Genomic DNA, 68,105 nt, shown 5'->3' on the forward strand with positions numbered 1-68,105 from the left:
GACTGGGTCTGTCAGTTATAATGGTTACACTGCAATATGACTGCAATACAGTCACAGGTTCTCAACCGTAAACTGAATTCTGAGTGGATTTGTTGGTATGTAGCAGCACAGAGGAAGTTATGTCATCGTTCTTCTGACTGTTCCTGGTCAAATCTACAGGTAGAAGAAAAGAGTAAGCATTTGTAACTTCACTCTAGCAAGGGTATGCATAGCGTAGCCCTGAAAATACCCACAACTGGCACACATCTCACAAAGGATATCTTAATTTGAATCTAATTCCCTAATCTCTAAAATTTTCATACTTTTGATGAGCATTTCCTGGAAAGAATTTTGGTGGCAACATGCTGGTCATGACAGATCAGGACATTTGATCTTCTACAATAATTTCCCATCTGGTTGTGCTGAATTCTAACACACTTTCAAGCCAGCTAAAAGACATAATCCCTTCAGTGTGTCTTGGGTCTTTTCCCAGTGAACCTGCTGTGAATACCACACAGGTTAGAAGGGCATCCCGACCAGAGAAGGGGATGGTTCCCGACCCAGACGGGAGGCTCTGAACAGGAAGATAGGCACCCCAACCAAGAGAAAGGAAGGAGCAAGACCAGTAAGTGACGGCCAGAGGAGATGGACAGACAGCCCACCGGAAGTGGAAGATATTGCTGGGACTTATTCTCCCAGAACAGCAGATGGCAGCAACCCTCTGTATCGGCACCCATTTGAGAACCAGTAGGGAATGCCGGGACATGTAGTTCAGAAATACAGCTCTGCTGGGGACCATGGGTGCCACAAGGGGGCGCTGTCAGGAGATGCGCTCCCTAAAATGGGACTTCCGTATGACCAGGAAATACTTCCATCGGGCAGTGGCCCTGGCACCTGAAGTACTCCCGGGTCCTTAATAATATGGACCACACACCCTTCTCCAGGAAAGTTGGAGCTGGGAGGACATACAGCAACACTCAACTGGAGGAGGGCAGTGCGATGGTGAGAGAGAGTATTGTGGAAGTTGGAAGGAGAAGAGATTATTGTGGAGTGAGGAAGGAATATGTTAATAAACCATCCTTTATTTGAACTTGGGACACTTTGTGTGTTCATGTTGGGGTTTGGGGCAGGCTGACGCCACTGGTTCTATCATACTGCCCAATTTGTAACATGTAAGTGGTACTCAAGGGACATTCTCACTACAGACCCAAACCACCACAATTGGCTCCAATAATGTCAAAGAGACAATAGCTCTAGTCAGTGCTCCTGCATTGCTGTGCTTTGCAACCCATCATGAACAGTAAGCCTAATAACTCTGCACAGGAACCTCATTTGAACCGTACTCCCTAAAAACATTATTTCAATCATTCACCAGAGCTCAAGAATGAAGTGGGGGTGGGTATGTAAAATCTAAATGTTTCATCAAGCTCATAATTCATATGGTTTTCAAAATATAAGGAAATGTGTCATGAAACAGATGTCAAACGTGGCACCAATTCAATCAGGTGCAAATGTGCATATAAACTAAAGGCAGCATGGAATATTCTGCAATAAATTGCAATTTCAAAACCAAGCAGAATTCTAAACAGTCCCCAAACATTTTGATTACATGTCAAACAATAATCACTTGTTCATCTCATATATCTTTGCAGCCTTCACTCTGCAGATTCCCAAGAGGACACTTTCACTTATTTATTTTAAAAAGGAAATGAGAAAATTACAGGTAGACTGATAGCTAACTGACCTATGACAGTTAATATAGAGCTGAAAAATGCAAAATGAGGAGGCTAAGCCTGGAAATTTGATAAAACGCAATTGTCCAGAGTGTGACCACTGAACTGATTTATAAGGAAATAATTAAAGGCAATGAAGGAAGTGGAGCAAACACTCCACAAAGCTCACTGGCATGCTTACTTCATCTTCAGCAGCAGTGATGCTAACCCAGATGAAGAACAGTGGATGCAAACTTGCCCACTCCCTACACACTTCACAAAGGACCCTGATACCAAATGTGAATGTCTCATCTTATACTATTTAGAACTTGGATGGCTTTGTGATTTCTGGAATAAGAGCTACAGCAACTGCTGGACACTTTTTATTACACAGTTATGAATAATATACTATAGCAATAAATGCTTTTTCCATATTTTTCATGTGAAAAATTATGATTTTTTTTCAACATATGTACACATATATCAAGATTTGATCTTCATTTAAATAGTACCTATAGATAAAGGTGATATAACAAACATCAGGCCAAATTTACATTTTGTAGTCCATTATATAATTAAAATAAAACATAAATGTGAATTTCACATGTGGAAAAAGTAAGTACATCCTACATTTATTACCTTAAATTAGAAATGTGTGCACCAAATCAGGTGCAAATGATCAGAACATCATCAGGGAGGACCTTGTCTGAACCTACCAAATTTACACACTGGACATTTATTCTGGTTTGCTCTTTGCTGTATAAGAGTATGTTATCACCATACCAAAATCAAAGGAGCTCTCTCAAGGCTTCAGAAAGAACATTATATATGCCTGAGTCGGAGAAGGGATTTAAAAATATCTCTGAACATTTGGAAATTACCCATTCCACCAACTGGAAGGTCATCTACAACTAGAGAAGATTTCATACAACTGCCAACCCCCCAGAGGCTAGGCCACCCTGGAACCCCAGAATTTCAATCCCAATCTTCCAGGTAACTAATGCCACTGTCAATGTTAAAGTGCACAAGTCTATCATTACACTGCACCAATTAATTCAAATTTAACAAATAACACAATAAAATGTAAAATGAACCTAATATGAATCCATCAGTCTCTCCAGGTGTTGTGAGTAGGCCTTGTGTATAGATAGATAGATAGATAGATAGATAGATAGATAGATAGATAGATAGATAGATAGATAGGAACAAAGGCACAAATAGACAAATAGATAAAAAAAGGAACAGTATATGATTGATAGCTGAAAAAACTGTTCCTGCTGCATCTGTCAAGCATCTTTAGTGCATAGTCTGAGAAATATTTATGTAGTGTATCTCTAATCAACTGATGTGTAAATAGATAGATAGATAGATAGATAGATAGATAGATAGATAGATAGATAGATAGATAGATAGATAGATAGATAATTTAAGGGGATATTAAAATTTTACAGATGCTCAAACTATACTGAAGTGCTGGGTCTCCAACTCATTTTGCATATGCATAAAATTACGAAGTGAAACAAACAACGTACACATTTACCAATATTAACATAGGTAAACCAATTATAAGGAACCAATCAATGTGATGGTGTATATAAGTGTGCAACTAATTTGAGAGTTCTTACAAATACAAAACTTTTTAAGTTTGTGTGGAAACATCAGCTGTTTAGTAAAAAGTCCACTTTATCAAAAGGATAGGTGTCTGTGTATCTGTAAATCTGTGTATCCATCTGTTTGTTGTGTCTGTCATTACAACAGATAGGGCACTTCAAACATTGGTAGTAATGCACTTTAATACTATATGTATTATAAAATAGATTTTAATAGAAGGTGCATTGTAAACATTAACGCTGAGGTCTACATTTATTACTTTCAACCTGTCATAGATGGGTAACACAGCTAGATTGGAAAAAAATGACTCTGAAATTTATTTAGGAGTTGGTGGTATTGCAAGTTTTACACAACTTCCTGGATCCACCAAGTCTTGTCTCTATCGACCCTTAGACTGTGTCAGAGCAAATGGGACAATACACTGTAAAGTGCTGGAGTCTCCCTACAGGATAATAAAGTAAAGAAAAGAGAAGAAAACAAAACAACAGTTTTAGCCAATTGTGGTTATGTTTTAGTTAAGATTTACAGTGCCTCTGTAGGGTGAGGTAGTTCTAACAGCCGCGAGTTCAAAACTAATTGCCGAATTCCATCCGTCACAGTGCTTACATGGATCCGATACTGACAGAGACAGGACTTCAGAGGTGTCATCATTGGACTTCTCAACTCTAAAGCTAGTACACATACTGTCTCACAATCCATTCCTGCTGCAGTATTTTCAGAACCCCTAACACAATCCTTCAGCATGTGTGTGAGACCACTGTCATTTGTGAATACTCATATCAAAGGCATTAAGATTTTACGTGACAAGTAATCTGGAGATGTTCCAAATTCTGTTTGTAGTTGTGAAGTTGGCTGCCAAGTTATACCCAGAAAAACCTCTGATGACAGAAGGCAAAATTGGTGCAGCAAATACAAAGAAACCAAGCAGTAAAATCCTCCCAGTTTAAAGGTGATGCAAGACTTCAACAAAGATTTAGCTACAGTTTGGAGAATGAACCAAAAAATGTTACTCTGGCTATAAACAAAGAAAGTCAAAGTTCTACAGTGCAGGATCTTAAATTCAGTCCTGGAGGTTTCCAATAACTGCAGACTGTCAATTAGAAGCTTATTATTGCTGCTAAAAGTTACAGCTCGAACAACATTTCAGTGCTTCATTTTAACTTGCTTGTTAAAGGAACACTCCACCCAAAATAGTTGTATGCTCAAAAATGTGTAAAATATATGCATTTCCAGCTAAAATACTGTTAATAAATACTTCTGTAAAATAAAAGCAGTCCACAAACAGGAAGCACCTTCATATGGGGTCACACGTTTGAATTGAAGGCCCAATCCTACCTTCAATTCAAAAGCACAACATGAGTAGTATGAATTTTTTTAACGGACATTTTTATATTATTTGCTTTTGTCCAGCACTCCTTGGTTCCCATTTACAAATGTTGTATTGTCCATTTTCCATGAAAACATGACATTAAATTTTTTTCTTGCCCATCACTACAAACCACATCAGGTAAGTAACATATGATAAAAAGCTGGGGTTCATTATTCCTTTAAGATGCCCAACCCTTAAATATTTCTTTTAATCTTAAAACAGCTATATTGCTTTTATTTGGTTCTTGTTTCCTTAACAAGCTAAAAATTAAAAATGAGATGCAAATAAAAAGGACCCAGCAGCTCATCTTCTAACCTGGTCACATTAACACCTGTGTGTCCATTATGGGGTATGTATTAATAAAATATGTGGGGGAAAATATGGAAGTGAAAAAATGCAAAGAACCCAGAATTACTAATCTCTGTCAGAGCATAAATCATATGGATGATATCCTCAGAAATAAAAAAAATCAGCAACAAAAAACTCTTAGAAGCAATAAAATTAAACAAAAAGTTACATTATTGGCAAGGATTGACTTCTCATTAAGCAATTGGTCTGGAGGAAAAACTGACAAACCTTAGTTGTAAATTATTGTTAACCGATGATGGCTGTCCAACATGTAGGGGCTTGAGCAGTTCTGCAAAGAATGGTCTAAATAGTCAACATCCATTCGGAAGGCATTTTTCTCATTTGATTTATAAATATAGTTGGTGAAGATGAACAGTGATGAAATAGTTTTGTTTTTATTTCTGAAAGACTGAACAGGAGAATTGTGTTTTTCACGTTTCAATTATTGTGTTTGTCAATACCAAAAACTTCCAAGTTACATTACAATTCTAAATAATAAATAAATGAGTAAAAAAATCCAAACTGGAAAGCTAAATATTGTAGTAACTACAACTACAAACAAAAGGTACATAAACTCAGCAAAAAAAGAAACATCCTCTGACTTTCAACTGTTTTTACTTTCAGTAAACTTAATGTGTAAATATTTGTATGAACACTAAAAGAGTCAACACCATGAGACATAAACTAAAAATGTTTCACAATGTGTCCCTGAATGAAGGGAGGCTCAAAATCAAAAGTACCAGTCAGTATCTGGTGTGGCCACCAGCTGCTTGAAGTACTGCAGTGCATCTCCTCCGAATGGACTGGACCAGATTTGTCAGTTCTTGCTGTGAGATGTTACCCCACTCTTCCACCAAGGCACCTGCAAGTTCCTGGGCATTTCTGGGGGGAATGGCCCTAGCCCTCACCCTGCGATCCAACAGGTCCCAGACGTGCTCAATTCCTTCGACGATAAACACAAATCCGTCCATCACCCCTGGTGAGACAAAACCGTGACTCATCAGAGAAGAGCACTTTTTGCCACTCCTGTCTGGTCCAGCGAAGGTGGGTTTGTGCTCATAGGCGGCGTTGTTGCTGGTGATGTCTGGTAAGGACCTGCCTTACAACAGGCCTACAAGCCCTCAGTCCAGCCTCTCTCAGCCTATTGCGGACAGTCTGAGCACTGATGGAGGGATTGTGTGTTCCTGGTGTGACTCAGGCAGTTGTTGTGGCCATCCTGTACCTGTCACGCAGGTGTGATATTAGGATGTACCGATCCTGTGCAGGTGTTGTTACACGTGGTCTTCCACTGCGAGGATGATCAGCTGTCCTTCCTGTCTCCCTGTAGGGCTGTCTTAGGTGTCTCACAGTGCGGACATGGCAATTTATTGCCCTAGCCACATCAGCAGTCCTCATGCCACCCTGTAGCACGCCTAATGTACGTTCATGCAGATGAGCAGGGACCCTGGGCATCTTTCTTTGGGTGTTTTTCACAGTCGGTAGACAAGTCTCTTTAGTGTCCTGCGTTTTTAGAACTGTGACCTTAAATGCCTACTTTGTGTAAGCTGTTAAGGTCTTAACGACCATTCCACAGGTGCATGTTAATTAATTGATTATGGTTAATTGAACATGCATGGAAAACATTGTTTAAACCCTTTACAATGAAGATTTGTAAAGTTATTTGGATTTTTAAAACATTATTGTTGAAATACACAGTCCTGAAAAGGGAACGTTTCTTTTTTTGCTGAGTTTATAATCTCATAACTGAAGACTAGCTAACGATCCGTGGTGCTTTTTAGCACCACCACGAGACTTAAGCTGGTACACGAAATAATTTCCTAATATATGACTAATACGCAAACATCATGTTTGAAGAATGGGAGGTCTGCACTTCTCATTTATTGAAAAATCGGTAATGAAACTTATTCTTTGTCCATTTATCAAAAACAGCGCAATAGCACGATCACGCAATAACAAACTAAAAACAGACATGTCACTGAAATGCACCTGAAGTCGACTGTTTATCCTTCACATTACAGCAACCGAAAACCGATGGTATATCAGTGTTTTTTAGAAATCCTGTTGCGGATGAAGACGTTAAGGAATACTCAATGCTGACGCCACTCCTCGGTTATTTGGGCGGACACCGTTCTGCTTGTTTTGAACATGTTGACACAACACGGCCCTCTGCCATGGCAGCACTGGCGAGAACGCGTTTCCCAACTCTCCTTGCGCGGTCAGTGCAGCGGTTGCGCCTGCGCAGCAGAGCCGGACTGGCCTTGCGCTTTGGGAGGGTTGGAAGATGGAAGATGAGGAGGTTGCGGAAAGCTGGGAGGAGGCAGCCGATAGCGGGGTAGGTGCTGAAGGTATCGTTGCAAACGTTCGGCTTTTAGGAACACTGGTGTATAAGTTCTTTTGGCAATGATGAAAGTCCCATGGTGAATACTGAATTGGGATCGTGTAGCGGGCAATGTAGGGGGTGGTTATGGGTTCGGTTCTGTAAACCCCCCAACTGGTATATAAAACAACCCGGGACCACGGCTGGCGAGAGTAGGCCGTAACTTAAAGGGCCATGCAGTCGTTTGGATAAGAAGGCGGCGCCTTTAGTTTCAAATGTCTTACTTGGACTTGGCATTCTTTCTGCCACAAAAGGGTTTCTGTTTTGTTGGTTTTCATTTTATTTTCAGGAAAAACAAAAGGGACGCATTTGACTTTAGCATACCTCGAGCGGACTGCGCGCTTTCACTTCGTCGGTTTCACTCCCTTCCAGCGGAAAGGTATACTTTCCGCGCGTGTGTTGATCTCTAACCGGTTGCAAATGTGACGAAATTAAGAGAGGTATTCGGTAAAGCAAATCTGCTACGGAAGCCGGCACACATGTGTATACTTGCGAAGGAGCAAACGAGCGCTGGAGATCTCCTGGATCAGCGCGCGGTCCGGCGGCGCACGTGGGTAAATGCAGCCTGGCCTTATTTGGTAGCTAACGGGGAACGGATCTAGAAGGCATAGGGTCTGGTGTTGGAAGGGATAGGTAGACTCCAGTTTACTAGTTCGGTGCACTGTGCCGCCGAGTGACTAAGTAAGCACCTATCATGAGACCCTTTCACTTTTTTTTTAATGTTTGCATAGATGATGAGCGTAAAAATACACTACGGTGTCCATTTTAGGACATCCTAAATCTCATCTCTGTTGGAGTCAAGTAACAGACGTCAGCGACTTATTCTATACAAACGCCGTCTAATGCAGCACAACACAAGAAAACCTGAAGTACTACTTAGGTAACACATGAACATGTTCTCAAAAAGACCACCTGTTAACAACAATAATGGGAAAAAAACGAGTTATGATTATATATAAAAACTTGGGGAAAAAAAACAAGAAAAAATCGTTATGGAATGGCCCACAGAGTACTTTTATGTCAGTTTCACTTTAGTCGATTCCACAGGAAATCACTTAGCATAAGATTTTACAATATAATCGATTGTATTATAATATAAACAGTAATGAAGTGCATGAGCAACTTATGTGCACAGATAAATGCACAATAAAATGAACAGGAAATTGAATCGAATGAACAACTTCAGTAATAAGTTAAAAACCTCATCACATTGGATCAAGTGAAGCAAATACGCTGCGCAGACTGTCAGATTGGTTCAGGGGTGGCATAATGCCTTAGTCTACGCCAGGTCAATGTGTGTTAATTTCTTCCTGTTCATCATCTAGCATGTGTTGTGTTAGGGCAAAAAGGGGCACAAGTCTGCGTGTTTACATGATGTGTTCTTTCGTGTGCCTCCTTGTCTGCGTACATGTGTATTTACAGAAATACAGAAGAGAAAAGCCACATTCCCCATTAGGCACTATTCAGCTATAACAGGTGCCACAGTGCCTCTTGTAAATATGTCACCAACAATACCATTGAATCTGCTCCTTCTGGTAAATTAATTATTAAACAACAGTATACGTGCCTAAAATATTTACTGCATTTGGTGTACGAGACATCTTACAAACTGGTTTCAGAGAGCATGTTCAAGACTTAAAACTAAAGACCTTACAAAGCCAGTTGCAGAACACTTGATTATAGCTGCATTGATCTTTCTGTTTGTATACCTTTGCAAGGCTTTAAAGACGCTTTTAAAAGAGAAATAGAAGCTGAGCTTATTCTCACACTAAGTCCACACATTTCTCCAGATCTTAATGACCGACGATACTTCTTAATCTCATGTTTCATCTCCTCTAATGCCAGCTTTTTCTCACCTGTACTTCTTTCATCCACATCGACTTTGTTCCCTCCTTCCCCTTCTATATGCTACCTTTTCACCTGCTTACCCAATAAAGGCTGTACAGCTGAATAACTGTTTTTAACTGCCTTTCCTTTTCAGCATGGAAATAATCTTTAACTTTTTTTTTGTTGTTAACCTACGTGCTGCTGCAACCCTACACTAACTCCATTTTATTTAAGCACTTGCTTTCCCCGCTTGCCAATCCCCTGCCTGCGCTACGCACCAGTAACTTTGCATCTCTGCCACTCGCGTATGTGGATTTCTCTTTCACCAAACAACAAAACTTTTAATTCTCATGAATAGGCCTCTTCATTGAGAAGAAACACTACTTTTCCCTGATGGCAACAAAAATTAGACAATCTACAAGTCTCTGACTTAAGGTTTAAAGCCAAACAATATCTACATACTTCTGTCATATCACCTATGTCCATATATTCAGTCTCTTTTCGCTTTTACCTTTTTGTCAATATCACATTAAATTTTGATTCTGTGTTTGGAATTAAATTGTGACAACACAACATATAACTTCGATATTGTGTTTGTATCTCAAAAACTACTTGGGCCGAAATTTTGCAAATCAATAGGCCTGGTCCCATGATTAAACAGAGCAGACAGCATGAGTCACATTTAAATTAAACCTTATCTACCACAGTTATCGTTGAATATAGGTCAAACTGTTTTGAGGGATTTTGAGATAAGTACTGGACCAAACTGTAGAGACACATGCAAAAACACCACACTAAAATAAACTCTCTTCGACATCATTGAATCAGAATGTGAACTTTACTTGACAGCTATTTTTTGATACTATTGCTGAACTTTCATTTAAGTGTAAGTAAAATGATGAAAAAGTAATGATGAAATGGAGAAATAACTACAACTATATTCCACACATCTAAAACAAACTATATTTTCGTTACACAACAAAAAACAATTGGCATATATCTGAAATATATATTGAAGAAAACTTTTTTTTGATAATGATAAAGGAAGTTAATAAATAAATAAATATATGTTTTGCAGGTAACCAATTAACCAAGATATTTTGGGAATCACACCCCTTCATCACAGTTTGAGGTTAACATAACTGAATAGATAATATTTGTACAAAAAAGACCAACAAAAATGGTACAAATTAAAAAAAAATGTACAAACTTAATATATATTACCATAACAAAAATATATAATAACACTCATTACCTGTATTGCGTAAAATCTGACTTTTTAGTAATAACTTAGTTGTGCTGTTTTAACTACAGAGTAACTTCAAAATGTCAGACTTGTGCCAACTTTTTGGTTGTTAGTTCAATATTAAACAACAGTCTGCTTGCCTAAAAATATTATTTACTGTATTTCTTGTAGGAGGTGGCTTGCAAACCAATTTTAAAGCGCATGTTCAGTTCTTTAAATTAAAAGACTTTTGTTTCATCAGTTTTTTTTTTCAATTTTTTTCCTGTCTTTTATTTTTTCATGTGTGTAGGTATTGAAACATTTTTTTAATGTTGGTTAAAATTGGCCTTTTTTAAAAAACCTCTTCACGTGTTAAATTTTAGTGGGTCATTGTCATAACCTTCTAGCCCTATAAGTTATTAGAGTATTATTATTTTTGCGCATTGTTTCAAGTCTTTCTCATGTACAAACGGTAAACTTAATAAGATCAGTTTATCTCTTAAAAAATGTATATTTTTAACATCTGTTATTACCTAACAAATTAATGGATGTTTTACTGCAGAACGATTCCATAAGAATAATTAATATGATGTCATTTCTAAATATTTGAGCTGAAAAGTCAATTACTGCTATTTTTGCTGTGGTTACATGCAGGATCAATATAAGGCAAATACATAAAATGCCACATTTTATTTGTGGGTATTCTTGTGACACATATGCTTTAACCCTTTTAAATAATTACAGTTTTTGTGGTCCACTGCATCCTAACCATTAAACAGCTTGATGCCTGGTATTCATTTTTTATTATTTGTTTTCTTTATATTTATTATGCACATGTAAAACAACAACAACATTTATTTATATAGCACATTTTCATACAAAAAGTAGCTCAAAGTGCTTTACATAATGAAGAATAGAAAAATAAAAGACACAGTAAGAAAATAAAATAAGTCAACATTAATTAACATAGAATAAGAGTAAGGTCCAATGGCCAGGGTGGACAGAAAAACAAAAAAACTCCAGACGGCTGGAGAATAAAATAAAATCTGTAGGGATTCCAGACCATTAGACTGCCCAGTCCCCTCTGGGCATTCTACCTAACATAAATGAAACGGTCCACTTTGGATTTAGGGTTCTCACGGAAAGACTTGATGATGATGGTCACGTAGACTTTTAGCTTTTGATCCATCCATAATTGTTGGAACATCGTGATGCTTTGAGTAGGTGGAGGTGGCGCAGGCCAAAGAAACAGAAGAGAGAGTAGGGGTCAGTACGGATTTTAGAGCCACCATGAATAGTTATTTTGATGAATTGAACATACAGAGTATCAGGATTAAGTTAAAGTGAAATTATAAAAAGGCCATGTTAAAATAATGTGTTTTCAGCAGTGTTTTAAAGTGCTTCACTGTATTAGCCTGGCAAATTCCTATTGGCAGGCTATTCCAGATTTTAGGTGCATAGCAGCAGAAGGCCGCCTCACCACTTCTTTTAAGTTTTGCTCTTGGAATTCTAAGGAGATGCTCATTTGAGGATCTAAGGTTACGATTTGGAATATAAGGTGTCAGACATTCTGATATATAAGATGGAGCGAGATTATTTAAGGCTTTATAAAACATAAGCAGAATTTTAAAGTCAATCCTGAATGACACAGGTAACCAGTGTAGTGACATCAAAACTGGAGAGATGTGCTCGGATTTTCTTTTCCTACTTAGGATTCTAGCAGCTGCATTCTGCACTAGTTGCAAACGATTTATGTCTTTTTTGGGTAGTCCTGAGAGGAGAGCATTACAGTAATCTAGTCGACTGAAAACAAATGCGTGAACTAATTTCTCTGCATTTTTCAGTTAGATAAGAGGTCTAACTTTAGCTAAAAGAAGTCTAAGTACCTCGGATGGATTCAGTCTCTGTTCTCTTTGGCACCTGCCTCTTCAGACAGTAAACCTAAACAAACTTGAGTGGTACACTTAAAAATAGCCAAACTATATGAGCCTATACTGGCAGCAGATTGCCTTTAGTGTTGTTTTTACTGTTGTTTCTCCCACTCTTTTTGCATTCGTCAGGTGTGGAAGGTATTGAAATTACCTTCCTTATTAAGTTACTACATAATTAATATTTAAAGTTTGACACAAGGAAAACGTCAACACATCTCCTGCTACTATAAACAAAAGTATGAACACTTTGTTAAATTTTATTATGGGAACAAGCTGTAAACTGTGAATAGGTCAGGGCCTAACACTATGGGGCTGATTTCTAAAACTTTCTTCACGAGTGAGAAGAGCTTGTGACACTTACGCTGGCTAACTCAAAAAGAGTAACGCACACAGTCTTGCATGAGAATTTATATATGTTCTTGCCAGCTTAGGAGGTGATGTGAAGCTTCCTCTTGGTGGAGGTTTTTTTTTTGTAATGTCCTGGAATTGCACTAAGAATAAATGCATGGTCAGTAAGCTGCTCAGTTACTAGAAGGTGCAGTGACTGTAGCCCAACGATAGTCAAAGAAAGTATTCATGCGGTTTGATATTTCTGATTTGATTGGTTTTAGTTAAATAACAACAACATTTATTTATATAGCACATTTTCATACAAACAGTAGCTCAAAGTGCAAACAAGGTGAATTAGAATTAAAACATCTATAAACTAACCTCAGAACCTTTAGTAGAAAATCATTTCTTTCTCTAAACATGCAAATTTGTGATATCAAGATTGTTTCAAGTAACATTGTTTTCACCTTACCAGGAGACACGCACTTTAGGCCAACTACAGTGCTAAGTGTTTGGCAAAAGGTGAGATTCATGGTGCATTTGGGAGGCAATGGGTATCCCTTATGTCTTGATCTCTACTTTTTGATTCCTCTGAAGCATCACAAAAGGGCAGATTTTTGCCTTTTTTTGGGGTTTGTTTTGTTTTTTTTTTTTTTTTTTTTCCCCACCCTTTTTTTTTTTTTTTTTTTTTTGGGCAAGGTTTTTTTTGGGAAAAAAGGTTGTGGGGGGGGGGGGTTTTCCCCCTTTCCCCCTTAATTAAAAAAAAAAAAGGGGTTTTTACTACTTTTTTTTTTTTTTTTTTTTTTTTTTTTTTTTTTTTTTTTTTTTTTTTTTTTTTTTTTTTTTTTTTTTTTTTTTTTTTTTTTTTTTTTTTTTTTTTTTTTTTTTTTTTTTTTTTTTTTTTTTTTTTTTTTTTTTTTTTTTTTTTTTTTTTTTTTTTTTTTTTTTTTTTTTTTTTAAAAAAAAAAAAAAAAAAAAAAAAAAAAAAAAAAAAAAAAAAAAAAAAAAAAAAAAAAAAAAAAAAAAAAAAAAAAATGAAAAAAAAAAAAAAAAAAAAAACCAAAAAAAAAAAAAAAAAAAAAAAAAAAAAAAAAAAAAAAAAAAAAAAAAAAAAAAAATTTATTAAAAAGGGTTTTTACTAGCTGGATTCTTTCAAGCCCAAATTTTTTCCCCGAAATTTTTTTATTTAAGCAGAGGGGAATACTGTACCGTTTTTTTATTGTTTAACCTCAAAAAAAAATTGTAAAAACCTTTTGTTTTGTTAAAATCCCTAAAATTCCAAAAAATCTTGCCAAAAGTGTTTAAAAAGGTGGTTTTATGTTGATCCTTAACCAAAGCTTCTTTCCCCACCCAAAGACGAAAAATTGGATGGGGCCCAGTACCCAAGGGGAAAAAGACACCATACTTATGTTTTTTAGCACACAAAATTCCAAACCGCATTTCAAAAACCCGAGCCAGTGAAACCCTATGGGAAAACATAAAACTCCGGGCGGAAATTTTAACCTCCCAAGGCATTTTGACCATTTTTTCACTTTTACCGCCAAATTTGTTAATTTTAAAAGTATTCATTATTTAAAAATGACTTTAATGATTCTCTTTGGGGTTCTCCATACTGGGAAAAAAGGAGAAATAGTAATCCCAAAAAATTTGGGTTTAAAGATCTGTTTTGGGGGCCTGGCGTTCCCCCAAATTTGTGGCTTTTTTGCAGGGTGGGGGAATTTCCTATTTTAAATTGGGGGCCGGAAACTGCAATTGCCCACCCCTAACCCGCCCCATTAGTTGTAAATACAAAAAAAAAATGCTATTAAGGGGAAAAGGGGCACAAAATGGGTTATGGGGGAGTGAAAACCTTGCTGTAAAAAAGGCGTTGGGTGGCCCCCAGTTTTTCCCGACCCGTTTAAATTTTCCCCCCAAAACCTTTCTTATTAAAACATTTTTAGCATTTATTAAAATGTTTAAGTTTTGGAAAAGGCCGCAATTTTTTAAGGTTGGGGGGGAATGGTTTTAAGATGACGTTTATGACGGTCTACTTTAATGACAAAATAAACTACAAAATTAAAGAGGAAAAAAAAATGGCAAAGAAGATGGTATATGAGACTTAAAATGTATTGCATCATTATGACGGGGAATATGCAAAGATTGAAAAGAAAAGCACCACAAATACATTTGTATGTCAACATTTTGCTTTGCCACATTGAACCATTCATCAAACATCAAAGCACGCACATTCAACCTGTAGTATCTGCAGAGTGTTTTGCTGTCGCATGTTAATAGTAAACAGAGACTCTGACATCACATTCCAACTTGAACACACTGTGCCCCCAAATTTTTTGCTGGAACTTCATCTCGTGCATGTCACGTCAATTTCTGTAGAAATGTTCAGAGGACACGTCAAATGAACGCTGGGAACTTGTGGCAGCCATCTGCGTGTACAAACGTGCTCAGAGCTTGAAGTATAAACTGGCCCTAAGAGCTTTGTGAGAAAAGTCATTATCAAGAACACAGGCCTTTGTCATTTGTAGGGTCTGTTTTTCTTCATCTGTCCATTAAAGTTTTTACAGGTTACGTGGCTTGACCTGTATATAGTTGTGCAAATGCAAAAAGAACACATCCCAATTCTTAAGCAACATGGTCTTCCTTTCCAGACATGATTGTGATGCTTTGTGCAATATAGGTGAAAATCAAAGAGGAGAAAAAAAACCCCACTATTTTACCTGCGTTTACAGAATGTTTACAGACCTCCTAGAGGTTTAACTACAGTAGATTTTGTCTGTTCAGGAAAATTGTAGTTATCACCATTTGAACATTTGTGATAACGATATGATTGATGCGAGACAAAATACTTTACAATTCCCCAACTTTATTAGTGCAAAAAAACCCTTCAATTTATTTTCACTTAAATAAGCAGCTGTTTTTATGTGCATTAAAGCTATATAAAAATTTAACAGTGCAAATGCAAATTCCTTGCTGACAGTTTAACCAAAAGGCATTTCCAGTGGAAATGGGCTGACATATTCTGAGCATAACCATGTATAATATCCACAAAACTTAAAAAGAGTTGCTTTGCAACATAAAACTGCAGTGTGCCAAATAAATAAGTCATATAATAAAATTGCACAATCTCTTGAGTTTTAATGCGGTGTGGAATGTGTGACATTAAAGTTTTGTGTATAACACACACACACACACACGCACACATTATATATATATATATATATATATATATATATATATATATATATATGCAGCACAACTACCTACATCCAGCCTGCCTGTTCATTTTTAAAGACAACTAAAGATTAATTAAAACAGTATTATTACCATCATATAAACTAATGCAAGAAATGCTTAATCTGACGTTATAATTAACTAACCTATTGCAATGTGCAGGCGATATCTGAAGCATGAAAGTCTGGTCCAGTTGTTGAGTGCGACAGCTTTCACAACGTTGGCCCTGTTGTCGGTCGTCACACACACTTGTTTTTCCTCCTGAAGATTCCAAGAACTGAGGGACTCTTTTAAGCCTTTGGCTAAATTTTCCCCGTATGGTCCTCAGGGGGAAAAAAACTTATTTCAAGGCACTTGTTTTGTAGCTTCCAGTCTTTGTCTATGTAGTGTATTGTGAGGCTCATGTAGGGGTCTGATGTTCGGCTTGACCACATGTCCGTGGTGGACACAAAAAACTCAACCGAAGATAATGCATTTGACACCTCCGTATGGACCTCTTCATATAAAGCAGGCAAGGCAACTTTAGAGAAGTTTTTTTTGGTGGGCAGCTTGTAGCGTGGATCGAACTTTTTAAGCATCTTTATGAAACCTTCTCTTTCCACACTCTGAATGGGCATCATATCAATGGCTAAACAATGCGTCACTGCATTAGTTAGTTCCCCCCAGCTTTTGCTACTTCTGTCATAAGGCGTGCAGCTATTTAAAGCTACGCCGATTGTTTGTTGAGTCAGCTTCTTTGGTGTCACCACCACGCTAGTTGAAGCGGGCGCCACTTCACGTGCTTTAACAGCTTTGTTGTACTCCAACAAGTGCTTCTGCTTCATATGATGAAATAGGTTTGTGGTGTTTCCTCCCTTCACGACGGCCCGCTTGCATTTTCTACAAAATATTGTGCTTTGTTGGGTATCTGACGGGCAAAAACCAAACCAGTTCAACACCACTGAAGGTGCACCATTTTTACAAACCACTTCTGGTTCATCTCTTTCATTCAACGATCCACTTTCGCCCTTCTCATTCTCCATCGCCACCATGCTTTTTCTGCCATGTGCGTATGAAAACAAAGGCACTGTGCATGCGCAAGTTTACCCATATTCTATCGCAATATTTCATTTTCTTATCATTGCCTAACATTGTACCGGTATTACCGTGAAAGGTATAATATGGCCCAGCCCTAACCATAACCATATCATCCTCTTCCCTGAGCCAGCCTGGTGCATTCATATGTTTGCCATCACACTTCAGGAGCAGAACAAGACAATGAACAAATGTTTAAAAAAAAAAAAAAACAACCTGGATGGCCTTTTCCACAATTATTATGCAGGATATCTTTGATTGGATAGTTGCTCTTAGTAAAGATATACCTCTTAAAAACCTTACGTCAGGCATCCTGTGAATGCATGTAGCAGATTAAATTATACTCAGGACTTTTTCATTTTGTTCATGAAAACCGAAGTAGATATATTTTCAGACTCTATAATTTGGAAATAATTTACTTTAATGAATTGGATGAGCTCATAGATTATATTTTAAAAGTTCTGTTTCTGTTGTCAGTTTTGAACATTATCCTTTTCAAGAGTCATTAGGATGTATTTATTCAAAGTTAATACTGCCTGATTTAGAGTACATCACACTGATATGATCTTGCTTATTTATTCTTTGGTGCAGGGATTTTTTTTTATTCTTTGAGAACTTAATCATGATAACATGGCATGTCCTTGCCAAATATGATTTTTTTTTTTTTTAATATTTATAGAATCATTATGATTTTTATATTTGTTGACATTAAGTTGATAAGCCCCATACTAGCGTGTTCTAGCAGAAATGATAGATAGGGTTATGTTTGGCATAAAAAATCCCTTTCGTCATAATCAGAAGAGGTACTGTTTACATTGGCTTCATAAACATGTTTGCATTTTGAATGGTTGATATCATTTGCAGATACAGTGGGTACGGAAAGTATTCAGACCCCCTTCAATTTTTCACTCTTTGTTATATTGCAGCCATTTGCTAAAATCATTTAAATTATTTTTTTCCTCATTAATGTACACACAGCACCCCATATTGACAGACAAAAAAAATAATTTTTGAAATTGTTGCAGATTTATTAAAAAAGAAAAACTGAAATATCACCTGGTCCTAAGTATTCAGACCCTTTGCTGTGACACTCATATATTTAACTCGGGTGCTTTCCATTTCTTCTGATCATCCTTGAGATCACCTTCATTTGAGTCCAGCTGTGTTTGATTATACTGATTGGACTTGATTAGGAAAGCCACACACCTGTCTATATAAGACCTTACAGCTCACAATGCATGTCAGAGCAAATGAGAATCATGAGGTCAAAGGAACTGCCTAAAGAGCTCAGAGACAGAATTGTGGCAAGGCACAGATCTGGCCAAAGTTACAAAAAAAATTTCTGCTGCACTTAAGGTTCCCAAAAGCACAGTGGCCTCCATAATCCTTAAATGGAAGACGTTTGGGACGACCAGAACCCTTCCTAGAGCTGGCCGTCCAGCCAAGCTGAGCTACCGGGGGAGAAGAGCCTTGGTGAGAGAGGTAAAGAAAAACCCAAAGATCACTTTGGCTGAGCTCCAGAGATGCAGTCAGGAGATGGGAGAAAGTTGTAGAAAGTCAACCATCACTGCAGCCTTCCACCAGTCAGGGCTTTATGGCCGAGTGGCCTGTCGGAAGCCTCTCCTCAGTGCAAGACACATGACAGCCCGCATGGAGTTTGCTAAAAGACACCTGAAGGACTCTGAGATGGTGAGAAATAAGATTCTCTGGTCTGATGAGACCAAGATAGAACTTTTTGGCCTTAATTCTAAGCGGTATGTGTGGAGACAACCAGGCACTGCTCATCACTTGTCCAATACAATCCCCACAGTGAAGCATGGCGGTGGCAGCATCATGCTGTGGGGGTGTTTTTCAGCTGCAGGAACTGGGAGACTAGTCAGGATAAAGGAAAAGATGACTGCAACAATGTACTTAGACATCCTGGATGAAAACCTGCTCCAGTGCGCTCTTGACCCCCTACTGGGGCGACGGTCATCTTTCAGCAGAACAACGACCCTAAGCACACAGCCAAAATATCAAAGGAGTGGCTTCAGGACAACTCTGTGAATGTCCGTGAGTGGCCCAGCCAGAGCCCTGACTTAAACCCAATTGAGCATCTCTAGAGAGACCTAAAAATGGCTGTCCACCAATGTTTACCATCCAACCTGATAGAACTGGAGAGGATCTGCAAGGAGGAATGGCAGAGGATCCCCAAATCCAGGTGTGAAAAACTTGTTGCATCTTTCCCAAGAAGACTCATGGCTGTATTAGCTCAAAAGGGTGCTTCTACTAAATACTGAGCAAAGGGTCTGAATACTTAGGACCATGTGATATTTCAGTTTTTCTTTTTTAATAAATCTGCAACAATTTCAAAAATTATTTTTTTGTCTGTCAATATGGGGTGCTGTGTGTACATTAATGAGGGAAAAAATTAATTTAAATGATTTTAGCAAATGGCTGCAATATAACAAAGAGTGAAAAATTGAAGGGGGTCTGAATACTTTCCGTACCCATTGTAAATGAGAATAGGTGTAAAGTATTTAGTTCAAAAGTACAATTTTTTGTAATGTAATGGAAAATTAGGGAAAAAGTAGCACCATTTTTGTAATACTCAGTTTAGTGATTCTCACTCAAAGGCTGTGCTAAGTCTGCATATTGAAATAGCTGCTTCGTAGGACATTAATTGAAATCTGGATCAACTTCTAGCTTTTGGTGATTTTTGGTGATTATTGTAAATAATAATACATTTTATTTATATAGCACCTTTCCCATGCTTAAGAAACTTACGATGGAATGATTGTCACTCCTGTCTGACAATGCTTAGAAACTCTTTCAGTTCCAGTTCATTCACCATTCATATCGACGTTGCATGTTTTTTTTCTTGTCTGTGTGAGTTTTTAATTAGCGTACTAAGTTTTTCCTTCCATATTCCAAAAGCAGCAACATTATGTTCACTTGTCATGATTATAAATTGCCTTGGGTGAGCGCCACCCAGGACTGATTCTTGTTTTCCACATGACTGTTGCTTTGATGGACCCCTTAGCTCTATATGACCTTGAACTAGATTAGGAAAGCTTGAAAAGGGATGGGTGGGTTTTGGGCGTTGCTTCTTGGGTGACCAGTCTTGGAATCTTGCTTTGGCTTTTCCTGTGAAGAGTTGTTATATAGGTCTTACCGTCTAACAGCAGCATTAAATTCTTTTCATTAAAGAAACTGGATTGCTCATTAGAGATTGGAAACTGGGATTTTAGTTGTGCACTTTGTTACATATACTCTCTTAAACTACTCAGAAATGTAAATGTCTAGTTTGATAACATTAAAGTCTGCATTTTTAGCATTTAGATTAATATTTTTCCTTGTATCCAAGTTTGGAACATTATTGTTAATTTAAAAATATTATAATGTCATTTACAATCTATAATGTAATTTACATACCTTTCAAAATGTAAGTCCCAAAGCATTTTTTGAATAACACTTATGTTAAAAACAAGAAGTTAGGCAAGGACAAACAGTGGGAGAACACAAAGTTTTGGTAATCATTAAAAAAATTAATGAAAGGAATCCCTCACTCCCACACTAGACCTAAATGCATGAATTGTGAGCCGTACCTGACAGTTGGTGCACTTTATTAACTTCCACCATTTAAAAAAAAAAAAATTCCACAAATATGAGCAGCCACCTATTTTCCTCCAAACTCTGTTCTTCAATCCTTTTTTGTCCTATTCACCCTCCCAAGCCTGAGCTTTGATGAACACTGATAAAGTACCATCATTTTTACCCCACCTTGTGGCTAGTTCTTGAGAAATCGACAGAACCACCACTTCAAAGGTCAAGAATATTCCCTGAAATTCCTGTGATCTTCCCTCTTCCATCTCCTATGGTGACCTCGGATCCCCCTGGGCCTAAGTTAGATGTCAGAGACCCAGATCACCCTGATGTGCCTGTCCTCCCTTGCTATATCCGTTCCACAGAAATGTTTTGTGCTGGCATTTGGGGGGAATTTTTCCAGTAACCTCCTTGTGTTCATAGGGTAGACATTCCAGACATTTGTTGGGTAACCTTTCCTCCTGAGTGGTATTGCACGCTTATTCCCAGGCTGCAGCTCTCTCTTTAGAATTGTCCATATGTCTGCAGTGTATACTGTCTGCTGTCTACTATCCACACTAGTATATAAAATACTTTCCTCACACAATTCTTTTGTAAGTGAGAGAAACCTCACAATTGATGTTATAATTAAGATTTTAGAAAAATTAATGCAAGTTGGGTCTGGGTATTGTTTTCAAGGAACATGTTATATAGTATCATGTTTCCTTTTAGATCAACATCAGTGGTCTTGGCCAATATTGTAGAAAAAAAAAAGCAACATATACACAGGCTTCAGCCATCCTACCTTGATATACTCCTAAAAACATAATAGGGTTTGCTTCCGTTTTAGATAAAAAAAAATAAAATAAAAATCACTTGGAATTCTTTTTTCATATATAAGCTATGAGTATCTAGTAGGGAAGCAAACCCTTAAATCTTTACCCTTTTTAGTAAAATGTAAAAAAATACAATGCAACATAACAATAGACTGCATCATTCACCTGTCTTATTTCATTCTAGTTTTATTTATACTTGTAATTTTAAGCAGGTCTGCATGTTGTGATTGCATTGTCTGCCCTAAAGTATAAGCATTTAAGTTCTGTATGATTTGTAAATTATTTACAAACCAGTATAATGGATATTAAAATTGGCTGTATACTTAAATGAAAGGTAATAATTTAATAAACTGAGTTATGTATAGGACAGACCATAGTCGTGGACTCCAAGGCTGCAAGGCTTCCTTGGGAACTTGAAATTTTAGCAGGATTATTATTCTGATGGGCTACTTATTTTTCATTATAGCTAATTTTGGGTACGTTTGACAAAAACTCTGATGCTTTTATTAGAATAGGCCTTTTATGGATTTAATTTTAGAAAGTTGAACTGGTGGCATAACAAAAGAACACTGCTACAGTAGATAGACATTAAGCCTTATAGTTTTGCTTGTGCAGGTAGATTGAGCTGCATGATGTGGCTTTCTTAGTTTTAATATGACATTACTAGTTTGAATATTCTTCGTCAACTGCGTTTTACGCCTTTGCTGATGTTCTTAGCCATTGTTCTGTTTATCTTGTTGTGCCTGCAGGTTCACAAGTAACTGTTCCTCTTCTATGCATTTTTTCCTTTATCTAGTAGCTACATTTTTTTTAATGAAGCCTCAACTTTGTCATAAGCTCTTTAATCAAGTTTGCGTTTTATAGAAAATTTTGTTTTGAAACACAAAAGAAAGGTTCAAATAATTAAATAACATTTAGCTGAAGGATGTTTAAATGTGTTAAATTTGATTCTTGTTTCTCAGGACTGCTGGTTGCACTTATTTACTTTTTTTTAATTTGGTTTCATTTTATCCATTGGTGAAAGGACTTCTTTCATTTAGTGCCAGCCGGTTTGTTTTTAAGGTTGTGACCCTATTTTCTCCATTGTGGATATTTATGCTTTGTGTATTTCTGCCTTCCTTTTGAGCTAAGCAGCCATGTTTATATTTTTACTTTGCCTTCCTTTGATCAGTCATAGTAAAATTCTGAATAGTAAGATTAAATTTTTAATAAATCTAAAATGCAGTTTTGACTTGAAATCATTTTTAAGATAATTTTGAGTAGTCAAAATTGAGAATTAGAGATATCTATGTTTCAGTATTGTCTCGTCAGAAATCTAATTAGAGTCTTGTCAGTCAGTCAGTCAGTCATTATCCAACCCGCTATACCCTAATACAGGGTCATGGGGGTCTGCTGGAGCCAATCCCAGCCAACACAGGGCGCAAGGCAAGAACAAATCTGGGGCGGGGCACCAGCCCACCGCAATAAAGAGAGATTTTGACTTTTAAAACTCCTCTTTACCACAGTGTTTATCTGTTTGTCGAATTTCAAATTTGAATCCATGATCATCCCGAGATTTTTAGGACATGGCTTTAAGTACAGGACAAATGGATCTAGTGTGCTAACAATGTTTCATGTAACAGTAGGCTGACCAAATAGAATGACTTCAGTTTTTGACTCATTTAACTTCAGGAAGTTGGGTGACATCCAGTGTTTTATATCATCTCTGAGCCATTAAAAAGCTTTGTCACAGAATCGATTTCACCTGATTGCAGCAGGAAATAAATTTGGGTATCATCAACCTAGCAATGCTACGGGATGTTGTTTAGTATAGAGCAGAACGGTGACATATATAACGAGAAGAGGACTGGCCCTAAAACAGACCCCTGAAGTACCCCACAGGTTACCGAAGCAGTAGGAGATGATGAACTTCCCACATGTACAGAAAAACATCCTGCCTTTGAGGTAATCTGCAAACCACTTGAGAGCAGTACCCCAAATACCAACCCAATGCTCAAGCCTGTTTATCAGAGTGTCATGATCAACCGTGTTAAAGCAGCCCTCAAATCCAATAAAATTAGCATTGAGCACTTCCCCAAATCAGCTGCCAGCAGCAGATCATTCTTCACTCTTAGCAGCACTGATTCTGTGCTGTGAAATGTTCTGATTCCTGACTGAAGCTTATCAATAATATTGATGTGCTGCAAAAAAGCCTGTAGCTGGGTACCAACAACTTTATCTAAACCTATAGCGAGAAATGGTAATTTGGAAATGGAATGGAAGCTATTAGGAAAGGAACCAAGGGATTATGGTTTATCTTTTTTAACAGGGGTTGAAGCACTACATGCTTAAAGCATTTAAGAACAATCCCCATCTGCAATGAGCTATTAACAATTGGCAGCACTTTAGGACCATTGTTAGATCAATAGGGAAACTGAGTCTTTGACAAATTATGCAGTTTACTAAATGTTTTATTGTACTAATCAGTAAGATGTTCAACATTTTTATTTAGCTGATGTCTTTATCCAAAATAACTTGCAATCAACATAAGTAAAATGTTTATTCTAATTATTAAGTACACTTGTTAGCCCATCATGCTGTACAGTTTTTATAGTAGAGTGTATATCATACCAGTTTGGTATGGAAAAGGAAGTGCAAGAAAGGTAAATTTGTGGCCCTGTCTTACTGTGAATGTGCCAGTAAATGCCAGAGACTCATCCAGGGGTCTTTTCTGCTTTGCCTCTAGTGCTGCTATGAGAGACTCCTGTGGATCCTGCTTATGCAGATCACTATTATAATGTAGAGTTCAAAAAGTTGTGCATTACTGGTAGTTCTAAGACTAGCTGAAAACTACCTGCCAAACAAAGTCATATCTGGTGATTGTTTGGAAGGATTAGGTTAGTACAGTTGTAAATCGAGGAGGAGAGGACAGGTCTAGAAATCCTCTGCTTTCTTGTGAGATGTGTTTCATTATGAACTTATTTGGTCCCATAAGTGCAGTGTTCACACTTTGCCTACAAGGGACAATGTATATACTGAAAGTACTCTGCAGGTTTTGTGTTGGGCAGCTCCTTATCTACCCAAAGTATATTCTAATGTAAAGCGTTCACATGGCTGACTAGCATTGAAACCCTGCCAGCAGAAGAAAAGGTAAAAATGGATTGCAGCATCGCATGATTTTATTATCTGTCTGTTTTCCTGTGCTTTGCCCAGGAAATTCATTAAGTCAGTGGTTATTGTGCTGGTGGTTAATCAGATGTATCCGAAATGCTGTGTAATTAAGTACTTTTCTGTAAACAGTATTTAATTTTTTTTTTTAACCAGGGGCTAATATTAGTTCACTTAAGCTGCTTATTGTTGAACATTTTACATTCAGTCTTTGGTGGTGCTGGTGTAAAGAAATTGCAGCAGAATTCTGTATTAAATGACATCACCAATAGAAATATTTGGTAATGTCACAAAGTTGATTTAAAGTTCATTAATACAAAGCTAAAAAGCGCGACTCTCTTATAGCATCAAAGCCTAAAAGTAGTACTGCCTGAGTATACAGTGGGTAAGTTTGAATAAATGTATAGCAACAACAAAAAAAAGTTATTCATTTCGCCCAGAAGCACTGTGCTTTCTCTCTGTTCATATTGGCATCCTGATAAACAACATCTCAATCAACTATAGGAAAAATGGTGCTTTACAAACTTAATGATGAATTAAAGGTGGACAATAGTTGTTGCTTTCTACAGAAACACAACTCTATGTACTGATAACTTAGTTGGTTGGTTGCTTGGTTGGTCTTGAAGGGTTTAGCAACACATTTCTCAGAATGGTTAAAGTATATGGGGGTATGTGCCTTTTGTAAATCGACCATGCCTAACCACAATCCAAGATGAGAAAAAGGATGTACTCTAAGGTAAAACCTCTAACCCAGTGAGAAAACAAAATTCTTATCAAATGAGGCTGAGAGAGAGAGAGAGAGAGAAAACCAAAAGAAAAAGTGCAACATTTGCAACCTTAGATGACTTAGATGAATGTCATTTTTGTCAGTGCTCTTACTGTATGTAAACTTTGTGAGTTCACGCTGATGAAATTGTCTGGAGTCGCACAATAGCAGATATGAATTGTAGTCCCCATGTAGGTATTTACTACAAGGTCACAGATAAGATAAAGAGTGGGGGGAATATATAATAAACTTCTTTCATACTGGATCAGCTACTCAGAATTAACTACAATCACAGTCACAGCATCTAACAAGCAGTTGAGCTTTTATAGCATGCTTGCTAAATGCAACTTCTTTGAGCTTAGCAGAACTTTGCTCCTTTCACTTCGCTGACTTCTTCATTTGCATAAAGTAGCACACACCATTTCTCCATGCGATTGTTGTCAGCAATGTGTCCACTCAGTACAGTGTTATTACCAACAAATATCAACAAAGAAAAAAAAAAGTGTTGGCTAACTTTTTTTCTACAACCTTACTAAATTTCAGTCAAAACATTTTAGAGATTTTAGGAGTACTTACAGAGGTACCTACTCCAGCCAAATTTCAGTTTTTAGTTAAGTGGGAAATAGTTTTTTTATTGGTCAGTCTGTCAACCATGTATTTTTTATAGCGATATATATGGATTAACATAAAAAATATAATAAATGATCAGTATTTTGCAGGTTCTGGTTAAAATTCAAATTAATTTTTTACTGGTTACAGCTTGAAGACTTTGCTTCTAGAATAATAAGGCATAATCATATTTTCATTAGTGAGGTTTCTCCTATTAATTACTTATACTGTTTCATGCAGTATTTGTTTTACATTTAATGTAATTACTGTTGACTCTGTTTTATATTACAATTGTTAAAAGTGTTATTTTGTTAACCTACTATAATATTGGAAAGTGAGGATCTATATGACAATCCAAAAAGAAGTTTGTTTAGTGTGATTTCTTAAAAGCAGTAGTTGAAAGCATTCATTGCATCTTCATAAAGCCTACATTTTGGCAGCAAAATGAAATGTAAGCTTTTAAGATGCATATTACAGTTGCATTACCAGCAGTGCTTTTTGTTGTGTAAAAATATAAGGTGAAAATGCTAAAGAAAGCAATAAGGATATTTTGTGGTCAGGGTTCCCTATATGTAACTTATAATCCAACAGAACTAGATGAGACTGTCACAGGAAGGTGATTAAAAATAACTAAAGGGTAGAAAAAAGTAATATATTTTTGTACGATAATAAATTCAGATTAGACTTGTTTTGTTTTTGTGGATGTATTTGGTTTTCAAAATAGGTATGCGGTGGAGGGGGGAGAATTTATTTAATTTTGGATTTTCAGTTATTTTGAAAATCTTTAGGAAACAATATTTATTTTAACAACTTGAAGTTATTCAATTTATTTTACATTTCAGGTTTGCAGGGTCAGGCACCGTTTCTGTGCTATCTTTAAAATACAAGGTTTTTTTTTCCTTCCCCCTCATTAAGCACTCTCCACATTTTTAAGAAACTGACTGGGTAATCAAAAACAAAACAATATTTAACAGCTAGAACTAACACCAAAGTAGTGACCTAAAACATGAAGCACAAACCAGAAAGTAGTTTGCTATTTGAGATAAATAAAATAAAAACCTGCAGTACTTTAATTTAAAAAATGTTAATAAACTGTCTGGGTATAGATCACTCTTTGAGAATTTAATGGTACACAAAAGAAACCTTCTGGCTGTGTTCAGGGCTTTGCTGATTTGTGCATCTCTGAGACCTGATTGTAATTATACCACATATCCTGCTTTTTCTGTTTTGAGGTCATTTCCACATTAATATGAAAGTCTGTTTTGCTAAATGGACATATAGCCTGCGATAACAATAATACATTTCCTGTTATTTTACCTAATACCCTCTTATTTCAGTGTAGTTTGAAAGGAAATTACGAATAACTGAGAACCATTGACTGCAAGGCAGCAGACCAATCCCTCTGTAAAATGCCATTCCATTGCAGGTCTCACTCATATAAAGGCAGTTCTGACACCTTAGTTGGCCTAATGTGTCTTTAGTGTGCCTGCAGAATGCTGAGAGCTGATTTGGTATGAGAAGATGAATACAAAACACAAACATAATATGGGCTAGAGATCTAATTCAGGACTGTCAAGCTCTGAAGCTGTATGCCTAGCACTACTTTACATAACGGTTACATTCATTCTCAAACCTGCCTAATTAATTTTAGGATCACATCAAACCTGTGCCTATCTTAGTAACACGTCTCTTTTGGTCTAACAATCACTTTGTTACTTAGTGATGACATAAAAATGAATGTCAGATTTATACAGGATTTTGTTTATGCAGTCTTGTATGGAAATTATGTGTGCAGTCATTTTTGACTCATCACGTCAAAGAAAGTAAATTATGCCTTAGGTCTCCCAGCGAAGTGCAGTGATATTTTAAAATGTTACTTTCTTTTTGCTTTAATTCCAGGAAATAGAGCGACGTCTTGAAGAAAAACTAAGAATTACACAAAAAGAGAGGCAAGTAAAGGATCATTCTCATTATTAAATGTACACATTAGCAGTTCAGGTTATGTGGCCTTCATCATACCAAAGAGAAATATTGTTAAAAAGTGATTTATAGACATTAAAGTTTCAGAAAACAGTTTTTCTTTCTTTATCTTATTTCTGTCACTTTGTAATCATGGTGGTAGGTATTATTACCATAAATTCTACTTGGAAAAACTAATTTCTGTCTGTACATCTAATATAGGGGTCCCCAACTCCAGTCCTGGAGGACCCGAGTGGCTGCAGGTTTTCATTCTAACCTTTTTCTTAATTAATGACCTGTTTTTGCTGCTAATTAGCTTCTTTTGAAGTAATTTTTTGACTTGTGTTTTTAAGATTTGTTCCATTAAATTTCTTCAGCGTTCCTCTCATTTCTCTCCTTAAATGGCACGCACACAGATATGAAATGTGAAGTGAGTGAGCCAACAAAGGCAGGGCCTCAAACTCCAACCAATTTCACTCTAACCAGCTTAATTAGTCTTGTTGTTAATTAAACTAATTCTTTAATTCCATGTCTTGCTGCTGCTTTCATTGTGCAATAGCATACTTTTTCCAGAATTGTTGATTTTTCTCTTTTCTAAGAGCACACTGTTAAAATGCTTTGGTGACCTGAGCATATCAATATTCCTGAGACTTTCACCTTTCTTTATTTTCAGATATTGTATTATGGACAGTTTGCTGGTCGTGTTTTGGTTCATTTTGTATCTCATTATTGCATGGCAGCTAAATAATGAGAAAGAACCAATTAAAGGGTCTGAGTTTACAAGAGCAAGTCAAATAAAATTAATTCAAAAGAAGTTAATTAGGAGCAAAAATGGGTCACAAATTAAGAAAAGGGTTATAACGAAAACCGCAGTCACTGTGGCCCTCCAGGACCGGAGCTGAGGACCCCGATCTAATGTGTGGGCTGCCTTTTAAAATTTTTACTGCAGTGTTGTTTGAGGCATACTTGTGCACATAATTCCTTTGTTGCCACAAAGTGCTCTGGCTGTTAATTTTTCCAGATGTTGTAGGAGTGTACAGAAGTTTGGAGTTTGTAAAGTCTTAGAGGACAGCAACTCAAAAGTCCCAGGGTGTGGTAGCACTTTTTGTAACTTCAGGATAACGTTGGTTTTGATAAAATGAAACAATCCAACTCAACCTAAGAGTTTTGCCCCTCAATTTCTAGATATGACTGTAAACAAAGAACTTTCTAAGGCTTTTCTTCCAGCAAAGCCAAGGAATGCTTTCTCGTGCCCAAGAATTTAAATATGAACAAGCAGTGCAAAAAAAAGGAAAAGTGAGCACTGGAACATAATAATAATCAGATATTAAAATGTGTTGTATTTGGAAGAAAAACATTTTATAAGAGTACTATTTATAGGAGTACAAATTGAATGCACATACCCCTGTGATGAACTGAAAATTATTAATCTTCAATGCAGCATACAATAGATCAACTGATTCTGTAGCACGTTGTGAATGAAAGTAAAAGTTAATTGGTTAAAATTGCTCTCATATAAGGACAATGTTTTCAATCAAGTAATTTTGGTGGTAGACATAATACATTTAGAGTAGGTATATTAATTTCAAGATGAGACCAGCAGTCGATTTTGGCATATACAATGATGCAGTCTAACTTCAATTTGCCCTAGCAAAATCAAACAAACAGTCGTGAAAACCGATGAGCACTTGCCTGGAAGTACAATGCATATAATGTAGCTGTGAGACATAAGGAGTGCAGGTGTTAAGAACCTTACAACAAAACAGAGACTTGTCAGTCTGATGTCTCATGGTTTACATAACATGATATTTAAAAATAAAAAAAAAAAAAACACGGCCAGGAATACAGATGAACTCGCTGTACTCCTAAACTGTTTTAAATTTTTATTGACTCTGTTGAGCAGCATGTTATTGGCAATCAGAAAAAGGGGCAATCTAACAATACTTTGGAAGTGTAAATTTGTGCTAAAAACTCATCATGCAGATGCATAATTTGACATTCCCATCGAAAGCCAGTTGTGTAAGTCGACATAATCGGTCAATGAGATCAGAAACTACAGTCCTATAGGTTTGACATCCCCTCTGTCTAGAAGTCTTTTAATGTGAAACTGCCTTAAAAAGAGTTAACTCCATCAGACTATTCTTTCTGAATTGAGAGTAACAACTATCACTGTATGTTTTTGGAGCTCTGTTCACATTGTTCAAAATTTAAATGGTCAGAGGGAAGTTGCATAACACAGAGGCATTAGTAAATAATCTTCAGAAGCAGAGATTAAGTCAGTCTTACTACATGGCAAGAGCATAATGATATGTTATTGATTACTTACAGCGCCATGAAAAAGTTTTTGTCACCGTCCTGGTTTACTCCATTTTTGCTTACCTATAACATTTAATTGTTTCTGATCTCCAAACAAATTGAGTATAATACAAATGTAAATATAATACACAGATTTTAAATGATTGTTTGATTTATTGAAGGATAAAAAGCTCACCAACATATATAACATTCAATTAACCAATGAACCAATATAACTGTTTAAATTAGACTAGACACTCCCAAGCTTGAATGCTGCTATTCCTACTGAATCTAAAAAATCACTTAAATAGAACCGTTCCAGCAATGTGAAGTAAGTTGTAAGGTCTCAACTTGCAGCATACCATGCCACCATCAGAAGAAATTCCAGCAGACCTGAGAAAGGAAGTTGCTGAAGTATGTCAGTCAGTCTGGAAGGAGTTACAAAGCAGTCTGTAAAAACCCTGGGACTCCAGCGAACTATTGTGAGAGCCATAATCTCCAAATGGAGAAAACTTCGAACAGTGTTAAGTCTGCTCTGAAGTGGCTGGTCTAGCAAAACTATTTCAAGAGTGCATAGAAACTTTCGGGAAATCACAGAAGAACCCAAACAAACATCTTAAGATCTGCATGCCTCTCTTGGCTCAATTAATGTCAGCATTCATGATTCCACCATTGGAAAGACATGGGAATGGCATCCAAGGGGAGAATTGCAAGACAAAAACCATTACGAAAAAAGAGGAACATGAAGTCTCATGTAACATTTGTCAAAAAATACCTTGAATACCCTTAAACTTTTGAAGTATTGTTCTGTAGACTAATGAGTCAAAAGAGGAACGTTTTTGGAAGACATGATTGCAGTTACATCTGGTGTAAAGCTAACACAGCTTTTTACAATAAGAACATCATGCATACAGACAAATGTGGTGGTGGTTGAGAGAGAGAGAGTTGTGTAGATGCTTTATTGCTTTCGGGCCTAGGCAATCTGAAAGTCCTGAAGGAGAATGTCCTGTCATCAGTCTGTTATTTGAAGCTCAAGTGCAGTTGGGTAATGCAGCAGTAAAATGATCCAAAGCAAAACTGCAGGTCCATGTTTTAATGGCTAGAAAAAATAGACATTTTGGAGTGGCCTAGTCAAAGTCTTGATTGAGATGTTGTCGCGGGACCTTAAATGGGCAATTCATAGTCAAAAAAGTGTCTCAATTAAAACAATTCTGTAGCAGTATCAAAAACGGATCTCCTGTTATTGTGAGAGAGTGCAGTTGTTACTGCTAAAGGTGGCACAACCAAGTGTTAATTGTTTTTTGGGGGCATTTACTTTGTCACATAAGTGATATTGGTCGTTGTGCACTTTTTTCCTTCGTTAAATCAAATGATCATTTAAAAACCATGTGCTTACTCAGGTTGTCTTTTGTACTACACTAAATTTTTTTGGAGGTCAGAAACAATTAAGTGTTAGGCATAAGCAAAAATAGTGGAAATAAGGAACGGGGCAAATACTTTTTAATGGCACTGTACTTGTTAAAGTGTATTTGGTTTTGTTTCATATTTGACTTTTCTAATATTACATAGAAAGGCAAGTTGTACTTTATTGTCAAAGGAATATTCAGTGTGTTCATACACATTTAGCATGTTGCATGAATCATATTCTCTTTCTCTGTAAAAGAAAGAAGTGAGGTTGGCATTTTTTCAGGTGGGGTTCTGCACTTTGACATTCCTACATGCAGTTTAAAAAAATAAAAAAAATGTAAAATTGAGTACTCTCTAATAGAAGCTGCTTTTATTCTAGAAAGCTAAGATCGCCACTGAGGACCCCCATTGTGATTCAGGACGATTCTCTTCCTGCTGCTCCTCCTCCACAAATTCGAATTCTTAAGAGACCATCGCACAACGGGTCATTGGGTACCTCTAGTCCTGCCCAGCGCCCCGTGGCTCCTGTCAAAACCTTGGCTCAGAGGGAAGCTGAATATGCAGAGGCTCGCCGTCGAATCCTTGGCAGTGCAAGTCCTGAAGAGGAGCCAGATAAGCCCATAGTGGCAGACAGGTACATATTTTTTTTTTTTTTTATAATAAAGTGAGCTGTTTATCTATGGGAGGGAGCAATGTTCCATCAGTTGTAGTTTCCCCCAATGGTAGTTAGACCTCATCTTAGTCATTGTGCAAATGCCTTCTTTCTGTAGTTTGCATAGTTGCGGCTTACCCCAGAACATGTCAGTTAGAGTGAGTGAGCATATGCATTAATACATTTGAACTGGTGTCACATTCATGGTTGGTTCCTCCCATGTTGTTTTAGCTGTAGTAGTAGCATGCAGTAGAAAAAACAGGATCAAAAAACGGGAGAGTAGACAGATATGTTTTTCAGTTTATTTATCCCATCAGTGGTATACTAAGAGCCTGGATGTCTTTGACATAATGTGGTAATACTCTAAAATTGAAGATGAATATATCCAGTTTTTGAATGCTCAATTAGTAAAAGTGGGTGGAATTTTTGTTTTGTTTGTTGCTCCTACATTATTGTCTACTGGGTGTCTGCTTTCTTGAGTAAAGGGAATTCAGACATTCTTTTTTGTTTGTTTGTTTTTTTTCCTTTTTATCAGGCCAGTTCGTGTTGGCATTCACACAGACGACATCAGGCCACCCAATAATGTAATCAGGCAGCCGACGGGCCCTGATGGCACACAGGGATTCCGGCAGCGAAGATAGAGTTTTGGGGTGGGCATATGCACCCCTGGATTTGAAGAACTTTTTGGCCTGGAGGAAGAGGAGGTGGGCCGGAGAGGAAAAGGGGGGTACCCCACTTCTTCCTCCACCCTCAGAATCACGGGGGTGGAGTTGGGCAGAGGGTAGGGGGAGCCTGTACCGGCCCAAGCACCTTGATGACGCAGCAGCCGCCTCTTCGCTACTCCACTCACTGTGACCTTCACCCCCCCCTTCCCTCTTGCACTGTGCCGCCACTGATTCCCTCTCTGCACCTGGCACACTGTGACTGGCACACTAATGTAACTATGTGCATTGCCGCCGGTGAGAGGAATGACTTGGGTTTGTGAACCAGAGAACAAGAAGCAGGTGCCAGCTTTTCCCAGCAATAATAATGATCACCACCTCAATGTCCATTAATATCATACTGTATGTTCCCCATTCGTGTGAGCAGGTGTCCGTCCTGTTCAGTCTGTATCAGTATCTGTTAGTTCCTGTTATCAGTAACATTTCTTTTAATTTTTATTTTTCATTCTTCTATTAATGTAATGTTGCATTTTTAAAATAGGAAACAAATGGTAAATATGGTGTTTTGTAAATATGTGAAGACCATTAATGAGTAGAGGTACTCAGATGACAAAGAGCTTAGTGCAGATCGAAGGAAATCCTGCATCATTGCTCTTTAGGTATGTACTGCCACAAAGTCCTTCTTTTGTGAGTTTTTTTTCCTCTCCCTTTTTCTTTAGGGGGAAATGATATTTCAGCAGAGAATATCTTGTATCTTGCTCTACTAGCTTAAGGGTACTTTTAGACAAAACTGTCTTTTAGCCCTGCCATATGGTGCAAGCATGTCTGCTGATGTTAGGCCTGGTCCCGGGGGCCCCCTTTAAAAAAAAGCAAAAATTTACCCTTGGAAAAAAAAGCCCCCAAAGGACGGGGTGGTTTTTTTTGGGTACAGAATTTTAAAACTTTTTGCTTTTTTGGGTTTTTGGCCCATTTTACCCTTTAAAAAGGTTTAGCCAGGGGGTAATTGTTTTTAAAAAAAATACAATTTTTTCTTGGGGCAAAAAAAAAAAAAGTGGTTTTTGGTTTTGGGTCACGTTTTTTTTTTTTTTGTTTTTTTTGAAATTTTATATGAAATATTGGGATTTTTTTTTATAAATTTGGGATTTTTCCCAATCCCTGAAATAAGGGGAAAAATTTTCCCAGATTCGGGTTAAATTTCCTGAAGTTTTACCTTTGGGGGGAATTAAAAACCCTAAAAAATAATTAAAGAAAATTGGAAGAGAAACCCGCCCAAAGGTTTTTTTTTTGGATCTGTACGACACACCTCCCTTAAATTAAATCTATTAGTAAATTTAAATTTTAAAAAAAAAATAAAAAATCATCAGGGGCTAAAAAAAGTTTTGTGTTTTGTCAGTTTTTTGTTTTTTGTTTTGGTTGGTAAACTTACCTTGTTAAAAAAGGGTAAACCAATGTTTCAAAAATTTTTTGAAAACAATAAATGATCTTTCCCTTTTTACGGCCTTTTTAAAATTCCAGGTTGGAGGTAAATTCTAGTAATTTTTTTTCTTTTTTTTTTTGATTTTTGGGGTTGGGCAAATAAAAAAAAAATTTTGTTTTTAAAAATAAATTTTAAAATCTAAAAAACATTTTTTTATTTAAGGGGGGGAAAGTTTGTTTTTTTCCCTTTTTGTTTTTTTTTCATGGGAATGTTAAAAATAAAAACAATTTAACCTTAAGACCACTTTAACTTTCTGAAGCCATTCCTTTGGTAAAAATTCTAAAAATTTTGTTTTTTTCCGCCCCGTAATTTTTTGTATTGAGAAACACTTTTAAATTTTCCCGTTTTGGGATAAAACAGAAAATTTTGTTACCCTTGGGTGCGGCAAGAAGACTTTAAGAGGGTTCTTAAAGCTTTTTTTGGGGGGTTTGGGGGGAAAAATTTAAATGGAAAAAAAAAAGGGTTCTGATCTTTTTTTTTAAAAAGGTTTTCGGGAACTTTTTAAATTTAAAAACCCTGATTTTTTTTTCCCAAAAGTAATTTTTCTTTTTTTGGAATTAAACTGCCTTTAACCTAAATGAAAAAAATAAAATTAAAGTTTTTTTCATTTGGGGTTTTATTCCAAAATTTAAAAGGATTTAAGAAAATTTTTATTGCTGCCTTTTTAATTTTATTTAAAACTTATTTCAATTTTATTAAAATGGTGGCTTTTTCTCTGTTGTATTTTTTTGTAGAGACCCTTTTTAATTTAAAATTTTTTTTGATTATTTTTGTTCCTTATAAGTAAAAATTTAAATAAAAAACTTAAACATTTTAAGTTGGAAAAAATTTAATTTTTAAGGATCCTTTTTTTACATTTATCAGCCATACTCACAGGTGTTTTAATATTACAGTTTATTCAGAATGTATCAAGACCCCATCACTTTTTATGCATTTTCCTATGTTGCATCGTTATGCTAAAATTATTTTAATTCATAGTCCAAGTGAAAACAGGGTATTAGAAATTGTGGAAGATCTGTTAACAATGTAAAACTTAAATGTCCCATTATCACAGGTTGACCAGGCCATGGTGAACAATATACCTAGGACATGGGGAAACACCCTGCTGTTTAGAAAGAATGCCCAGGGGTCTTTTCTGACCACAGAGAGTCAGACCTCTCTTTTACGTCTCATCCAAAGGATAGCGCCATTTTTACAATACAGTGTCCCCATCACTGCACTGGGATATTGGGATCCTCACACAAAACACAGGGAAGTATGGTTATGTCTGTACTTTGCTCTGTTCAGCTTTCCCTCAAACCAACGACATGATCCTTCCAGCACCATGCTTCACCACTGGAATGGTATGGCACAGGTGAAGAGCTATGCTTGGTTTCCTTCAGACATAATGTTTCAAATGAAGGCCAAACAATTCAATCTTGGTCTCATCAGACCAGATATTATTTTTTCACAATCTGGATGTGTTTTAGGTACCTTTTCTCAAACTCCAAACAGGTTTTCATGTGCCTTTTAATGAGAAGAGGCGTCTGTCTGGCCACTCTTATCATAAAACCCAGACTGGTGAAGTGTTTCTGTAATGGTTGTCACTCATCTCCACAAAGGTTCTCTGGAGCTTATGCAGGTTGCCCATCTTACCATGGCCCTTCTCCCCCGATTGCTCAGTTTGGCAGGGTGGCCAGCTCAAGGAAGTTCTGTTTAAGAATTAAGGTCACTGTGCACTTGGCACAACCTTCAGTGCTACAGAATGCTTTTGCGCCTTTATCCAGATCTGTGTCTCAAAGCTCTGCAGGTCAATCCTTCAACCTCATGGCTTGGTTTTTGGTCAACTGTCGGACCGGAGAGAGTTGTGTGCCTTTCCTAATCATATCCAATCAATTGAAATAACCACAGGTGAACTCCAAACAAGGTGTTAAAACATCTCAACAATGATCAACAAAATGAGATGCACCTGAGCCATATTTTAAAAGTCATAACAAAGGGGCTGAGTACTTGTGTCAGTGTGGTATTTCAGTTGTTTATTTTTTGTAAATGTACAAATATTTCTAACATCCTGTTTTTGCTTTGTCATTCTTGAGTATTAAGTGTTGCTTGATAAGGTGCAATATGAAAAAGTGAAGGGGTCTTTCTGATGCACTGTAAGTACACCCCTACATTTATCACTACCTCAAATACCTCAAAATTAGAATTTGATGCACCAGATGACGTGCATATTATCAGAACATCATTAGGTAGGCTCTTTTCTGAACCTGTCATATTTAAGCCCCAGACATTTGGATTGGTTTACTCTCTGTTGTTAAGGTGATAAATTGGTAAAAGGGGTTTTCACAAAGGGGGTTTAACACCTAAAAAGGTTTAAAAAAAAAAAAATTTACATAAAATTTTACTGCTGGAAAGGCAAAAACCCCCCTTTTTTCCAGGTAGTCGGGCCAAAAATTTCCCCCTTTAAAAACAAAATTAGGTTTTAAGGTTTGGAGTTTCCCCTGGGCAAATTTTTGGGACCCTTAGAAAAAAGGGGGGGTCCCCCGGGGGAAAAAAAGGGGAAAAGGGAAGGCAAAAGGGTTTTGCTTATAGAAGAAAGGTTCTGAACAAACCCCCCAAAAAAAGGGAAATTTTGGGTTTTTCAAAAATTGTTTTCGCCAAAAGGGGGGTTTTCCTAAAAAATTGAACCACTTTAAAATTTTTTTAAAACCTTTTTTGGGTTAATTCTGCTCAGAGCTTGATCAATTTAAATCCCTTGAATTTTATTTTAAAATTTGGGGGAAAAAAATTTTTATTCCAAAGGGAAATAAAAGTAAAAGGCCTTTTTAAATAATTAAACACCGCAAAACATAAGAAGGGGAAACCGGGAAAGTTTGGAAAGCTATACAAAGCCCCGAGAACCCTTTTAAAACAAAAAGTTTAAAATTTTTAAAAAAGGGGAAAAATTCTTTTTGTTTTAAAACTACACATTCCCTTTCAATAAAAATAATCCTGGTGCTTTGGCCCATTTAAAAAATTTTTTCCCCTTTTTTGTTTAACAAACAATTTTTTTTTTTAAAAAGAATTTTTCTAGTTTTGAAAAAATTTAAACTTAATATTTTTAAAAAGAAAAAATTTTAAAAATTTTTTTTTTTCAATAATTATAAAACCTGGAAAAAAATTTTTTTTCTTTAAATTTTGGGAATAAAAAATTTTGTGCATCCTTTCAAAGGACTCCTTTTAAAAAAAAAAAGGGGTTTTTTTGTAGTTTTAAAAATTTTTTTTAAATTTTTTTTAGCCATTTCATTTTGTAAATAAAATTTTTTTTTTTTTTAAATTTGGTTCAATACAAAAAAAAAAACCCCGAATGTGGGTTTTAACTATTTAAAAAAATAAAGGGGTTTGTTTAAAAACCCCCAAAAAAGAATTTTTTTTTTAAAAAGGGGGTGGGCCCTTTTTTGGGAGTTTCGTACTTTCTTGGGGTCGTGAAAGGGGTTTTGGCCCCCCAAAAAAAATTTAAAAATTTTTTTTTACCAAACTAATCATTTGGGGTTTTTCATTAGAAGGTTCCCCATGGCAGAAAGTTCAGGAAGGTTTTTTTCCCCTTTCTGGTGGGTGGGAAACCGGGGAAAATTTCCTAAAAATGGCTTTCCCGTAATAACCGGATGATGGGGGGGGGAAAAACCCGGGGGTAAAAGTTAAAACGGGTTAACTTATTTCTTTGGGGGTTGGGGGGGAAAAATTTTTTCCCCCAAGTAAAGGGTGAGAAAAGGCCCTTTTCCGCCCCAAAAAAAAAAGGTTTTGGGGGTTTTTTTGTTAGGGTTTTTAATTTTTGTTTGGTTTTTTCCCGAAAAGGATGGTTTTTTTTTTTTAAAAATTTGATTTTTCTTTTAATTTTTTTTAAAAAAATTAATTGGGGAAAGGGGACGGAAAGTTTTTTTTTTTTATATTTTCCCTTTTAAAATTCAAAAATTAAGTTATTAAAAATTGTTTTAAAATAAACCCCTTTATTTTGCGAATTAAATTTAAATTTAATTCCCATTTTGGAAAGGTTTTTTCCTTTAAATTTAAACAACACTATTATTTTGTTGGTTTTTAATTTTAAAATTTTAAATATTTAGTGTAAAAAAAAATTAAAAAAAAATTTCTTTTTTTTTACCCATTTTTTTATTTTTTTACACAGTGAATGATTTTCGTTTTTTTCAAAACTATTTTTTTTTAAAAAACTGGATAATTAAATTTTCATTTCCCAAATTTTTTTTTTCCGAAAAACCGCCAAAAGAATTTCCACCCTTTAATGGGTTTTCTGTTCTTAATCATATAAAGGGATATGATTTGGGTTTTAAAAAAAAAAATGAAAATTTTAAAATTAATTTTAGTAATTTTTTCCAATTAAAAAAAAGTAGAAAATAGGCTAATAAAATAAAATTTTTCCCGGTTTTTCCCCAAACTTTTTCCCTAAATTTTTTAGGTTTCCATCCAATTTATTTTTTTGGAATTTTTTTTCCAAAAACTTAAAAAATTTTAGGGTTTAATTCCAATACCCCGGGGTTTTACGCAATATAAATTTTTTTTTTCCCACCAAAACCATGAAAAAAAAAGGGAAATTTAGTAAAAAAAAGGGGAAAAAATAATGGTTAGGGTTTAAAAAAGGGGGGGGGTTTTTTTAAAAAAAACTTGAGCCCCCTCTTTTTGAAATCCCCCCCCCAAAAAAAATGGTTCCCCTAAAATTAAAATTTTTTAAATTCTTTTTCCTTCTCGGGGGGTATTCCCGGTCCTTTTCCAAAAAATTTTTTGGGGAAAAAAAAAGGGCCCCCTTTTTAATTTTTAAATTTTTTTTTTGGTTTTTGAAAAATTTTTAAAAAACCCATTAAAAAAAACCCCCCCCTTTTAAAAAAAAATTTTTTAAAGGCAATTTTTAAAAGAAAAATGAAATCCGTCCTTATTAAAACCCCTTAGTATTTAAGAAACCCCAAAAAAGCGAAGTTTTTTGGGGGGGCCCCCAAAAATTTTTAACACCGGAAAATTTTTTTCCTTTTCCGGCTTTGGATTTAAGGTGAAGTTAAAAAATTTAACACCGGGGGGGGGGGGAGTAACAGGGATCCCCCTGAAAAATAGTTTTTTACCCCGGGCAATTGGGCATTTTCCCCCGGATCTAAAGGGAATTTTATGTTTAAAATAAAATTTTAAAAAAAACCCATTACAAGCTTTTCACCAGTCCCGGCGGGGGGATTGGGAAATTTTTTTTCCTTTTAAAAGGGGCCTGAAGATTTTGTGTTTTTTTTAAAGCTTTGGTAAAGGGGAAAAATTTCCCCCCGGGGGCCCGGGAAAAGGGGCCCGGGAATTTTCGGCCCCCTTCCCAAAACCTTTTGGTTCCCAAGGGGGTCCAGCCGGGGGAAAAGGGCCTCCCTTTCCCCGGGTTGGGGGAAAACGGAACAACATTAATGGTATGGGGTGACAAAAAATTTGCCATCGCCCTTTTTCCAACTCCCCCTAAAAGGGGGTAAAAGGATTGGGAAAATTTTAAAAGGGTTTGGATGGTTTATTTTTCCTTTTTAATTTTTGTATCCTTTCCTTTTAAAACCCCGGTTTTTTATTTTGGTAAAAATTTTATTTATTCTTTTAAAATTTTTTAGAACAAAATTGGGTTTTTTTTTGCCCCTTCTTAATGGACAGAGGATTGGCATTATAATTGCATCAACTTCTGCTAAAACACCATTATTTTAACCTATCCATTTTTTTTCAGGGGTCAGCCTTAAGAGAAACCCGCCCCCTTTGAATTCTTAGCTCTTCCGGGAGAACCCAAAAGGGGTTTAGGCCCCGGGGCATAGAAAATGGGGTTTTTCCCCCCCCCCAATTGGGTGGGGAAAAACCCCCCCAAACCAAAAGGGGAAAAATTTTTTGGCCCTTTTTCTAAAAAAAACCCGGGGAAAAAAAAAAAAAATCCTCCCTCGGGAAAAAGGGGGAGAGAAAAATTTGTTTGGGTTTAGGGTTCTGAAAAAAACAAGATTTTGAAATAAAAAATTTTTTTGAAAAATTTTTTGGGGGGGGGAAGGGCTTTTTTTTTAATAAAAAATTTTTAAATCCCATAAAGTTTGGAAAAGAACTGCGATTTGCCCTCGCCCAAAAATTTTTTTACCAAACGACATTGGATTGCCCAGACTTTTTGAATTTGTTTTTCGAAAAAATTTTTAAATTTTTTTTTTGCCCTGGGAATTGAGTCCCCTTTTTTTAATTTATTTTATTTTTTTGGAATACCCCAAAGTTTGTTTAAAATTTATTTCCATTTTTCAACGAAAAAAAAAAGCCCCAAAAAAAAAAAATATAAAAAAGGAAAAACCCAAATTTAAAATAAAAAAGAAATTTAACCCCAGCAAACCAAAAAATTTTAAAAAAACCTTCATTTTGAGAAAAAAAAACCACGGGGGGAAAAAAAAAAAAAAAAAACAACCTGTTTGGTCAGAAATTTAAAGGGGGGTGTTTTTTAGGGTTTTCCGGCTCATAGGAAAAGGGCTATTGAAAAACAAACCCTAGGGCCCAAAAAAAAAAAGGGGTTTTATAAATACTTTAAAAATAAAATTTTCAAAAAATTTTGGGGGGAAAACAAGAAAAAAACCGTAAATTGAAATCTTTTAAAATGAGGTGGAATAAAACGTTTACTGTTAAAACCCTTAAATTTTGGGGAAAAAAAAAGGGGGGCCTATTGCTCGGGGGGCTAACTTTGATTTTTATTTAAAATTTTTTCTCCCGGGGGAAAACCTAAAAACCCCCCCGGCTTTTTATAAGGCCTGAATTTTTTTTACCGTGATGGATTGAAAAAACAAAAGAAATTTTTGGAAAAAACCCCGATTCCAATTTCGCTTCAAAAAGGGGGTTTCCCTAACTTTTTAAAAAATTTTTTGCCCCCCAAAAAAAAAATTTTTTAAATTAAAATTTAAAATTTTTGGGGGTTCATTTTAAAAAAAATTGGGGAAAATTTCCCTATTGAAAAAAAAACCCCTCTTTTTTCAGGGGGAAATCCCCGGGGGGGGGGCCCCCCCCAGGGGTCCTAGCCTTTTTTGTCTTGATTAAAAAATTTCCTTTTGATAAAGTAGAGTGCCTTTTTTTCTTTTTAGGAAAAAATTTTTTGAAAAAAACATTTTCCCCTGGGAAAATTTTTTTTCAACCCCCTTAAAAAAAAATAAAAGGTTGAAAAATAGCAAAAAAAGTTATGAAAATAGAAATAAGGCGTTTTTGACAAATTTAAATCTCCCTTTAAAAACTTTTTAACCCTTTTTTTAAAAAAAAATTGCCCCAAAAAAAGGGGGAAAAATTTTTTTCCCCAACCCTTAGGAGCCTGGGGTTAAATGGCCCCAAGCCCAACCCCAAAAAAGTTTTAAATTTTTTGTAAATTTTTAAAGCCCCCAAAAATTTTTAAATTTTTAAACAAATAAAACCCCAATGAGGGGCCCCTTTTTTTCCAATCCTTTTTTTTTTTATTTGGGGTTTCCCTTTTTTTTTTTCCTAAAAGGGAAAACCTTTTTTCAAAAGTTTTGAGGCCAAAATTTCAACCAAAAATAGGTTGATTAAAAAACCCCCCCCTTTTTTCCCGGAATTTTTTTTTTTGGCCCCCTTTTAAAATTTTTTTTTAAAAGTTTTTTTTTTTCAAAAAAAACCCCGGGGGCCCCTTTTTAAAAAAATAATTTAAAAAAAACCTTTTCAATTTTCCCTTTTTTTTAATTTGTTATATTTTTGCCTTTCCAGGCCCCTGTAAGGGCTTTATTTCGTTTTTGTCTTTTTTATTTTTATTTTATTTATGTCCCTTTTCTTTCTTTTATTTTTTTTCTCCCGGTTTTTTCCATTTTTTTTTTGGCCCCAGGGCGGGGACCTCCAATCACCAAGGGCCCCCTTTTAAAAAACCCTTTTGGTGGATTATTTTTTTGCCCAAAAATTTTTTTTTGGATTTATTTTAATTTTAGATTTTTAAACCTTTGCCCCGTTTTTTCAAAGTTGAAATTTCCCAAAAGGTTTAAGGTACAGTTTTAAAATTAAGTTTTGAACCCAAAAAGGGGTTTTGTTTTTGTAGAAATCAAATGCCTGCCTTCTGGGGTAAAATGAAACAAAGTTTTAAGTTTTCCTGGGTTGGGGGGTGGTTTTGGGGGGGTTTTTGGGTTTTCCGAAAATTTTTGATTCCGGGTTTTTTCCCAAAAAATTCAATCTTTTAAAGGTCCAAGGGGCGGGGGGTTTGGAGTCTTGGAAAAAAGTGGGTAAAGGGGAAAGGGAGGTTTAACAAAAGGGGAAAAGAAATTTTAAAAATTGAAAACCTTGAAAAGCCCTTTAACTAAACCAGGGGGATAAAAAAACCCAATTTGGGCCCCCCCCAAAAAGGCAATTAAAACATGGCTCACAAAAATTAAAAAAAGATTGGAAAAAATTTTCCCAAATTCCTTTCGCCCCTTTTAATTTTGAAAGGAAATTTCCCCAAAAACATGAAAAAGAAACCTTCCCCCCAAAGGTTTTTTAGTATGGGGTTTATTTAAAGGGTATTTTTTTGGACATTTGGGCAAAGACCAAAAATCTTTAAAAACCCCAGCCCACCCATTTGTTTAATGTCAAACTTTGGGTCGGACCCCCTCCGCCCCCAAATAAAACCCCTTCCCCAAAACTAGTCATCTGGGAAAACTTTAACAGCAATTTCCCAAAACTTTTTTTTTCCCAATCCCTTTAAAAACCCCCCCCAATTTTGGGGGTTTTTTTTGATTCCCCAAATCTAGAAGCAAAAATAAAAATAATGCAAAATAACAAAATTTAAAAGTTTCCCGCCCGAAAATCCAAAAATTTAAAATTCTAAAAATGGGCAATTAAAAAAAATTAAAAAAGGGGTGGGTGTAACAAAAATTTTTTTTTTTAAAGGAGGGGAATCCGATTTTTGGGAAGATTTTTTTGGGAAAAAAAAGAGGTAAGAAAACTTTTTTTTTTAGGGAAATTTTGGGTAAAAAAAGGGGGGGGTTATTTTGAATTTTGGGGGGAGTTTTTTCTTGTTTTTTTTTTTCCCCATTTTTTGTTTTGGGAGTTTTAAAAAGGAGCTTCCCCGCCGGAGATTTATTAGAAAAACTTTTTTTTAAAAAAGATTTGAAGGTTTTTTTGTAGTAGGGAGGGAAATTCAAAGTGGGCATTTTGAAGGTTTTTTTGAAAAAAGCCCCCATGAAATTTTTAGTAAAAAAGGGTCTGTGAGGGGTTTTAAAATAAAGGGGGGAAATTTTAAAAAAAAAACCCCTTGGGGGTTTAAAAAAAAAAAACGGGAAAAATTTAAAAATTTAATTTTCCTTTTAATTTTTAAAACAAAAGGGGAGTTAATTTTCCCCAAAAGGTTTTTGTAGGGCCCAAACCAAAAAGGCCCATTTTGGTTGCCAGGGGGGCCCCCTTTGGGGGAAAAACCAAAAAACCCAAGGGAAAAAAAGGGGCCCCTTTTAAAAAAGTTAGGGGAAAACCCCCTTCCCGGTGGGGGGGGGGGGGGTTAAAAAAGGGGTAATTCTAGTGAAAAACAGGGACAAAAACCTTAAATTTAAAATTGAAAGAAAAATACATTTGAAATTCAGAGGTTTAAAAAAAAATTTTTGGTTTTTAAAAAAGGGGGAAGGGACAAGGTTTTTCCCCCAAGGCCTTCCCCGGGAAGTTTGGGCCCCCACCAATAGGGGGGAACTTTTAGACAAAAATTATTGGGTTTTTTTTTTTTCCTTTTAAAATTTTCCCTAAAAAGTAAAAATTCAAAGGGGTTTTTTATTTGAGAAATTTACCCTTTTCATAAAGTAAAAAAATAAGATGTAAAAACCAAGGTAATACAGTAAAAAAAAACACTTAAGAAACGGAACCCGGGGGTTTTTTTTAAAATTTTCAAAATAAAAACCAATTTTAAAATTGGGAATTTTAAAATTTTTTTTAAAAAAGTTAAAAAAAAAGTTTGTGTGAAGGACGGAGGGGGAAAATTAAAAAATGCGGGAAGTCAGGAAGAAAGAGGAAGAAAAAGGAAAAGGTGGGGGGGAAAAAGAAAGTGAAAGAGAAAAAGAGAAAGGGGAAAAAGGGGAAATTCAAAGGGAAAAAAAGGAAAAAAAAAGGGTACATAAAATGGGGAAAACCTGACCAATTGGAAAACAGAAACACTGGGAAAGATTTACAGGGTTATGATAAAAAAATAAAAAAAACCAAAACCCGGAATTGAAAAAGGAAAATCTTTGGGGGTAAGGGGAGAAAGGGAAATTTGTAGATTTTATGAATGGGAAAAGGTTTAAAAAGGGGGGGGTTTAAAAGGGGATAGGATTGGTCCAGAAAAAATTTTTAGGTTTGGAAATTCAAAAGGGAAAAAATATTTTTTTAATGGGGATTTTTTGATTCTTTTTTTTTTTGAAAAAGAGGGTTTGGGGTGAAAGAAATTGGGCCCTTATTGAAAAAATTAGACTTTCCTTTGGGGGAAAATTAACCCAAAAATTTAAAAAAATTAAGTAGGGGCGGGATAATGGCAGAGAAAGGGGAAAAAAAAAAAGAAAGGGGATGTTTTCCGAGGTAGAATTTTGGAAAAAAGGGGTTGGGGGGACCAGAAAATTGAAGGGTCCTCGGGGGGAAAATTTTAAAAATGCGAAAAATTGGGGCCCAAAAAGCGGAATTTTTTTGGGGGCGGGGGGGGTGACAAGGAAAATGGGGGGATTAAAAGGGTTTCAAGGGCCCTTTTTATTTGGTTTTACACAGGGGGGTGTTACAATCCCCTAAAGGTTTTTGAGGACCTTTTCTTGGGGGAAAAAACATTAGCCCCGGAGAAAGGGGGGCTTCGAGGAAAAAGATTTAAGGCAAAAAGGCCCCCAAAAAGGGAAAAAAAAAAGGGGGGGGGTCATGGAATGGGGGACAAAAAATTTTTTATAGTTTTTTATCCATCAGAGTAAAGGGGTTGTAAAAGGTGAAATCACAGGGGGGGTGGGGGGAAAAAAATTTTTAAAATTTTGGGGGGACAGTAAAAAAGGAAGGTCTAAAATTCAGAAGGAGTTATTTGGGGGGGCATGCAAAAGAAATTTTAGCAAAAAAAAAAATTAAATTTGATGGGTGAAAGGTGGGGAAAAATTAGAAATTTTGGCATTAAAACAGTTGATTTTGGGGGGAAAAAAAAAACTTTTATTTTTGGGGTTGGAAAAAAATGGGGTTTATTTTAAAAATTAAGGGGGACTGAGTGGGGAAAAAAAAATTTAAAAAGGAGGGGGGAAAAGGGGCAGAGGTATGGGGGAACGTGCAACAGGAAAAAGGAAAAAAAGAAGATCCATGGGACCCCCCGGGGCAGCCCGAAAATCAGGAATCAAAACTTAAAACGGGGTTTAACCCGCACAAAAAAAAAGGTTTTTGAAAAAGGGGCCCGGGCCTAAAAAAGCCCCCCCGAAGCCGCAAAAAAACAACCCAGAAAAAATCAAAATGCAAAATTTTAAAAAGATAGAGGCAGTTTTTAAAAAAGATTGGAGGGTTTTTAAACCCCCCTTTATCCCCCATTTAAAAACAGGGATTTCATAAATGGGGGATTGGGGTTTTAAAAAATTTTTTTAAAGGGTAAATGGGCAAAACCTTTTTTTGGGCAGAAAAACTTCCTTTCAAAAAATTTTAAAAAAAAGGCAAAAACCGGAAGAAAAACAAGGTAGGGTTTTTCCCAATTTTGGTTGAAAAAGGAAATTTTTTTACAGATGGGCAAATAAAAAATTTTGCATTTTAAAAATTTTTCCCCTTTCCTTTCTAAAGTTTGGGTAAAATCCAAAACCCCCAATGAAAGAAACCGGGTGCGAACAAAAAAAGGGGGAAAAAAAAAAAAAAAAAAAATTTGGGGAAAGTTTAAAGGGTTTGGGGAAAAAGGAAAAAAACCCCTTTCATAAAAACCCCCCAAAAATAGAGGGGGGAAAAAAAGGGGGCAAATGGTGAAAAAATTTTTTGGAAAAAAATGAAAAACCCCGGGGTTCCTTTCAAAAACCAAAAAAATTATCAATCTAACCCATATTCCAGGGGTAACTGCCTTTTTAAAAATTGGGGCAAAGGTTTTTTTTTAATTAGGCTGAAAATATCCTTTTTACCCTTTAATTCATTTCCTTTTAAAAAAAATCCCCACATGCGATGTTTTTTTCCCTTTCCCCAAAACTACTCCCTTTTTCCAAAAATTGGGCAAAAACTTTTTTTTTTAAAAAACCCCTTTTAGACCCAAAAAACCAGGAAAAACCACCTTATTGGGGGTTAACCCCCAAGATAACTGTGTTTTTCTCCCCTTAATACAAACCCTTCCCTTTTTAATCAGCTTTTGCAACCCTTTAGGCTTTGAATTGGGAAAAAAATGGTTTTTCCGAGAAAAGGGAAAGTAAAAAAATTCTTAAAAAAATTTAAAAAACCCAAGTAAATTTTTGGAACACCAAATATTTTTAAAATTTCCTCCGAAAGTCCTGAAAATTAGGAAACAGTGTAAATTTTTTACCAGCCTCAATAAAAAGAACTTAAAATGCTACGAATGAAATTTTACCCAAAACCAAATTTTTAAAATTTGTTTTAAAAAAATACAGAAATAAAATTAAACAATTTTATTTTTTTGTTTTTCCTTTTTTTTTTTTTTTGGGGAAAAAAAAAAATTTTATAACCCTTTCTTTTTTTTTTTTTTAAAAAAAACCCCAAAAAAAAAAAAAAAAAAATTTTTAAACAAAAAATAAAAACAAAAAAAAGGGGGCCCCCCTTGGACACCGGGTAATTAGAATAAAACCAGTCCAAAAATATAAAGCAATTTTTAAAAAAAAAAAATATGGAAAACTTTTAACAACGTGGGGGACAATGGGTTTTTTTTAGGGAAAATTTTTGTCCCTTTTTAAATTTTTTCAAAGCCCAAATTTTTCCCTTTTCCCCAGAACACAAAAACAAGTGAAATTTTATACAAAAAATGGGGGAAAAAAAATTTTTTCCCGGGGTGACCCAAACCCAAAGATTTTTTTTAAAAGGGGCCCTTCCGAAAATGCCCCCCCTGAAAAAGCCAAAAAAAAAATTTAAAACAGTTTAGTTTTTGGGGGGGTTTTTACAGTTTAAAGGGTACTAAATTTCACCCCTAACCCATTCTTTCCTCATAAATTAAAATTAAAAAATTTAATAATTTTGGGTTTTTAACCAGGGGGAACAAAATTTTTTTTCCATTTTGACCCTTAAAAATTTAACCCAAAAAAAAAATCCCAATTGCCCTTTTTTTCTCATTTTTGGGAAAATTGCCAAACTTTTGTTTGGGGTTTAAATTCTTTAAAAAAGTTCCCTGGTTAATTGACCCTAAACCCACAACCCCCAAAATTTAAATTTTAAAAATTTTTTGTTTTTTTTAAAAAGGGGGAAAAACAAAGAAGATTAGAAGCTTTTTTTTCAAAAAAAAATTTGAAATCCCCTTTTTGTATGGAAATTTTTTAAAATTTAGGTTTTGGAAAATATTTTTTTTTGGAAAATTAAACTCGAAAATTTTTTTAAAAAGTTTTTTTTTGTCTAAATTTTTTTCCCCAAAAAGGGCTCCTTTTGATAAATTTTAAATAAATTTAAACCGGGGGAAAAGATGGGTTGCGGCTTTTTAAAACTCTGGGAAATGACTTTTTGGGTTATTTTTTCCTTAAATTTTGGATAATTTTTAAAATTTTTTAAAAAAAACAGGACCCCTTTTTTTTTTTTTAAAAACGGGAAAAACCCTCTTTTTTATTCCATCCCAAAATCTTAACATTTATTACCTTTTTAAAAAAATTTTTAAAATTCCCCCTTTTTCCCCAAAAAATGAAAAATTTTTACTTTTTCTTCCTTAAAGGGGTTTAAAAAAGTTTGGTTTAAAAACAACCCGTTGGCCCCCCCCCCTTTTTATCAAACCACCCCCCGGGTTTAAAAAAAAAGTGTTTTGGGGGCGAAGGTAAATTTTTTTTGTTTAAGATTCCCAAAGCCTCCTTTTTTATTTTTTTTTTAAAAAAAAAAAGGGTTTTAAAAAGTTTAAATTATCTTTTTTTTGGGAAATAGGAAAATTTTAATTAAAAATTTTTACCCAGTATTTTAAAAACTATTTAAAAATTTTTTTTTAAAAAGTTATGCTTTAAAATTAAATTTTTTAAAATTTTTTTTTTATTTAATGAAAAAAAATGGGATATTTTTTTCTTTAAATTGGGGATTTTTGGGGGCCCCCAAACAAAAAATTTTCCCCCCCCCCAAAAAAAATTAAAAATTTAAATCGTGGGAAATAAATTAAAAAAAATTTTTTTTTCCCCTTAACCCTTTGGAAAAATTTTTTTTTTAAAATTCCATTTTAAATTTTTTTTTCCTTACTTTTTTTAAAAAAAGGGCAGTCCCAAAAACCTTTTAAAAAAAGCTTTAATTTTCAAAAAGGACAAACGCCTTTTTTTAAATGAAAATTTTAGAAATTTTTTAAATTTAAAATTTTTTTAAAGGTTTCTCCCCCTTTTTCACTAGTCCCAAAGGGGGAAACGGGTTCCCCTTTTCGTTCCCAATTTTTTTTTGGGTTTTTTAACCCCATTTTAAAAAGACAAATTTTTTAAAATTTTTAAAAACGAATTTAAAAAAACCCTTTTTTGGGAAAAAATGGCCTTTAGGCAAAATTTAAACAAGGCAAAAAGGTTTTTATTTTTTTTTTTTGGGGGCCCCGAATGCCCCCGCCCACTGAATAAAAAAATGTAATGGGAAAAACAATAAAATAACGTCAAAAAGGGGGTTTTTATTTGGTTTAATTAAAAATTTTTTTTCATCTTTTCCCCTTCATTTTTTTTTTTATCTTTAAACATTTTTTTAAAAAAATCAATAATTAAAGGATTTTTTTAAAGCCTTTTTAAAATTTTAGGGATATAATTTAAACTGATTTTTTTGGGGGGGCCTAAAAGTGAAAAAAAAATCTTTTGGCACCATGACTAAAAAAAAATTGGAAAAAAAATTTTTTCATTTTTTTTCCCTTTTATCTAAACTTGGCTTCTGCCCAAGTTTTTTTGAGACCAAAAAGTTTTGGGGGGTGCCCCACCCTTTTTTTAAAGGTAATAATTAAAAATTACCCCCTTTAAATTTGGCCTTTTTGTTCAATTCATGGTAAATCCCCAAAGAAAAAAATTTTTTGGTAAAAAAAAATTTTGATATTGGCCCTTTTTGTTTTTCAGTTTGTCAAAAAACTTTTTTGAATAAAAAAAAATTTTTTTTTGGAAAATTAAAAAATTTTTAAAAATTTTGAATTTTCTTTTTTTTTCGATTGGGTTTTTTTAAGAATTAACTTTTAACCCAATTTTAAAATTTATCTTTTCCAAAAGGTGGGCAATTTTTTTAAAGGTTTTGGTATCGAAAAAAAAATTTTGCATAACTTTTTTTTGGCCAATTTCAAACAAAAATTTTTTCATGGTTTTTTTCCCCCCCAAAAAAATTTTTTTCTAAAACTTCATTTTGGATACAATTAAAATATTTTTAATTAAATTATTAAAATTTTTTGTTTTAAATTTTTTTATTTTGCCAAAAAATTCCTTTTTAAAAAAAATTCCCCCCCTTAACTTAAAAATCAATTTTTTTTTTCTTTAAATGAAACCTAAAAATTTGTTTCCCCTTGCCCTTTGCCCAAAAAAAAATTTGGTCCTTTTTAAACTTATTTTCCCTTTTAGCCCCACGAAAGATCAAAAATAATAAACAAATTAAAAAAAAAATTTTTTTTTTTCCCCTTTTACCAAAAACCCTTTGTTTAAAAGAGAAATTTGGGCCCTTTCTTTTTTGGACCTGCCTGAAATTTTTAAAAGATTTTTTTTGGGTTGGAAAAATTATAATACATTTTCTTTTTTTTAAAAAAAAATTTTTTTTTTAAAAACTATTTTTTTTAAAACATTTTTAAAAAATTTTTTTAAAAAATTTACCAAAAAAGTTTTGAAAATAATTAAATTTTTTCCACAACTTAAATAATGTTTTCTTTAAAAATTTTTGGGCCCAAATTTTTCTTTTTCCCAAAAAAGACCCCAAAGGGAAATTCTAAATTTGGTTTTGGGAAGGGGTTTTTTCCTGCTCAAAAAAGGGGAAAAAAACCCCCGAAATTGGGGGTCTGAATTAAATGAAAAAAAGGGGGTAATTTTTAAATTAAAAAGACTTTTAAAAGTTATTGTTCTTTGTAAATCGTCCGCGGGCTGTATCGATTTAAAAAGGAGGTGTAAATACGGAAAGGGGAGTTCCCCAGCCTTTGGGGGGGGAGGGGGGGCCATTTTCGAAGGGGGAAAACGGTTTTTGCCCCATTTTTCAGGTCTTTTGGCCCGGCCCGAGCTTTGAAAAAGGGCGGCGAAACCCAAAAACCCCAGTGTTGGGAAACGGGGAAACCCCTTTTAGCCAAAAATGGGGTGGGCCCCCAAAAAAATCGTTTTTTTGGGGGGAAAAAAGTTTCAAAGGGTGTTAACCGGGCCCCCCCGGGGGGGATGGAAAATGGAAAGGGTTTTTTTAAACAGAAAATTGGGATATTTAAAAAAAAAATGTTTCCGCCAGTTTTCCCCTTTTACACACCCTTTAGGAGTTCCCGGGGAAAAATTGATTTTTGCTGTTTCAAAAAATTGTTTTTGGGTCTTTTGGGGGAAGGCCTATTTATGGGGGAAAAACGGATAATTCCAACCCCGGGCTTTTTTAGCAGGAAAAAGAAATTTTACCGAATCTTTTTAAAAACACTTAATAAGTTTATTTCCATGTTAGGTTTTTGATGGGGGGTTTTTTTACCCCCTTTTAAAGTTGCCCTTTTATCCTTTTTGCGACTAAACAACCCCTTTAATTTATTTTTATAAAAAAAATAAAAAAAAACTTAAAAAAATGAGGGTTTTTTTTAAATTAAATTTTTTTTTTTCCTAAAAACAAATGGGGGGTCCCTTGCAAATTGAGAAAGTGTTTCCAAACCCAAAATTTTTTTAAAATTTAATAAAATGAAATTAAATTTTTAAAAAAACCTAAATTTTTTAAAAAAAATTTTGGGGTTAAAAAAAAATGTTTTTTTTGGGAAAAAAATTGTTATTTTATTTTTTTCCCCGTTAAAAAAAATTAAGCAACTTGGCGGAAAATTTTTAAAAAAAAAAAAAATTTTAACCGTTTGTTTTCCCAAAAAACCCTTTAAATTTCAAAAAAAAAAATCGGGCCACTAAATGAAAAAAATTTGGGCCCTTTGAAAAATTAACAAAAAACCTTGAAACAATTCCCCCGCGGGCCCTTTAAAATTTGGTCTCATTCTGGTTTTTCGTTAAAAAAAATATGGTGGATTCGCTTTTTCCTAAAAACTAAGGGCCTCAAATTTTTCCCAAAGGATTTAGATCAAAAAAACCCCCTTGCAAAAAAACCCCCCATTTTTTTTTTCCAATGGGATAAAAAGGAAAAACTTTTGAATTTCCCCCAATAAAGTCTCTTTAAAGAAAATCAGACCCCAAAGGCCAAAAATTCAAAAATTTTAAGAAGGTTTTAAAATTTTTTCTCCGGGGTTTTTATTCTGGTATGGATCCTAGTTGGGGTTTTTTTAGCCCCCCCGCATCACAAATTATTTAGAAATTTTAAAACCCAAACCCCCCCAAAGTTATCCCCCGTTTAAACCCGGTTTAAAACAAATGCTGAAATTTAAGCCCAAAAAAAAAAAAAGTTTTTTTCTTTTTCTTTTTCCAATTTTAATTTAAAAAATTTTTGGATAAAGGTTAATTTTCCCCCCCCCATTTGTTTGGTGGAAGGGTTTAATTTTTTCATAATTTTCCTTAAACCTTGAAAAAAAACATTAAAAAGTTTGGTTTTTTGGCCCCTTTTCGGGGCCCTTTTGGGTTTTTTGCCTTTTCCCTTAAGGGGGGGTTATAAAAACCCCCCCCTTTCCCAAAACGGGGGAAAAATTAAAAATTTTTTTTTAAAAAAAAAAAATTGATCTTTTTAAAAATTTTATTTGTTTTTTTTTTCTTTACCCCCTTTTAACGGTTTTCCCTTTTAAAGGGGGGGAAAAAATTGGGGAACCCCGGGGTTGGGGAAAGGGGGGGGAAAAAAGGGGGGGTTTTAACCAGGGTTTTTTTCCTCCCTCCTTCTCCCGGGGTCCGGGGGGGGGCTTTGGGGGGTTTTTTTGCAGGGGCCGGGTTGGGGAAAATTTTCTTTTGTTCCATGGTTGTCTTGCCTTAGTGAATTATATATACAGATACTTGTACATAATAAATGTAATATGGGCTAATAATTTGAATATGGCAACTGGTGTTTGTGTTAAATTAACTGCTTATGGGTTGTCTGTAAATGCTGATTACTGTTATCCTTAAGCTATGTTTGTATTGTTCTATTATTTCTGGGGCATCACTAGGTCAAATTCCATGCCAAAGATGTTATAATGGCAATATTTAGTATCAATAGCATGACTGTATATTCTTTTGGATTTTAATGTGCAGGTGTGTTTTTTGTTATGCATTTCTGTCTGTATCTTAAGGGTATTTGGAATCTATATGTAAATAAAATGATGTTTTGTCTAATGCATTAGGTCAGTGTGTTAGGATGTAAGAGGGCCATGCTTTTTTTCCGAATATAAGTGGAGTAAAATATGAAGCTGTCCAGCATATAGCTAAAAGGATCTGCTAAGTGTTCTGGAAGTATTTTTTTCTTGCTACATGAATAATCAATATAAACCTTGGATTACCTACAATTTTCTCCATCATGTTTTGGTTTTTGTAGAGGTTCCTCTCTTTTCCTGCTAACCTTTTTTAACTTCTTGAAGTTTATTTTGAATGGCCAGTTTCATTTCTTCAAACATGATGTTGAAATGTAAACATTTCCTGTCTGCTGATTGCACATATGATTTCTGATCTATAAAATTAAAGAATTGTAATACTTCAGTTTTCACAATGCAGAAGTGTGATCTTTTTTATATATATGTATACCTTGTGACCATGTTTTGATGTGGCTTGTGCAAAGGGTTAGGACATTTTTAGAAAATGTTTAAATATTAATAGTAAGCCTACAAGTTTTGGTCAATGCAATAACAATAGTAGTGGTAGCTAATGTCCTTGTGTGTTCAGATCACTTTAAAGTTGGTTGTTTTTAGAGAAAGGAACTTGCTTTCTTTAAAAATCACCAGCATTCATTTTATTCAGCAATCTATCAATTTATTTTTCTGTCCTTGGTTTGTTGCAATTATACTATTGTGGTGAACCAGAGCCCTTGCTGGTGGTGTTGTATTCAAAGTACAGAGCCACTGTATATGGTGTACCATATCACTTCAGGACACACCCACACCCATAGTCACTTTAATTTGGCCAATGTAAGAAAGCCTCTCAACCTACCTTGTACATCTCGTCTGTGGGATTCAGGAGGTAAATACGTAAAAAAAAAAACCGCACAACCGCAACTGTCACACAGTATGACCAGGCTGTGTGATTCAAACGCTGTTCCCTTAAGCTACAGTGCTAGCTACTGTTTTGCTGTGCCACACTGGTTTGATTCACCTTCTCAGATTAGAAAACCACTGCCTGCAAGGTTAGACTACCCAAATAATGGAGTCTTAATGTGGACGTAAGGTTTGAGACTGTGGAGTGCTCTCTGTTAATTGTATCTCTTCCTTAATTAGACCACTTTACTCATCATCATCCAGCAATCACACTCTGAAGTTTCCAATAGAATGTATTTTGTTTTTGTATAAAATTGAAGAGGTGTTATGTTTTCACACTTTTAGTGCTCAAAGTTACATTTTGTTGTCTTTATATTTGTGTTATTTTCCTAAACCAGTAGTCATTTAAGAAGCAGGAGCAAATGGAAATGGAGACAGAATCCCTCCAGCTGATCCAGTACCATTTTATACCTGTTAGTGTTTGCGGTGAAGAATCTATATAAACAAAACATTTAGAAAGAAATGGATGGGGAAAAAATGAGCTTTGAATAGTGCCGATTACCTTAAGTGCACAAAACCTGTTCATTTTTAGAGGTACAACACACACATAAAGAAATTCCCAATGTGACAAAATCCAGGCAGAATCTTGCCAACTAAATAAATATTGTGGGCCATCAAAAGCAATCATCTTTTTAAGAAACCCTTTAGGATGAAAACCAGATATACAGTCAAAGCCTAATTTAGATAAAAATGGACTCAAAGTAATTATTCAACACTTAAGACTTTATGTAAAAAGTAATTCCCTGTCCTAAATTCAGAAGTGTGCCGCCTTCAGCCTTGATTACAACCAAGCATTTCTTTTAATTATTCTTCATTTTGACACTGAGCTATTAAGGAATTCTGTAGTTCAGTGGAATTTGGATTTTTTTCAGTATGAACTTCTCTTTTTAGGCCCTTCCACAGCATCACAGTGGATTTTAGATCTGAATTTTGAACTAGAGGTTTCAAATCTCTTGACTGTTCTCATACAGACATGCTCGTTTGTTGTCTGTACTTCAGCTCAGGCTCACAGGTGGATGCAATGGTCTGATATTCTTCTGTAGCACAATTAGAATTTGTGAGTGAGTGAAAGTTCTGTATTTCCTGGCTCAGCCACATGTCTTTAAACCATGATAGTGTCATTGCTATGCTTGATCGCTGGAATGAGGCTTCCACTCTAGAATGAAGGTGTACCTTTTCTTTAATAATAAATAAAACAAGACCTATGTTGCCTAAAGTTTCATATATCTTTCCTTTGAATGTTCTTCCAAAATTCTTGTGAATCATCCAGATAGATTCTGGTAAAACTGATTACTCTTGTTTTGTTAGTGAGTAGTTTGCATGTTCTCTCTATTTTTGTATGAGATTTTTCTCTAGCTACGCCACTTTTCCTCCTTTATTAGCAAAGACATGAATGTTAGTTTGAATAATAACTCAAGTATTCTAGGTCATTCTAATTGTACGGTGTCATATGAAATTCAGTTTTTCACAACTGCAAATTGCAAATATGTTCTCTTTGCTCTTCAAACAAATAAGAAAAGCCACAGACTTTAGTGTACCTTTATTACTCTTACCATCCCCAGTGTAAAACTGCAACCATTGAAAATATCCAATCAAATTTCCTGTAAAAATATTGACTAATGAAAAAAATCAGACTGAGGCAAATACTTTTTCATTGAATTGTAACTTTTCTTTAGGAAAAAAGTCTTTTATCACAATTCTCTACAATGATATTTTGTTAGGCATGTTGTAGAATCTGTATTGATGTATTTTTGTCTCCAAAGAGCTGCAGAATGGAAACTCGATCAACCAGCTTGGAGTGGGCGAATGAGAATTACAGCTAAAGGGAACATAGCTTACATTAAGCTGGAAGATAAAACATCAGGTAAGTTTGACCATCAAATATTTTTGACCAGCAATGGCACACAGTGAATACATTTGACTTCAGCATTCCTAGTTTGTATGCTCTTTCTCTGCACATTTAGCATTTGTTTGCTCAGAGGTTGATGTGTCTGCTGCTTCGAGAGCAGCTCTTCTTTTCTCCATTCTAGTGGCCCTCTTCTTCTCTTCTCCTGTCTACATCTTTTCACGTTAAAACTGATTAAGTCAGTGTTTGCGTTGCAATTACTTAGTACGTTTTCCTTAATTTTTCACTTATGCCGGCACTTAAGTCTTCAATCTTCCTCAAGAATGATTTAAGATATGAAGAGGTAGGGGAAGTGACGGCGAAGGTTGTTAGGGATGAGAACAGCGCCCATATGCATGCGCTGCATGGCTGCCCTGCTGGCCACTGCCAAGTGTTGATTCTACAATAAAATAAAAATAAAAAGAGGAATAACCTTGGAGGTTAATCATCACCCTGAAAACGAGTAGTAGGCATCACCTAGTATATGTGTACCAAATTTCAGGTCAATAGGTGAAACGGTTTGTGAGCTACATGTGATTTAAACTCTTGGACAGACAAATGGACAGCCATGGTAGAGTATTATATATTTATATATAAAGATAATGTCAGTGTGTATACTAGGTATATGCATTAGAATTCAACATAAAATATTTAATAGTTTAATGGTATAGTGGGTGAAAATGTAATGGTCTAGTACTGTACTAGTTCTTTTTATAAAGTAAAAATCAAAAGTAAAATTTATAAAGTAAATACTCAAAAATTATTTGGATTCAGTGTTTAGCATTAAAGTAGTTCAATAATATAACTTTAAATTTGAAGCTACACAAGCAAAGAGGGAAAGGTATGACTAAGCAAAAATAATTAATAATTTATGATAACATATTAATGATAATATGTACATGAAGTATGTTATCCTTAATCGTAACAGTAATTATTTGATAAGAGAATCACCCTTTCTATGCAAATACATTTGACAAAAGACTTTCTATGTGAGTCCCTTTTTCTTTACTTTAAATACATCTAATGGGTTGTGTTTTTTCACACAGGGGAGCTTTTTGCCCAGGCTCCTGTCGAGCAGTACCCAGGAATTTCTGTTGAGAGTGTCGTTGACTCCAGTCGATATTTTGTAATTCGTATCCAGGATGGGACTGGTGAGTATCAACAGTTAACTGTATTAAAGCCAGTATCAGCCTGTTAATTTTTGTAATGCTTTTTTTCCAGCAAATTTAGCCCAAAATGTTATTATTTATAAAAATCTGATTCTTGTTTTTACTGAATAATTTCTAATACATCACACACTGTTGAGACACTTTATAGTTTGGTTAAATTCGTAATTCTAGCTTGCTTTTTTATCCACTGCTAAGGAGTAGTCTGTTTAGATCTATCTGTCTAATTCTAGTTACTCAACTATTATTACACCTTAACCCACTTCAATTTGCTGTTGTATTTTAGAGCACACGTAGCAGCATGATGTGGTTTCTTTGAGTCACAAAGTGTTCCCTGACTTACCCACCCAAGTCTGATTCTAGGGATGGGCCTCAACATTCCTGTTCCCACTAAGTTGATTTTTAAATTGCCATTTGTCTGGGCATTCCCTTATTCACTAGGCTGATATACTGCAGTAAAGTTGTGCTCCCCATTCCTCATAGCTGTTTTTAGGATAGGTTAGTCCTGTTCCTTAGAAGAGTTTGTCTTCTATCACGAATAAGCTCTAGTAAGATTGAGTCCAACCATTGTTATTTAAAAGGTCCTTGCAAAAGAGCCCAGCAGACTAAAAAAGTAAAAAAAAAAAAAGGCTAAAATGAAGTTCTGGCTGTGGTAGGTGTTTGGTGGGACAGCAGACTTCTAGTTTGGTGTGGCCTCATAGAATTTCTGACGTATTGATTGATGGCTCTTGAAGAGTAAATGAGTTGGCTCTCTGTTTTTTCACAGCCAAGTTAGGGAAATACTGATCTTGACTCGGGATATTTAATCAAAAGTCAAAGGAGTGCCTTCCCTAATAGGGGGAATACTTGGATGTACCTAGTAAAGAGTGTTCCATTACAGTAGCTAAATTAGGTAAACTAGATAAAATGAGGAGCTTCTCAGTGGCAAATGTGTATGAAAGCAGACTATAAATCATGACTTTAAAAATACTTCTTTAATATTTGTAGGTGGTGCTTTTTAATGGTTAGCATGAGGTGGTGCTCCCCTTTTCTAAAAATGAACTAGTAGTGTGTTCTAGTTTCTGTGGGATTGTGCTTTTTTGCTACCTAGGAGAACCCATGTTAGGGTGTTGTAGTAATGTAGATTGAAAAACAACTTTTGTTTTTTGTTTTTTTTTTGGAAAGTAGTCATATTTATGAACAATATAAATAGGGGTTTTGTAAGCCTTTTAGTATGAAATGGTGCTGTTCAGAGTAACAGATGCTTTGTTTCTGAGTGCAAAATCTGGCAACAGTTCAGTCCTAATATTAGAAGGGTCTGGCTGTAGAAGCCCTGCAATGTCATTCAGGAGCCTGTGGCTGAATGTGTAAAGTGGAGAGTCTTGGCACAGGGTAATGTGTGCTTGTAAAAGCAGATATGGAGGCTGAGCATAAATAAATAAATGCGACCTGAAACTGTGGATTCAAAGAGATGCCACACCTACCTTGTTCCTTAGACCTATTTCTGTGTGACTACCATCTGTTCCACAATCTGAAAGACGAAAACTGTAACACTTGCTGTGCCGATGATGTTAAAAGAATGCACAAGGAAAGCAAAGCATTTTGAATGCCATAGAAAAGGTTCCCGAACCTTATAACAAATGTATTCAAGCTGCATATCTGTTTATGGGGCTCGAGAGGACTACAGTATGTTGAAAGATATTTGCTTTTACAGGAGCTTATTAATAGGTCAGACTTGAAGCATTCTGATTACCCTCCTATTTATATTTTTGTATGGATGCATATTTACACTTAAACCAGACATGATCTTGATGATTGTCACTATTGTTTTGCATCTTGAATATAGTCATATGAAAGAGTTAGGGAACCCTTCTTCTTCTTCTTTCGGCTGTTCCCGTTAGGGGTCGCCACAGTGGATCATCCGTATTCCATATCTTTCTGTCCTCTGCATCTTGTTCTGTTACACCCTTCACCTGCATATCCTCTCTCACCACATCCATAAACCTTCGCTTAGGCCTTCCTCTTTTCCTCTTCCCTGACAGCTCTATCCTTAGCATCCTTCTCCCAGTATACCCAGCATTTCTCCTCTGCACATGTCCAAACCAACGCAATCCCGCCTCTCTGACTTTGTCTCCCAGCCGTCCAACTTAATTCTTTGAATTTTTGTTTCTCATTGGCTGAGCTTTCAAATTAGCAACTTCCTTTTAATATATGACATGCCTTATGGAAACAGTAGGATTTCAGTAGTGACAATAAGTTTATTGGATTAACAGAAAATATGCAATATGCATCATAACAAAATTAGACAGGTGCATAAATTTTGGCACCCCAACAGAGTTATTACATCAATACTTAGTTGAGCCTCCTTTTGCAAATATAACAGCCTCTAGATGCCTCCTATATAGCCTTTGATGAGTGTCTGGATTTTGGATAGAGGTATTTCTGACCATTCTTCCATGCAAAATCTCTCCAGTTCATTTACATTTGATGGCTGCCGAGCATGGACAGCCTGCTTAAAATCATCCCATAGATTTTCGATAATATTCAAGTCAGGGGACTGTGACGGCCATTCCAGAACATTGTACTTCTCCCTCTGCATGAATGCCTTTGTAGATTTCGAACTGTGTTTTGGGTCATTGTCTTGCTAGAATATCCAACCCCTGCGTAATTTCAACTTTGTGAGTGATGCTTGAACATTATCCTGAAGAATTTGTTGACTTTGGGTTGAATTCATCTGACCCTCGACTTTAACAAAGGCCCCAGTCCCTGAACTAGCCACACAGCCCCACAGCATGATGGAACCTCCTCCAAATTTGACAGTAAGTAGCAGGTGTTTTCCTTGGAATGCGGTGTTGTTCTTCCGCCACGCAAAGTGCTTTTTGTTATGACCAAATTACTCATTTTTTGTCTCCTAAGTCCAAAGCACTTTGTTCCAAAATGAATCTGGCTTGTCTAAATGAGCATTTGCATACAACAAGCGACTCTGTTTGTGGCATGAGTGCAGAAAGGGCTTCTTTCTCATCACCCTGCCATACAGATGTTCTTTGTGCAAAGTGAGCTGAATTGTAGAACGTTGTACAGATACACCATCTGCATCAAGATGTTCTTGCAGGTCTTTGGAGGTGATCTGTGGGTTGTCTGTAACCATTCTCATAATCCTGCGCATATGCCACTCCTGTATTTTTCTTGGCCTGCCAGACCTGGGTTTAACAGCAACTGTACCTGTGGCCTTCCATTTCCTCATTACATTTCTTACAGTTAAAACTTACAGTTTAAACCTCTGAGATGGATTTTTGTAGCCTTCCCCTAAACCATGAGACTGAACAATCTTGATACTGAACAACCACTTTGGTGTTGCAAGTAATCAGTATTGAGCAGTTACATGCATTCAAATCAGCAAAAGGGGACCCACATTTTTGCACAACCAGTTTTACACATTTGATTTAATTTCATACAACTAAATACTACTTCACTAAAATCTTTGTTTTGAAAACAGCCCAGTACTCAGATGTTCCTAGGAATACCACTGTTATGTTTTCTGTTGAAAGTAGAGTAAATTATTATGCAGGCTGAGAAGGGTTCCTAAACCATTTCATATGACTGTATGTCATTGTTATAACCTGGAATTTATGCAAAGACTTGTGACTTGTAACTTGTAGACCGTCACGTTTATGAGGATTATAGCTGAAAACAATTAAATCAAGCACTGAGTCAGCTTACAGTCATTAGTTCTCTTTGCTTTGTGGCCACTCTGTGTGTTTTGTAGGTTTTTGCCTTGCCTGCCTACTACATACTTCCACGTTCCAAAGATGTGTTTTACAAGGTTTTTTTTGGAAGTCTTAATTGGCTAACTGTGAATGTACCTTGTAATATACTGTTTTGTGACCAGGGTTACTGCTTTCTTTGATCCAAAACCTTAGGTAGAGCTCCCAGTGATACTACTTCTTCTTTCGGCTGCTCCTCCTAGGAGTTGCCAGAGAGGATAATCTTTTTCCATATCTTCCTGTCCTCTGCACCTTGCTCTGTCACAGCCAGCGATACTGTACTTTAAATATCAGTTGTGGATAAGAATAAATGCTAAATGCCTCCTGTTTCTGTTTGAAATGGGAAGATGGTTTCATTTAGATTTTATTTTTATTTTTTTGCATTTATTTAGTGGCATTCACCTTTATTTGCTTGCAGGGAGACATGCCTTTATTGGAATTGGATTTGCAGACCGTGGAGATTCCTTTGATTTTAATGTAGCCCTTCAAGATCATTTCAAGTAAGTCGACTTTATTTTGCTTTTCACACATTTCCATTTTTTTTTCTTCTGTTCAGCCTATGGAAAGAAATTTATTATACAGTCGGAGCAAGCATAGAAATAATTCTGTATTGCTCCATTAAATCAGTAAAAACAACGCTCGATGCAAAAATTATACATTTTTTAATATATCACTTATTTAATGTTATAGTGGTGGCTGAGGGGGAAAAAAAACCTCATGTTTTCATGCAGAGTGGAGATGACATTTCTGATAGACTAGGCTTTCTATGGAAACCAACACTTGGAACAACAGCAAACAACATCAAAACTTCCATGAAAAATATCTCGCGTTACTCATGTTATATAATCCACATTTCAACTTATATACTTGGAACAAGTAAAACACACACCATTTTTGTTAAAATATTGTTTAATACTTTCGGAAAAATCAGGGTAGTACTCAAGCAGGAAACACATTTAGATGGGATCAAGCTTTTGAATTGAATACAGGACTCTTGACCAGTGAACGATGAGGAGAGGTGAATCATGGACATTTTTTACTGTTGTTTGTTGTCTAGTGTTGGTCTCCATAGAAACCTATTTTATAAGAAATTTTTCATTCTCAGTGAAAACAGGAGAGTAAAACTTTTTCTCATCCATAGCTAAAAGCTTAATGGGATAAGTAACATAAAAAATGTCATTTTTTGTGTGACATATTCCTTTAAATTTGATTTTGTGATCTTTGTGTGTCTTTTAAAATTTTGGGATAATACAGCAAAAAAGGATAAAAAGACGCAACAATATTTGGAAAGTTTTATTTAATGCATAACTTCCATATTTTTCCAGTTGTTCTGTATAAGAGTACCTTGTACCATCATCCAGTTTACAATGCTTTATCTTTTAATCTTTTTTTTAATTGTAGATGGGTGAAACAAGAAGGGGAAATTGCTAAGCAAGCACAGACTGGTCCGGATACAGGACCAAAATTGGATTTAGGGTTCAAGGATGGTCAGACCATCAAAATTAACATTGGGGTGAGACATTAATACTTTTTAAAATCAACAATGTAAACATTACTACAAGTACCACAAGAATTTCAAGGAACCCTGGTAAATAAAATGTGAAATCTGTTAGTACTATAGAATTAATTTACTTAAAAATAAATTAACGATCACTAGCAGAATAAACATTTCTTTTTGTCTATTCCTAATTTGAATGCTCACCAGTAATTTATCTTATTAATTCTGTTTTAAAGAATATAAAGAAAAAGGACATGCCTACTGGAGCAGTAAAATCACGTCCAACTGGGAGTGGCCTCTTGCCACCTCCACCAGGAAGCAAGGGAGGAGTAACCCCTCCAACACTCATCCAGCCTCCCTTGCTTACACCACCTCCTGTATTGCAGTCAGGACAGAACTCTAATACTGGTAAGAATATAATGAAATATATTTTTCCAGAACTTGCTCACTTGCACAGAACCCATCAGAAGTGGTTTTACCATTCTTTACAGTTTCTTCTGCAGGTCACAGTCCTATTTTTACACATTTGCTCCACATTATTTAACATTTAAAAATGCAAATTAATATCTTGTCAATGGCTTCAAAATGTGAAAATTAGTGCTGAATGCTACCTGAATATATCTGTGGAATGGAAAGTCTGTGACTTAGCAGATAGTGATCAGTTTTTAAATAAATAAATACCTGGCTCGATCTCAGTGGGTGTACGTGATTGCACGGCTGCGGGAGGTTGGTGGGGTCTGTATTGCTTTCTCCACTGGGTTTACACGAATCAAGATTGAGTAGCTGAGCCCACTGAGGCGTAAAAAGGGGAGCTGGCAGGGCTTTAAATAGGCGATGAAAGAAAGAAAAAGGAGATGTAGGTTAAAGAAAGGAGAGACGAAGGCAGACATGCTACTCAATGTAGTAACTTGCCGTATAAGTCCGGAAGAAAAGCAGTGGTGTTGCAGGGATAACGGAAGGCTTGGCATGTTGTCCTGTGGGTGAGCCATAGACTGTGGACTGCAGGAATGTGAGCCTATCAGCAGGAGTCGGAGGCTTGGCATGATGCCCTGCTGGAGCCACAGACAGCTGCAGGGGCCTGGGACTAGGAACAATAGGGTTTGTCATTGTCCTGCTGGGAGCCATGGGCTGCAGGGACCAAAACGTGGCGGAGAAGGTTTGCTATGACTTTCAGTTGGGCATCTTCATCTCCTGCAAGGTCAGGATATGGAGAGGAGACACCAGGATAAAGGGACAAACCAGGTATGTGATATTAAAGGACAGTTTCCTGTTTGGGTATTTTAATCTTGTTTTTAAAGAATTACTTATGAACTGATTTTAACCTCAATGTTATGCACTGTTTTTATTTATTGAAGATTTTACACTGCGCTGTGTATTTAGATCACTGTTGGTCAGACTTTGTTTTGATAAAAGCACTGGGCACCTTTTTACACCTACCCCTTGCTGCAAATGTGTGTCCTCATTTGCTTGGCTTGTCCCTTGATTACGTTACGTGTGATACAGGTTTAAGTGGCTCCCAAAAAATCAAGTGGGAGCATGGAGCTAACCCCCACCGTCTAAAAATTAGATTTAATTTAAGGTGTTGCACATCTTCAGGCAGAAAAGACATTTCTTCCCCCATGTACATTATTTACTTTTTTATTTTTTCATCGAAGCAGCCCTGATCTTGGCAGAACCACAATGGGTGTGGATTTTCATTCCAACCATTTTTTTTAGTTAAATTCTTTCTGTTTTGGTTAAGATTTTTTCCTCCTTTCATTCTGAAAGTCAAAACTTTATAGTAATGAGTGTTAGGCTGTAACATACCACAGTTTACTCTAAGCCTCTTAATCCAGTCCAGAGTCATTGGGACTAAAGTGTATGTTCGTAGCACAAGACAGAACTCAGATGCCAACCCTTAACTGCCAGACCAGGGCAATTTTTTATTTACCAGTGGACCCTACCCAAATGTGTTTGAGGATGCGGAATTAAAACTGGAGTATGCAAGAAAGAAAAAATATGGAAGAAATGGTTAAAAACATGCAAACAGACATCAAACAGGCATGAGAGTAGAACTCACAATGCTACATCTTTGAGGCAACAGAAGTGACCATTTATCTTATTTTTCTATGATGATAAAAAATGTTTACACAGCAGAGTAAATTAGTAACTTTTCAGTCCCTTTTGTTTTTTTTTTGTATTATTTACTTTTAAATATGTAGGCAGATTCTTTATGATGCATACACAGTGGTGCAACTGCTACCATGGATAGCTGTTGGCTGCCTTGTAGTTAGTGCCTCATTAAATTAACTGCTAGCAGGCCTCAAATAGTAAAAAGCTAGCAACGGAACAAACAAACTGCAGAGACTAAATAAACAGCAGTAAAGCTATGATGAGACATGACTGCATAGTTATGTGCCTTTTTGTGATTCCATACAGGGCATTTGGTATGTTTGACAGGTGTTCATTTAACAATATGGATTGAACTCAAAATAAGGAATTGGTTGGAATGAAAAAATAGCATTTGCAGCTTTTGTCTTTAATGTTCTCCTGCAGTAAATGTACTGGTAACAAGACTGACATCCTTGCTTTACAGACTTGCTGTTTGACCTCAGTGCCCCAGCTCCTATAAACAGTGGAGCATCTGGTGATCTATGGGGAGACTTTGCTGCTGCACCAAAGTAAGTATTCAGCAAGTGTATAGAAAGGGTATTTTGTTCATTTAGGAGGAGTTTCCTGCAATAGCATATCATTATTTTTTTTTTTTCCAAATCAAGATAAGTGTTTCAGTTTGTATATCATTTTGACATCTGATATTATTAGCTTGTCTTAGTCATATCATTTTTCAAATTAATACTGAAACAAAATGAAAATTAGTATTTAACATTTTCCAGCTGTAAACCATGGTTGCTTTCCTGTAAAATATAAGGGAAACTCCAGCACTGTGAATGCCTCTTAAGTAAGTGCAGTATGTATAACCAGGCAGATCATCATTATAAATTGTGTTTTGTAATGTTCATTGAATTTTTTAACAAAAATCAAGTTAGCTAAAACCTAGGCTTTGTAGAGTTACCTTTATTTGTGGTTTATTTTTAACATCTTAACCTTTTTTATTGAATGTAATTTATTAAATTGATCACTTGAAAAAATAGAAAATGGATAGATTAAACGCAATTTAATATGTTATAAAATCTTATCTATATAAATAAAATCTGGGTGTTATGTGTGCTGCCATTGATTATACTTGAAACATAGCCTGCATAGTATATCAGGGCAAACCAGAAGCAAGTGAGACCCCAGTTCCCTTCAGGCAGCAAGAGAGTGCTGTGGCTTATCAACACACACAAAAGTTATGTACTAGCCAAAGCAGGATCTCATCTAAGGTTGCAGTTACAATGTTTTTTTTCCCAGATAATTTGGATATCAATTTTATTGTCTTGCTGGATTACAGCTTAGCTCTAAGAGTATGACATCTTTGGAAATGTTGAATTTCCAAAAAGACTGCTTTTTCACATTTTTTTCTTATGTAGACCCTTTTCTGCAAAGTATGTGTCCAAAATGGATGATCAGTATAGCTAAACCTTTAAGAAGACTTATTCTTTTCTTTTTTTTTTCTTTTCTTACTCTCCCCCAAAAACCTTTACAACTCCAAAACATCCTTTTTTGTGTTTTTGTGTAAGTAAAATCACATGCAAAATGAAAGTAAATTGGTTGTTTCATTCACGCGTATCTGTTACATTATGATGTTGCACACACCCTTCTCAGAGTTTAGCAAATATGAATTTCTTTGCTCTGTGTATACATGATGACCCTACATTTTTATAGAAGAAACACCTTACATTTTTCAAAAAGCTAATGCTTTAATAGTCCTGAATATCTTGTAAGTGCATTACTGCAAAGCCCAAATGAAACAGAATTTTTTTTTTCCTCCGAGTCGCTGTTCAGCATATAGTTGAAAGAGAATGACCGAGGACAGCTTTAGTAATTTTAAGTTTCTTGTCATTTATTTAAGTGCGGTTTATATCTCTCTATTATAATAAACAATCTTGGAAGGAGACAAGACGTGATTTTCTCAGAGAGACACTTGCACGTCCCGCGAGACCAACCTTTGTGCCAAGAGATTTACCGTAAGCACGCCTGGGGCCGGAAATGAAAGACAAAGTAGAACGTCGTAAAGAATTCAAAAACATTGGCACAGTACACATGCAGAGCAGGTTAGAGATAACGGAAGTACAAAAATTCAAAAGTCTCAAAAAAAGGATAGTAAAGATTGCATTAGCGCAAATAAACGGAAATTATTACTCTGTGAAATAATGGAACAGCGAAAAGAGATTGAATATATTGTTTGGATTTAAACTTTAAGTTGGAGACTTGTAGATCATCTAATTCGTGTTGCCATCAGGGAAAAAAAGTAGTTTTTCTTACCAATGAAGAGACATATCCATGAGATTTAAAAGATTTGTTGTTTGGTGAAAGTGAAATCCCATGAGAGAAAATTTCAATCCCTGCAAAACAAGAGCTTATGCAAAGAGATTTGAAAAAGTCCTGCCCACATAACCACGCACACGGTTCAATCATTTCTCATTTGTGTGAATGCAATTGTCAGACACATTTCTTGTAGAGAGAAAGAAGTGAGATTCACGTTGGATTGTCACAATGTAATTCCAAACACGGAATCAGAATTCAGTGCAATATTGATGAAAAGGTAAAAGCGAAAAGAGATGGAATATGTGGACATGGGTGATATGACAGAATTATATAGATATTGTTTGGCTTTGCCATCAGGGAAAAATAATGTTTCTTCCCAATGAAGTGGCGTATCCACGAGAAGTAAAAGATTTGTTGTTTGGTGAAAGTGAAATCCATATACATGAGTGACAGAGATGCGAATTTGCTGGAGTGAAGTCCAGATGGGGGGGATGGGGGTTGCTGAGCGAAGCGAGAAAGGAGTAAAACTCCCTATTAATTATAAGTTTGAACTTTGATGCTTATACAGTGTTATGATTTGTAGCAATTTTAAATTAACATTAAATGAATCATATTTGAATAATGTTTATAATTATAGGGGGCTTCACTCACCAACCCTCCCGGCTTGCGCTACCTGCCAGCCACTTCGCATCTCTGCTGCTCACATATGTGGATTTCACTTTAACCAAACAACAAATGTTTTATTTCTTGCGGATACGCCTCTTCATTGGGAAGAAACACTACTTCTCCCTGATACCAACACGAATTAAATGATCTACAAGTCTCCGACTTAAAGTTTAAATCCAAACAATATATCTGATCTCTTTTCACTCTTCTGTTATTTCACCGAGTAATAATTTCCGTTTGTTTACACTTGTATGATCTTTAGTATCAGTTTTTGAGACTTTTGAATTTTAGTACTTTCATTATCTCTAACCTGCTCTGCATGTGTATTGTGCCAAAGTTTTTGAATTCTTTATGATGTTCTACTTTGTCATCTACTCTTGGTCTTTTATTTCCAGCCCCAGTTGTGGTTGGACCTCTTGGTACAAAGTCTCATCTCGTGGGAAATGAAAGTATCCCTCTGAAAAAGGCACGTCTTGTCCCAGAATTTTTTTATTATAATAAAGAGACATTATTAAATACCATCACTGATGCCGTTACCTGTAATAATAGTCCTTCTAGCTCCCCCTTATTGTAGCTACATAGTACAGTCCACGGATTCCATTAGTCAACAAGCAGTTCAGCTTATTACTGTGGGATTAAACAAATCTTCTTGAAACCACAGTAAATTAGGAAATAATAAAGAAGTGGCATTCATAGACCCAACCCAGCAAGGAGTTGTACCAATTGTTGAATCCAGTCACACACAAAATACTATTTGTGAGAGCAGAGACATTGATACAGAAGTAGTGTAGATTCAAATGGGACACTTGCATTTCAGCCTGTAGTTTAAAAAGGGTCAACAGTTAAAAATCACAATTGTTTTCTTTTTTTCCTAAACCCATTATACAAATTAGAGCTAGTGATAGAATAAATGAAAACAAATGGTATGCAGCATATCTGTAATATAGTTTCTGATTTGTCTTTCTCTGCTATTAGAGCAATTATGAAAGATTTACAGTATTTTACAC

General features: G+C 35.5%; 2 protein-coding genes across 3 annotated transcripts in view; both read left to right on the top strand.

The window, feature by feature from the left end:
* Nucleotides 1–7,090: 7,090 nt before the first annotated feature.
* szrd1 (SUZ RNA binding domain containing 1) lies at nucleotides 7,091–33,617 on the top strand. 2 transcript variants are annotated; one of them, XM_039755438.1, is made up of 4 exons: nucleotides 7,233–7,351; nucleotides 27,833–27,882; nucleotides 31,974–32,228; nucleotides 32,782–33,617. In XM_039755438.1, the coding sequence occupies exons 1-4, from the start codon at nucleotides 7,301–7,303 to the stop codon at nucleotides 32,885–32,887; spliced, it is 462 nt and encodes a 153-aa protein (XP_039611372.1). In that variant the 5' UTR covers nucleotides 7,233–7,300; the 3' UTR covers nucleotides 32,888–33,617. The 2 variants fall into 2 exon arrangements, with proteins under 2 accessions (XP_039611371.1, XP_039611372.1); XM_039755437.1 differs by lacking the exon at nucleotides 27,833–27,882 and having other exon boundaries at nucleotides 7,091–7,351.
* Nucleotides 33,618–55,461: 21,844 nt separating this feature from the next.
* necap2 (NECAP endocytosis associated 2) overlaps nucleotides 55,462–68,105 on the top strand; it is a 15,339-nt gene continuing 2,695 nt past the window's right edge. The window contains exons 1-6 of the mRNA XM_039755440.1: nucleotides 55,462–55,597; nucleotides 56,665–56,769; nucleotides 60,946–61,027; nucleotides 61,929–62,040; nucleotides 62,262–62,433; nucleotides 64,601–64,685. Of these exons, the coding sequence (XP_039611374.1) occupies nucleotides 55,477–55,597; nucleotides 56,665–56,769; nucleotides 60,946–61,027; nucleotides 61,929–62,040; nucleotides 62,262–62,433; nucleotides 64,601–64,685 (677 nt within the window). The 5' untranslated portion in view covers nucleotides 55,462–55,476. The remainder of the gene's footprint in view (nucleotides 55,598–56,664; nucleotides 56,770–60,945; nucleotides 61,028–61,928; nucleotides 62,041–62,261; nucleotides 62,434–64,600; nucleotides 64,686–68,105) is intronic.

Source organism: Polypterus senegalus, chromosome 6 (assembly GCF_016835505.1).
Source record: "Polypterus senegalus isolate Bchr_013 chromosome 6, ASM1683550v1, whole genome shotgun sequence".
NCBI lineage: Eukaryota > Metazoa > Chordata > Cladistia > Polypteriformes > Polypteridae > Polypterus > Polypterus senegalus.

Bases quoted from the DNA above. Each gene is read 5' to 3' on its own strand.
- szrd1 (XM_039755437.1), top strand. From the start codon at position 7,110: ATGCTGACGCCACTCCTCGGTTATTTGGGCGGACACCGTTCTGCTTGT. The intron at 7,352-31,973 runs GTAGGTGCTGAA...CTTTTATTCTAG, and splicing joins AGGAGGCAGCCGATAGCGGG to AAAGCTAAGATCGCCACTGA. The intron at 32,229-32,781 runs GTACATATTTTT...CCTTTTTATCAG, and splicing joins AAGCCCATAGTGGCAGACAG to GCCAGTTCGTGTTGGCATTC.